Source organism: Arachis hypogaea, chromosome 15, assembly GCF_003086295.3.
Source record: "Arachis hypogaea cultivar Tifrunner chromosome 15, arahy.Tifrunner.gnm2.J5K5, whole genome shotgun sequence".
Taxonomy (NCBI): domain Eukaryota; kingdom Viridiplantae; phylum Streptophyta; class Magnoliopsida; order Fabales; family Fabaceae; genus Arachis; species Arachis hypogaea.
Window position 1 is genome coordinate 13,962,173 of NC_092050.1, and position 60,948 is coordinate 14,023,120.

The following is a 60,948-nucleotide window of genomic DNA, read 5'->3' on the forward strand; positions in this document are numbered from 1 at the left end:
ACGAATGCACACTTCCTTCATGGTAAGTCAAGTTTGCATAAAATTCTTTGACCAACTGAGGATATACAGGTTTTTTGATTTTGAAAAGGTGATTCCAATCTAAAAATTCCAAATTTTCAACAAAAGAAAAACCTTTTTTTTTTCAAATCAGGTAAATCAGCCAGAAAAGATGGACATAGAGTACGATACTGAATCACTCCCTCATAGAAATCGTGGTTCATGGCAGATTTGAAACGATGGGGGTTAAAGTCTGAGTGAGAAGTCATATAGTGTGATTTGTGAGCAAAAGGATCAATGTCTGGTTCTCTAACAGATGTGAGAGGAACTCGAGTTTTACCTCTTTGTGAACGTGATGGAACATACCTATACTTTGGTTGTGTGGACTCAGGTGGAGGTTCTGGTGCTGTAGGTCGCTTCCCTTTGGATGAACTCGGTTTCGATGACCCTAGCTTGGAAGGTGTGACTTTCGGCGGTGGCGTTGGCTTGGCAGAGGCAGGAAACCGTGGAGTGTTCTTTGTCCGAGCCATGGGATTACAGCGAGGAGGCAAGGTAGGAAGAGAAGGAGATGGGGTGAAGGTTTTGTCTTGTGAGCGAGTGGAAGGTTTGGATGGAAGTTTATACAGCTTTTCACGAGGAGGTTTGTGAGCAATGGTTTTCTTCCTCATTTGGTGGTTTTGATTTAAGAAGAAAGAGAGTGATATGGGTAGTGGCGAGAACCGAAGGGATAGAGGAGGAGTTATGGAGGGAAGAGAGGGAGTGTTGGTAACCGTACCTAAAAGAAAATTTTCAAAACCATGCAACTGCATCACCATTTGAAAAGATTTGACAAGACATGACCTCATAAAAGAAAGATTTTATTTGATTTTTTTTAAAATTAAAATAGGAAATTAATTTTAAATTTTGAAAGACAAAAATTAAGTTAGCAAAAAGAACTTTTCGGGCCACAAAACAAACAAAATTTTTAAAGAAAACTTAAACACACAAGTCACAAAAAATAAGAGTGTAACATTCACATTTGGGCCCAGGGAAGGTTGTACTTTAAGAAAACACATATGACAGCCCAGATCTGAGATGAGGTTGGCCCAGAATGATTTATCACTAGCAATAAGCCCAGAACACGCTGATTTGAAGGGATCATTCATCATCTGCCCAGAATTGTCTCATACCTGTTTATGAGACAAAAAGCACCAGCAAAATCTGCATCGCAATAACCAACTGCAGAAAAATCATCAATCTTAGGATACCAAAGACCAAAATGGGATGTGCCATGAACGTATCTAATGATTCTCTTGACAGCCGAAAGATGTGACTCTTTTGGTTTGGATTGGAACCTAGAACACAATCCAACACTTTGCACAATATCAGGTCTAGAGGAAGTTAAGTACATAAGAGAACCAATCATTCCTCTATACCTAGTCTCATCAACATCTTTCTCATTTTCTCCCTTATCTAATTTAGAGTTAGGGTGCATGGGAGTTCCCATGGGTTTGGCATTTTCAAGACCAAATTTCTTAACTAATTCCTTGGCATACTTTTCTTGATGAATGAAAATACCATTTTCAGTTTGTTTAATTTGCAGCCCAAGGAAAAAATTAAGTTCACCCATCATACTCATGTCAAATTCACTTGTCATGAGTTTTCCAAATTCAGAACAAAGGGATTCATTTGCTGATCCAAAAATAATGTCATCAACATATATTTGGACTAAAATAAAAGAATCATTAGAATTCTTGATAAATAGAGTTGTATCGGTGGTGCCTCTTTGAAAACCATTTTTCAAAAGAAAAGAGCTAAGTCTCTCATACCAAGCTCTAGGAGCTTGTCTTAAACCATAGAGAGCTTTAGACAATTTAAAAACATGATTAGAATGCTCTTTATTTTCAAAACCAGGAGGCTGCTCCACATATACTTCTCTATCTATCACACCATTCAAAAATGCACATTTCACATCCATTTGGTATAATTTAAAACCACAATAAGCAGCATAAGCTAAGAGAAGTCTTATGGCTTCCATTCGGGCAACAGGGGCAAAGGATTCATCAAAGTCTATTCCTTCTTCTTGGTCATATCCTTGTGCCACTAGCCTTGCCTTGTTTCTTGCAATGCTACCATCTTCTCCCAACTTGTTCCGAAATATCCACTTGGTGCCTGTCACTTTCTTTCCACTTGGCCTTGGAACCAAAGTCCATACTTGGTTCTTTTCAAACTCAAGAAGCTCATCTTCCATAGCTTTAACCCAAGAGGGGTCACTAAGTGCTTCCTTGACGTTTTGAGGCTCTATTTGTGAAAGAAGGGCAATGTTTGAACCTTCATTTGCCTTTCTAGTAGAAGACCTTGTTTGCACTCCATGAGAGACGTCCCCAATGACAAATTCCTCAGGATAATTCTTCAAGAATCTCCATTCATGAGGTCTGGTGGACTTGGAGGCAGATTCATTCACCAAGAGATTCTGTGCGCTGCTGGCTGCAGAATTTCCTTCAGATTCATGAGACAAAATGGAATTGTCTCTTGAATTTTCAGCATTTGCTGTTTCTGATTCAGCTTGTCCAGAATTTTCTTCTCCATGATTTTGAGCAGTTTCATTCTCCTTTTGAGCTTGATTTCCTGCATCTCCATCTTCCAAAATGCTTTGCACCAAGTTAGTATCACAAAATGTAACATGTATGGACTCTTCAATAATTCTAGCATCTTGATGATAAACCCTATATGCTTTACTAGTTGTGGAATATCCTACAAACAAACACTCATAAGTCTTTGGATCAAATTTTCCCAAATTTTCTTTGTTATTTAAAACAAAACATTTGCATCCAAAGATGTGCAAGTAATCTAAGTTTGGTGGGTAGCCTTTCCAAAGTTCATAAGGGGTTTTCTTCAAAAATTTCCTTATGATTGTTCTATTTAAAATGTGGCAAGCTGTGTTAACCGCTTCAACCCAAAGGAATTTTGGAACATTACTCTCACAAAGCATAGTTCTTGTCATCTCTTGTATGCTTCTATTTCTTCTTTCCACAACACCATTTTGTTGTGGTGTTCTTGGACAAGAGAAGTTGTGAGATATTCCAAATTCCTCACAAAAGGATTCAAACAAATTATTTTCAAATTCAGTTCCATGATCACTTCTTATAGAAGAGATTTTCAAATCCTTTTCATTTTGAATTTTCTTGCAAAAAGGTTCAAATGCCGAAAAGGCTTCATTTTTGTGTGCAAGAAATAAAACCCAACCAAACCTAGTGTAGTCATCCACAATTACTAAACCATAATGTTTACCACCTAGGCTTTGAGTTCTTGTTGGACCAAATAAATCAATGTGTAGCAATTCAAGTGGTCTTTTAGTAGAGATATCCTCCTTTGGTTTAAAAGAACTTTTTGTTTGTTTTCTCATTTGGCAAGCATCACAAGTGATGTCTTTGTCAAACTTTATCAAAGGAAGACCTCTCACTAATTCTTTCTTTACAAGTTTGTTTATTTGAAACATGCTTGCATGGCCTAATCTCTTGTGCCATAACCACTTTTCAGATTCTTTAGAGTGAAGACAAGCTACATTTTGATCCTTTAGTTCATCAAGAGTAAGTCCATACATATTATTGAAACGCTTGGCAACAAACATCACTTCATTTTTCTTTTCATTAACAACACAACATTCAAGCCTTTTGAAAATAACTAAATATCCTAAATCACACAGCTGACTTATACTCAAAAGATTGTGCTTTAAACCACATACCAAAAGTACATCATCAATGAAAGTAGATTGCTCATTACCTACTTTTCCAACAGCAATGATTTTACCTTTACCATCATCTCCAAAGGTCACAAAACCTCCATCATACTTATTTAGTTTGATGAAGTAGGTTGACCTTCCAGTCATGTGCCTTGAACATCCACTATCCATGTACCACATGTCCTTTTTGTTCTTGGATGCTAGGCAAATCTGCATGATGAGTTTCAAGTAGCCTTAGGTATCCAAATTAATTTGGATCCTTTGAAGTTAATCCATCTTGGTTGCCCAAGTGCATTGAAATCACAAACAACATTGTAGACTTTGTTTCCTACAACTCTCTTTTCAATGAAGCATTGTGCATATGAGTGACCAAATTTCTTGCAATTAGCACAATGATTTTCTGGTGTGTGTTGCTGGAACTGATGTGAGTTATATTGCTTGAAATGGTTAAAGCTTTGAAAATTTCTGGTTCTTGGAGGAGATGTATTTCTTTTGACAAACTGATTTTTAATAAAGTTATTCCTCTTTGCAAAAGCATTTTCACCAGAATTTTTTTGAATGTTTTTGCCTTTCGAAAATTAGGTTTCGTTGTAAAAAAGGGGTTTCTTGAAAGCAGCCTCATTTTTTGAAATATAACCCAAACCTGGCCGGTTTGAACTCGGTTCAGTTTTTGGTGAAGGCCCAGTTTCACTTGTGTATACTTCATCAAATTTTTCTTCAGTTGTTGAAGCATTTTCAATACCAGATTTGTTTGGTATGGTTTTGGTATTTGATGAAGAAGCCACAAACTTTATAGAGGAAATATTAGAAAATACATCTTCCTTTGCTATGTAGCCTAAACCAGATTTTTCAAACAATGGTCTTTGACTTGCGAGTAATTTGTCCAAGTTACTAGAACCTTGAGCAAATTTTGCTAAGTCACCATTCAGCCTTTTAATCATATCATTTAATCTTTTATTTTCAGCAATTAACTCATGTGAAGGATCCACAATGTGCTTTCCTTTTAATTTTTCAAGTTCAGATTTTAGAAATCTGTTTTCTTCAATGATGTCCAAAGCACATTCAGTTTCCTTCACTTTTTCTTTTAAAAATTCATTTTCAGCTCTTAACACATCTCTTTCAAATCTGCATTCATTGTATTTATCAAGCAGTTTTGATGTGTTTAAAGTGAGATCATCAATAATAACATGCAAGTCCTCAATGGTCAAATCATAATAATTTACCTCATCAAGATTGTTGTTTCCAGCCATGAAACATTCTTTGCATCTCCTTCAGATTCTTCTTCTTCATTTGAGTCATTCTCAAGATCCTCCCAAGCTGCCATGAGTACTCTCTTCCTTTCCTTCTTGCCTTTGTCCTCCTTTTTGAGCTTTGGACAGTTTGACTTGAAGTGTCCAGCCTCCTTGCAATGATGACACGTCACCTTGCTCAAGTCTATCTTTTGCTCCTTTGAACTTGAACCCTTGTATTTGCCCTTGTTCTTCATCATCCTTTTAAATCTCCTAGCAAAAAACAAAAGCTCGTCATCTAAAATATCATCACTAGACTCACTCTCTTTCGGTTCTATTTGTGACTTGAGGGCTATTCCCTTTTTCTTTGAGTCTGTGTTTGTGTGTGTGGCTTCATAGGCAAGGAGTTTTCCTCTCAGCTCATCATAGGTTATGGGACTTAGGTTGTTACTTTCGGTTAGGACAGTGGCAGTGGTTTCCCATTCTTTTGTGAGGCTTCTAAGGAGTTTTCTCACCAAGGTTTATTCTGCATAGTTTGTACCCATAGCATCAAGGTTTTTGATTATGATTGAGAATCTCTCAAATGCTTCATCAATGCTTTCTCCATCCTTCATGCTAAACATCTCGTACTCTTTTCGCAGCATATCAATCCTCGTTTCTTTGACTTGTTTAGTGCCTTCGTGTGTAACCTGGAGTTTTTCCCAGATTTCTTTGACTGTCTTGCATCTAGACACCTTCCGGTACTCTTCAAAGCTGATAGCACAGTGAAGAAGGTTGATTGCTTTCGCGTTCAGCTCTATCTTCTTCTTGTCGTTTTCATTCCATTCAGCTTCTTCTTTCGGAGTCACCACTCCATCAGCACTTGTTTTTGTTGGGATCTTGGGACCACTCACAACGATCTTCCATAAGTTGTAGTCAATGGATTGGATGAAGATCCTTATCCTTTCTTTCCAGTAGGAATAGTTCTTTCTGTTAAAGAAAGGTGACCGGTTGTTTGACTGGCCTTCAGTGAGGGTGTAGGCAACTGTGGTTGTGCCCAGATTGTTCGCCATTGGATCTTTGCTCCAAGCGGTTAAGCTTGATTCTTGAGACCTTAGCTCCTGATACCAATTGAAGGTTGTGGTAGGCTTAGAGAAGGGGGGGTTGAATCTATGCCTTCCTTTTAAGTTGCTGTTATTACCCTTTTTAAACAACTTTGAGATTCTGATTCTGTTCGAACTGAGCAGCGGAAATTTATGAGACAATTTATTTTTGTCTCATGAAAATCAGAAAACAGAACACAGCAGAGAAGAGAAAAGCTAACACCAGCAAGTATCCTGGTTCGGTTGCCTTGTGCTATGCAACCTACATTCAGTCTCCTCCACAACCATGGAAGAATTTCACTATAGTTAACAGTATTACATACACCAATTTCACAGGATTGACCCAATCCTTTCACACTCAAGTTCTAACCTAACTTGACATTGGCTATGCTAACACCTAACTATTCCTCTTAGTGCTAACCCAACTAAGAAAGGGCTACCTCACAGGTACAAGATACAAGACATAAACACACCTAAAGAAATCTGAAAATAACTCTAGGCTTTTCTCTCAAGTGTTTCACTCAGCCTTTTTTCACTCATGGCTTTTACTTGAGTTTTCTCACAATGCCTTTTCTCACTAGAAATTACAGAATGATAAACATTGAAAATACATTACAATCAGTAAAACATGAAGGAGATTGACTTCATCAACAGCCTCTGTGCTATGCGAAAAACCAGATTAGCAAGCCTCTGATTCAGTTCTTCATACTGGCGGAATGCACCTTTGATTAGGTTACACTGTCCAGTTAGTTGAACTTCTTCAAAGAGCTCTCTCAGAACAAAACCTCTATTCACTGGTTTTCTCTTCTTGCTTTCTGAATGAGCAGCAAGCTTCTTTTATCTCCTTGCATGTTGCTTGGTTCTTCTTCCAAGGTCAACACCTTGAGCCTTGAACTTCACCAACCCACAGATTCACTTTTTCACCTTAATCATCAGAGTAGAAACTTTGCTTCTGACTCCTTCAACTTGGCCGAAAACCACAAAGCAGTAAACATAGAAATCTTCTCATGGTCAACTTGATCTTAGCCATTGAAAAACTACTTGGTCCCCAAGTATCACTTGTGACCGTAGATATGAAGTAGAATGAGGCAGAGAACAACTTTTCCTTGAATGCCATTTTCGGATGTAGCAGAGAGTTGGGAAGAAGGGATGAAGATCTGATTGCATGCAAGATGAGATGGATTACCTTTCTTAAGCTTGATTTGGTTTGGATTTTCTGTTTTAGCTTCTGTGCTTCAAGCTTCAACTCTCTCTCTCTTGCTTCTTTGGTTGCTAGCTTAGGGAAGAAGCTTTTTCTCTCTTTCTCTTTCTTACTTTTCTGATGCCATGTTTTGACTTAATTGGAGAGGAGAGGAACGTTGCTTTTGGTTAAGCAAAAGAGAGGGATTTGCATTTCTGAAATCAGATCGGGCTTGGATCGGGTATTGGTATGCTTGGCCCGATTTAATTTCTTTGGTTTCTTTCTTTGCTTTTTGCTTGGACTCTATATTTTGCTTTCAGCCCAATACTCTTTGCTGATTGCTTTTTATTCCATTTATTCCATTTGGGCTATAAACATATGGCCTGCAACAATAAATAATTAGTTAATAAGTGAATATAATTAATCAACACTAATTATTTATTTTGCTCAAAAATAATATTTGTCATCACTAATTAATTTAGTTAATTTCTTAAATCAATAAGAATAAAATTTACTGATAAGGATCTATTGAGTGTCTTTATTAGTCCTTTTACGAGATTTTTTGATTTTCAGAATACCATACTACAGAAGTTAGAACTCTAAAGAATGAAACGGACAGACAAGTTATTTTATAAAATTTCAATTTCTGTTATTCGCGATGAGGTGAAGTACGACTTATTCGTGATAGATAGTGATAAGAATTTACAAGTTTTATTTCACTGCCACACCAGTTCAAGATAAAATAATAATTTGTGATACTCTACTTAAAATCAAATTTTAATTTTATCCGAAATACCAAATCAAACGGTGCATACACTAAACCAAAATATAAAGAGAAGATACTAAAAATACAGAACCAATCTTCTCTAATATAAAAAAGTGACTAATAAATTGGTATACAAAATAAATTGGAGACATAGCACATAAAAAAAAGATATCTTACAATTTTCTTTCTAATACACACTACATTGTTACTTTGATCGTACTAAATTATGTGATTTATACTATTTTATGGATAGCAAAATTATATTACAAATATGACCGCTTGTGATATTACCAATTTACATATTTATGAATTGTAAGTTGATAATTTTAAGTTGAAATCTTTGACCAAATAATTAACTTTTGACTTTTGAATTAGTTAAATTTTGTAACTAATAAACTTTCTAGAAAATATATATATAATATTATTAATCATGTTTAATTAGTAGATAAATCAAAATTGATTTCTAATTCATCACAATAAAAGTGATCTTTTTTCTAATTTAAATTAAGTTGTTTAATAATTAAAATTTATTTTATTTTCTTACAATATCCACCTCAAAGTCATTTTTTGATGATTGTTTTAAAAATTCTATCATTTTTAATTATGATGCACAAATACTAATAAAAATATGATAACTTAATAAAATATCCGTATTTCATAAATTTTTAACAATATTTGCAAAAACATTTGAATTATATTTTTTTTACTTTGTAATTAAGTATTGCTCTAACATCTTGTTATGCAAGCATTGCCATTATGTAAACTTTTCACATTTTAAAATTTATGCGGCCATTGAACTATTGAATCTCAATTTTTATGGATGACATCTTTAAATAATTGGTCCATTACTCAATTTTTTTTTATAAAGAAATATAATATAAAAGAGTTACAAATTTCGGTTGGCACTCTACCTTAAAAGAGTTATAATACAAAGTGGTGATTGCTGATGCTACTCCACTTTAATCAAAGGGGATGCTACGGTAAAGATGCTATTTTCATCTTTTCGTAAAGACGTTTTTCATTTTGTGGTTGTTATTGATTTAAAAGCGTATCACTAAAAGTGTTGTTTAAAGAGAAAGTGTTACCTTTAATCGTTAACTTGGCTCTGATACCAATTTTTTCAATTTCGACTTTTCTTTTAATTTCTTTTTCGAAATTTCTATTAACTCTTCATATTTTGTTTCGAATAAGTTTATAATTTGTATAGATTCAATTGGTGGTGCTTTATTTAAAGGATTTTGATAAAAATAATTTGTAAATTCATAATCTAAAGTATTGACCATTTCTACTATTTCTCTTGTATTTGTTATATGATCATTTATTACTCCTTGATGTATATTTATAATTCTGATTTCATATTTATAGTTTTTCAATTCTGTTTTAATTTCTATCATAATTATAATATTCTTTTTTACATGGATTATTGTATATAAAATCTTTTATAATTTCTCAAAACCTCAAAAACTTCTTTTATTTCTACACTTTCTCTTGTTTCTAAATATCTTTCTAATTTTTCAACTTCATTCTCCATTTTTTCTTTTAACAGCTTTAATTCTTTTAAGTCATAATATGGTTTTCCAGGCATTTATAAATTTTTTAAGTTTAATTCCAACTTGTTTATATTTATTCTTATTTCTATCCTTTTTATTATAAGATCATCAATTTCGATCTGAAGATTATTTAATTCCCTTTTATACTCCTCTATTTTACTTTTTAATTTTTTCGCCCTTTTCCTTTTTATTTTATTTTCTGGTTTTTCAATCTTTTTATGCTTCATTATTTATTTTAGAATTTCTGCAAACTCTGTCATCGATTCATCACTATTTTCTAGAGATTCTATTAATTTTTCTAGCTCTTCAACTTCTCTTTTCAACTTGTCATAGATTATTTTTAGAGCTTCAAATGCTCTTTGATTTATTTCAGAAAACTGTAAATAATTCAAACGATTTTCTCTTTCAAAGAGCTCTTGTTTCTTGTCTTGATAAGTTACATATATTTCTTCTTTATTTATTGTCATAATTTAGTATTTAGGGTTTCATTTAATTTTTCAACCTTTTTTGTTAATTCTTTTATTTCAGAATTTTCTTCTTTAATCTTTAGCTTAGATAAACTTAAAGGGCTATTAATTTTAGATTCTCTTATTTGAAAATTCGATGAAACCAATTTTCCTGATAGTTCTTTTAATAATAGAACTGGGTTTTCAATAGCTTTATATTTTGGTATTTCTGTTTTTACAATTTTCTGAAATAATTCATCGACATAAATTCTTTCTCTGTTTTTAAATATTATACTATGATGGCTATTTGTTAAAGCATAATTTATTGCATATGTAATTGAAAATGGTTCATCATCTTGTTCCATTAGATTTTTTCTGTAAAATTTATAAGCTAAGCTTATAGATCTTTCAAGATTTTCAGTTGATAAAGGTATAGCGTATCCAAGATGGGCATTGAATTTAACATTTACGTTTGCCAAGTTTCCATGAACAATTCCAATTATTTGATCTATTGGGTCATTAGTAATTCTTTTGTCACAGATTGCTAAGCTTATTGGTGAATTAATTCCTTTCATATATGTAGATTTGATTAAGACTTGTATAGTACTAATATGAATCCATCCAATTTTAGATCTTTTTTGTTGGTTCTTAATTTTCTCAGTCTGTTTATTCAATTCTTCATCATTTATCAAAGCTATTTCAAGTTCTCCATTGGCAGATTTTATCTTTATAGGGGCTTCAAGTTGAATTTTTCCATAGTATATTATATTTTTTCTATTAAAAACTTCTTTTAAAAGATTTTGTTTATTAAAATTTTCATTTGATTTGAGATTTAATTCTGTTTTTAGAACAACCTGTTTTTCATTATCTAATAAAGCAGTTAATCTATAATAATTAGATTCTTCTGTTAATTCTAAACTTTCTAAATAATTCATAACAAAAGGACTAGGATGAAGATGTACCTTTCTGGAGAAAAACTTCCTTTATTTAGTATATTTTACATAAGGTGTTTTTATCTCCAGAGAGGAGATTGTAGATACTAACTCTAGAGGGGAGTTTAGAACTATTTTTTCCTAAGGGAATTCTTTGTCAGACTACAAAATCGCCTCGGCAGCTTCCTCCTTACTCTCCTAGCATATGAGTACTCTTAGCCTCCTGCTTTCTGTTTTCTGATGATCTTACAATTGCCTAAGCAATCTATTTATAATGGTTGGGTCTGATGGACAATTCTCATCCTTACCCTTCTTATGACGTCATTGCTTACGTCATTGTTTATTATCTTGCACCAGCTACATTGTTGGTGCCTTATGACCTAAGCGTTTACGTCATTATACAATAATATTGAGGGATGCTTCGGATGCACTGTCCTCTTCTTTTATCATGTGGGCTTCAGATGCATTGTCCTCTTCTTTTATCATGTGGGTTGATTCTATTTTATTATTGCTTTTTTCAGATATTTCTGAGGCACATAGCTGGCATTTGTGGTCTTCTCTGTCTTTTATCAAATAGCAGAGATTCCTCTTTATCCCTTCAGGGAGTTTTTCTAAAAGTCCAGATAAGTTGTAGAATGTTGATTCAAATTCCACCAAGAGTCTCATCTCCCTTTCTTCAATTTCATTTTTCTTACTGGATACAAGCAGAGTATTTCTACTTTTATAATTAATCCTTGTGTGAGATTCCTTCGTTATTTTTTGAGTTCTTTCAAAGACCCTTGCTAATGTGCTGGCTAGCCTTCCTTCATGACTGTAAATTGTTAAATCTTGAATCTGATCAATTGGTTGAAAATTTCCTGGGAAGACGGACATGAATATTACTTGGTGTGCTGGAACCAATCATTCTTCTTCTTCATTAAAAATAGGTTGACTGTTTGTAAATTTTTAGGGATATATCCCTTGGATTTACATTGTCAATCATATTTTTAAATCTCTTTACTGCATCAACGAATCCTGCAGGAAACTCACTAATAATTTTTAGATCATTAAAAATTAAAATTGTATCAATTAATCCATACTGGAAAAACTGATAAGTGTCAGATGGGGAAGCATCTGGAAATATAACCAGCTTTGTTAGCTATTCTTTGGCAATAGGATAATATCCCAAAATTGCCCTTTTTTCTTCAGTCCAATTCAGGACTATATTAAGGGTTTCTCTGAGATTTAATCTACAGACCCTTTTCTTTTTCTTGATTTCAGCCCTTGTAGGAATGTTTCTTATTATCCCTGTTCTCTGGGTTTGAATTGGAGCTTTATCTGCTCTTTTTAGGGTTTGCTCTGGATGAAGAGCTTCATATTCCCTGAAGGATTCCTTTGCCTCTTCCAGTGTTAAAAACCCTCCTTTATGAAATTGATGTGTGAATGGTGCTGCTTTTTCCCAGGCATCATATACTCCTTTCATGGGGCCGTTATAAATTACATAATATTTTTTTTCTTGGGTGGATTTTTTAATAATTTCAGCAATTGTTTTATTTTCTGAAATTTTTTCTTCACCTGATTTGTCCACCATGCTTAGCTGGCTGAACTCTGATGGGTTTGCATTGCTTGTTGTGTTGATTTCATTGCTTCAATGGCCTTCTTGAGGAATTGGATCTGTGTCTTTATTTGCTGACAATGCTTGCATTTTTCGAGTTCTTGCTCATATTTTTGAATTTCTTGATCTAATGCGTTGTAGACGAACTCCATTCTCTTGTTAATGTATCTGCAATAACAATTTTGTCGCCCTTAATATATTCAATTTTTATTGGATATTGTAACAAAAATAATTGCCATCTTACCAATCGTCTATGATTGTAATCAACTTTTAAATTATATCGTATGAAACCTGTTAGGTAACTTGAATCTGTTCTTAATGTAAATTCTCTGGGTAGTAAATCAATTTTCCATTTCTTAAGAGATTTAATTGCTGCTAGAGTTTCCTTTTCATGAGTGGTATATCTCTGTTCTATTGGAGTAAAAGTCCCTGAAATATACCTACAAAGTAATTCCTTTGGGGAATATTTAGAATCTAGTGATTCTTTTTCTTGTTCCAAACTTTTTATAGCTTTCTTAGCTTTTAGACATCCTGACCAGGTTATGTCTGAAGCATCTGTTTCCACTATTAAGTAGTCGTTTTCTTCTGGAATATAAAGTTCTGGAAGTTTTTCACATAAACCTTTAACTTTTTGAATTTGTATACTATCTTTTTCTTCCCATTTCCATTCTTTTTTAGTACTTATTTTTGGAGATAAGCTTTTAGTGTATTCTGTTATATTCTTTAAAAATTCTTGATCAGAAATATAATTTATACACCCTAAAAATCTTTGTAACTGTTTTCTATCTTCTATTTTATTAGGAAATAAATTTACCTTTTCTAAAACACTAGTGTATGTTCCCGTGTCCTGCACGGGATAATACATAAAATTATATAAAAAAAAATTATTAAAATTTAAATGAAAAATATATATAGTAATTATTATTATAAATATTTTATAATTTAAAAATATTAAAAATAATTAATATTTATTTTAATCAATTTAGATTGATTGAATGGTTATCTCATTTGTCTACTTAAACAAGTATTTGGAGTTCGAATCTCACCCTTAATAAATAGAGCATCAATATATGGTGGATTAATCCTCGACTTGTCGAGTTAGAAAATCCGTAGAAAAAATTTATATTTATCTTTAAATATATTCATTAATAGCAATACTTATGGACTTTTGTCTTTATTGAAATTTACTTAGGACAATTTTATTTGTTGATATCGTATTCATTCTTGAAGTCAAAACAATATGATCAACATTGTTACTTGTTAAAACTACACATTTTATGAAATAATTTTTAAATTTTTAAATTCATATACTTATGTCATTAGAAAAGTTATTAGATCGATTAATATTTCTTGATAACATGGTATACCAAAACACCATCGTTGAGTATTAGCTAGTGTGCAGAGAAACCAATAATAACTTTTGTTATTCAATATATAATTTATTCTATTGAAAAATAAATTAATATTTTCTTCTAATTTCTTACACCATTTTATTTGAAAATATTTACCATTAAAACATAGCAAATGACTATACTATCTCACAATATATATATATGATGTGTAAAATAATTTCTTGTCTTAAAATTAATTCTGGTTAGTGAGATAAAATTTAAAATATTTTTTATTTTTTTACTCAAATTTAAATTTAAATTTAGAATTGATTAATGACTCATTTTTTTAATTTCAATAAAAAAATAAATTGGTTAGATGTAAAATATTTAGCATTTAATAATTTCAATATTTAAATTTTAATTACCAAAAATTTGATTAAAGATTAATTATAAACTTAATAATTGATGATATATATATTATATTAGTACGTAAATAATAATATCCAATGTATTAATTATTTATTTTTTTGACAGAATTAATGTATAATCTATTAAGGATTGATTTATTATCCAAAATTTTTTTCATAAACTTTGTAATATGTAAAAATAGTTATCTTATTTGTTATTATTATTTAAACAATTTTTTATAATTTTTTAATTAGGTAATTAACTTAATTAATAACCTTATTATTGCTTTTATACTAAAAAAATATCAGTTTATACTATTTACATATTTTTCACTACTAATAAATAAATAAATATTTGCACTATTATATTTATTATGCTAGATGATGACTTAAGTTACTTATTTTGTATGTTAAATAATATTTTGTATGTTAATTTATTAAATATTAAGATGAAAAAATTGTTCAATAAATTACATAAATAGTCATTACAAACAAAATTATATATCATGTATAATAATTCTTGATATATATATATATATATATATATATATATATATATATATATATATATATATATAGTGTCATGTATATATTAAAATTATCTATTTTAATTATGTGAGTTATTATTGTTATTTTTACTTTTTCGTTACATTAAAAAATAATATTTAAAACTAAAAAAGAGATAATTAATTTTTTTAATTTGAATTAAAAAAATATCTTGTAAATATATTCAACTTTTACATATACTAAGTGTTATAATATTAAATAGTATAGTATTTGTTATAACAATGACTCAAAATATTAATCCAAGATATATTTGGGCCTAGTAAGACCTCAGTGCAAGTAAGATCAACTCAAATCCATTGTTAGGGTCCCAAATCCGACTTAAGTTCATTACCTTAAAGGCCCAATGCAGATGAAGTCCACGCGTCCCCTCTTAAATCAACTCAGATTGGATCTTCGTTGCTAGTTATTAGATACCCCATTCCTTCTCCGTCATTGCAAGTTCTTGTTTAATTACCCCTTAGGGAATGCAGATCTCCTCGGTAAACTTTTGAAAAAAATTAACACAAAAAGACATAATATAATAATCATAAAATAATCAGTTCAATATAATTCAACACAATTTATAACATATTCGTTATAAAAAATAACATTTCAAAAGGAGAAAACATAAAAACATATTCCAATATAATAACATAACATAATTTTTTGGGACGATACTGAACGGCGTAGTGACGGACTTGAGAGGTAGAGAAAGTGAGTTAGAGAATGAGAGGATCGATGCTGAGAATGAGTTTGAAAGAAAAAGAAAGAATTCGAATTGGAGGCATAAATTAGGATTACTAAATTCAAGAAATGAATTTATGTATATATAAATTAGGATAAATTAATAATTTTATTCCATGGGATGGGTACTTACGTCAACTCCATCGTTAAGTGCAGAAACCTGATTTTTATATAATAAAATAGATAATAAATAGAATATATGAGAATATGATATGAGACATATTTTAATTATAAAATTGGTATTATATAATATATTTTTTCTAAATTCTTATTGCTTGTTTGTTGCTTATTTTTACGTAATTACTTAATAATTTCTGCCTATGAAACTATCAACTACCTAATATTATTATTTAATTAATAAAAATAGTGACATTAATATTTTTTCATAAGTCTTGTTATTATTTATAATTAGAATATAGCCATAAATAAATTTATTTCCTTAATGAATGTTAATTTTGTTGTCAAATTTTATATTACCTTTAAAATTTTAGCGTAATTGAGTCTAATTTCTATATTTTGAAATGAATTTACCCGAAAAAATTAATATGTAAATCATATTATTATTACAAAATTACTTTTTTAATATAATTACTGGTGCTTATTTGAACCATTAAATTTAGCTTCTAATAATATTAAAGTCAAACTATTTTATTATCTTACACCTTCAAAGAATTTACACGACTAACATAAAAATATAATAATTGAAAAAAAATTCATTAGAATGGGTATATTCATTTTAACAAATATTCTTCTATCTAATACTATAAAAAAAAATACATTAGTCACTTTGAATTGCTACATGTTAACTTCCATCCACATTAGTAGAATGCCTAAATTGAGATATATTCATCAAACAAACAATCAATAAAACACTCACCCGTACTTTCTCATTTTAGGTACATTTATATATAAAAAAAAGGAAAAGTCTAGGGGCCAGCAACTTTGTTAAATTCTGACCAGCATGTAACCAGCAAAGAAAAGTGAGCCATTAGATGAAATCTCACACTAATCTCACACCATTAAAACCATCATTGATGGCTATTTGATGGCTACAAATCACAAAAGTTGTTGGCCCCTTAGCATTCCTCTAAAAAAAATTATACATAAAGAAAAAAAAAAGAAAAGAAGAGTTGAAATAGCAAGAGTAATAAAAGTTATGATTCTTATGATTATCTAACAAAATTAATTTGTATTTATTGCACTCAACTTAAATAAGTAAGAAATTATCTTATTTTAATTTAGTCTTTAATTCACATGATTTGAATTTTTTTTTTATCAAAGATAGGAGACTCGAACCCACAATCTCTTAATTGAGTATGGAGAGACTATGCTATTTGAGCTATACTCATTGGCTCACATGATTTGAATTTAGCTTAATATATATTATTTGATTTGATTTGATTTAATTATTAGTTAAAAAATATCTCAATTGGCTATTTTATTCATAAATTTATTATTTAATGACTAATAAATTAATCAAATTAATCAATTAGCACACACAATAAATTTGGTTTAATAAATTAAAAGAATTAAATTAAAAAATACAAACAGAATATTAAAATAAATGAATTAAAAAATATTACCAAATTAAATTGATATAAATTATAATAATTATATGATATTTAAATATCTAATCAAATCAATTAGTTGATATAGTTAGTTTATCGTAATAACTTGTATTTAATGAGTTAAAAGAAATAAATCGGGAAACACTCTCAGAAGCATGCCACATCAACTCCATCATTAAATGTAGAAATCCGATTTTTATATAATAGAATAGATTTGGTTGAAGTTTTAGCTTTCCTTGAGTGGATAGAATTAATCCAAGAAACTCTATTTCTTGTTTTGCTATTCTTGCTTTCTTTTTGCTAAGAACTAATCCTTTTTCTTTACATCTTTCTAAAACTATTAGTAATTTTTTAAGATGATCTTTTTTATCCTGTTTTGTAAAAATTAGTATATCATCAATGTATACTAAAACAAATTCATTTAATTCTTTTAGATTTTCTTCCATAAATCTTTGATAAATACCTGGGGCTTGTTTTAATCCGAATGGTAATACATTCCATTCATAGAGCAACACACTTGTTGATTCTTTTGTTGGGCAAGTAAAAGCAGTTAATTTCTTTGTTTCTTTGTCTAAACGAAGTTGCCAATATCCTGATTTTGCATCAAGAGATGAAAACCAAGTTGCTCCTTTGATTTTTTCTAAAATAGAATCTTTTCTTGAAAGTTTATGAGCATCACCAATAGTTGCTTCATTCATTTTCTTATAATTAATTATCATTCTTCGTTTTCCCCTTTTAATTTCATTATTATTTTCGACATAAAAGGCTGGAGCCGCATGAGGACTTTTACTTAATCTTATAATTCCTTTTTCTAAAAGATATTTACATTCTAATGAGAACTCTTCTCTATCTCTTGCGGAATAAGGAATTTTATTCGGAACATTTATCTCTTTTGTAGGATCTTTTAATTTAATGCTTACTAATTCTTTATTTGTATTTTTAATATCTAAAGGATTTTTAGCACAAATTTCATCTAAAAGTTCTTCTATCTTTATTTCAAGATTATTTTTTGGAATATTTATCTGAAAGTATAAATTTAAATAACATGTTTCTAATATAGAAAATATTTTAAATTTTAAGATCTTATCTATAATAGTAGTTGGTATTTTTATACGTTTTGATTTTTGATTTATTGAAGAATCGTGTGGAGCTTTTAAAACTATATATGTTAATTCTTGAATGAATGGATGATATAGCTTTAAAAAGTTATTTCCTATGATAAAATCCATACCAGAATCTAACATATATATAGATGGAACAATGAACCTATAATTTTGAATAAAAATTTCAGCCATCTCTATTTTTTGGTCAATTTTATGTATTGATTTGTCAGCTGTTCTAACTCTTAATGGTTTCTTTAATTTTTTTCAATCAAGATTTATATTTGTATTAGCAAAGTATTGTGTTGCTCCAGTATCTATGAAAGCATTTATAAACTTTTCTGTTATTTTTATAGTAATAAATGTGGCATTATTACTCAGTCTCTGAGTCTGTTTCTGAGACATATTCAAAAATATAGTCTAAGTTATCATCAGATTCTTCTAATGGTTCCATGAAACAAGACTTAGCAATTTCTATTTGTTTGGTAAGATCCTTTTTATCCTTCTTTTTTGGACATTCATTTGCATAGTGTCCTTCTTCTTATCAATACCAACACTTACAATTTTCTTTTTTATTTGGGCAATAGTCATTTTTTTGTCTTTTGTTTTTATTGTTATTTCTTTTTCTAAAATACCTCTTTTTTCTCCAGTTTGGATAGTATTTTCTTTTTCTAAATTGATATTTTCTTTTTCTTTGAAAATTTTTATTAAGACCATATTTTTGGGGTATCTCTTCATTATCCTGACAGCAAATTCTAATTATATTTGCAAATCTTTTTTGAGTCGCTTCTTGCATACAACGTTCTTTTATTTCCTCTCTTATTGCAGAGGTTGCTCCACCAAAATTATTTTCAATTGTCCCTCTATTTATTTCTCTTATAAATCTTCCCATTATAAATTCATTAGCAGGATATGGAAGTTTTGTTATATACATACTAAGATAATGGTCTTTATCTTCTTCTTTTAATTTATAATAATGTATTCTATATTCACATATATAAGACTCCACATTACATAAATCATATATCTGAATATTAGCTAAATGGTTTTTTGCTTCTTGATATTCTTTATTATAGACTTCTTGTCTATGATCTATAATATTTTTTCTAAAAAATTCTTTATATAGAATCATCATTATATGTAATATCTTATCATAAGCTGTTGTTTTTATTGCTAATTCTTCTATTATTTGGTTTTCTATTGATGTCATATAATCTCTTATAGTTCCTTTAGTATGAAACTCTATGTAATTCCAAATATCTCTTCCAGACAATTCACTAAGTTTTGGATTAGTAAAGGCTTCTAATAAGAAGGAATTTAACCAGTTTTCGAAAATTTTTTTTCATTCTTTTTACAGTCTAAATCGAGCATTCTTTCTCCTTCCATTTTCTGAATTTTAGGAACATATTTTGATGGTATTTTTGTATATTTTGAATCTTTATCTATAAACCCTTTTTTAAAAGCATAATTATCAAAACCTGTTTCTCATTTAAATTGAGATTGACTATCCTTAGATGTTCCAACTTCATTTTTTACTTGTATTGGAATTGCTGGTTCTTCGTCACTTGAATAATCTAGGATGTGTTCTTCATTTTCTATATTTTCAGAATTTACTAATTCTTCTTCTATTTGAAATCCCTCTTCCATAATATTATTTTCTTGAGCCATTTTTAATTGTTTAAAAAGCATTGTAACTTCTTCTAATTTTTCTTCAATATTCATAATTTCAACGGTGATTTTACTTTTAAATCTGTTATGTTGATTATATTTTGAAAATTTTCTTCTTTGGAATTTTCTTTTTCCTTATTTCTTTGAAATTTTATGGATACTAATATTTCTTCAAGCATATCTACTATAGAATTTAATTGTGGGTTAAAAGTATGATAAAGATGTGGGGAATCATTTCTATGGTAACATTTTTTAGAAATTCCGTGTGAAAAATAAGTTTTTTCAGGTTTTGAAGTCCTTCAATAAAACTTATAGTAAAATAAAGATTTTGAGAAAAATTATTTTGTATTGATTTTAAGAATTCGGTGTCATTACAGTTAATATTAGTTAAAATCATTAATTTTTGATCTATTAATTTTGATAATTTAATTATTTCTTCTCTTAAATCTTCTAATTTACTTTTTTCCATTAGGTGACGCTTTTCTTTGTGAAAAGTTATGATTTTAAGTGAAAAGTGTGGCTTTAGAATGTATGGTTCAGATTTTGCCACGTAGGCATCTTTACCATAAAGTTATTTTTGAGATCTTTATTTAAGTGGTGCCTTTAATCAAATTCCTTCTAAAGAAATCTTATGCGGATAGCTATTCTACTCAAATCAAATTCTTGATATAAAATAGTAATTTGTGATATTCCATCCAAAATGAAATCTTAATTACACTTGAAATACTAAACTAAATAGTATAAACATTCAACCTAAACACAAAGAGAAAAGGTGAATGCTACGATGTCTTTAACATTGTACTTAACTTACTAAAAAATAAATAAATAATATTTAATAAATTTTAAATATTTTATTTTTTTTACTTTTAAAAGTATATATCTTAGATAATTTAGACACAACAATAAAAACACCACAGAATTTATAAAAAAAAAATATCAAAGTACTAAAATCAATCTTCTATAACCGAAAAATTGACTAATAACTTAGTACCAAAACTAATATGAAAATACAACACACAAAAAAAAAATCTTATAATTTTTTTCTTTCACTCAGTACATTGTTACTTCTATGTTCTATCATACCAAATTAAACGAACTAAGCCACCTATTTATACTAATTGGTATATAATAAAATTATATTACAAATATGATAACTTGTGATATTATCAATGTGCATATTGAGTTGTAAATTAATAATTTTAAATTAAAATTTTTGACCAAATAATTGATTTTTTAACTTTGAATTAGTCAAATTTTATAATTAATAATTTTTTAATAATATTTATGTTTATCAATTTGTATTATCATTTTCAACTAATAGACAAATTAAAATTGATTTTTCATTCATCACGACAAAAATAATTCTTTTCTAAAATTTTAATTTTTTTCTTTAATTTAAACCAAATTACTTAGTCACAAAAAAAAAAACCAAATTACTTAATCATTAAAATTGATTTTAGTTCCTCACATCTTCGCATGGTGCACAATAGAATATGCCTTGTTTAGCCATGAAAATTTGGGACAAAATCACAAATAACACATAGCATGTGAGGAGAACGTGAGAGGGAGATCCCTAAAACCTCGATTAGATGTTATCTCGCTTTCATTAGATTTAGATTTGATGTGAGGAACAACAGTCAGAGTGGTCACTCTAGTCCTACCAAACCATACTTGTTATTCTCATTTGTTACTTAAGAATTGTACAATAGTGTGCATTAACAAAGATTAAGGTTTCATCATTAGCATCATGCTTGGATATTTAATTGGCGACCCTTGTTTGTTAAATTTGAATGAGTTGAATTAGAAGGGGATGCCACACCGACAGCCTAGACCTTAAGCTGAAGCTGGATTGGTGGCAGTGGCTGTCTCAAGTCTCAACTTTCCAAAAGCCATTTGTCCAAAGCTTCATGTTTTATTCCCTCCATGGGCCCCACTCCAATCCAACGGCCAGAAATCCTCCATCATCTCAAATCTGAAATCTGACCGTAGGATCAGATCCCCTCTCATTCATAAGCCACAACCCTTTCCCTCTTTTCTTCTCCATCTTCAGATCTCAGCAGCTGAGACTGAAGGGGCACAAAACAGAACACCACAACAACCCTTTTACCCTTTTGAAATCCCCATCGTGCCCTTGCCCTGGCGATGGTGGAGGCACAGACATGGACAACCCGTCGAATGAGCAATCCGAGGTTGCTGGACACGACAACCAACGACTCTGTCGTGAATATTCCGACCACACCAACAGCAGATGAACGCAGCAACAACGGCGCCCACCACTTCTTCTTCTTCGGTTCATCACAGTACAGCGTCTCCATCTCCCCCAACATCCTCACAGCACTCATAATCGCGTCATGGTACTTCTCCAACATCGGCGTTCTCCTCCTCAACAAGTACCTCCTCAGCTTCTACGGTTACCGCTACCCAATCTTCCTTACAATGCTTCACATGCTATCCTGCGCCGCCTACAGCTACGGTGCCATCAACTTCCTCGAGCTCGTTCCATTGCAGCACATCCACTCCAAGAAGCAGTTCCTTAAGATCTTCGCTCTCAGCGTCATCTTCTGCTTCTCCGTCGTTTGCGGCAACACTTCCCTCAGGTATCTACCGGTTTCCTTCAACCAAGCCATTGGAGCCACCACGCCTTTCTTCACCGCCATCTTCGCTTTCTTGATCACTTGCAAGAAGGAATCCGGCGAGGTTTACTTGGCTCTCATGCCGGTGGTCTTCGGAATCGTTGTTGCAAGCAACAGTGAGCCTCTGTTTCATCTCTTCGGGTTCTTGGTCTGCGTTGGTTCCACTGCTGGTCGTGCATTGAAGTCGGTGGTTCAGGGGATTCTGTTGAGTTCGGAATCGGAGAAGCTCAACTCAATGAACTTGCTTCTCTACATGGCTCCAATGGCAGCGCTGATACTGCTCCCATTTACACTCTACATCGAAGGGAATGTGGCGGCGGTTACGCTTGAGAAGGCGAGAGGGGACAGGTTCATCGTGTTCTTGCTTGTTGGGAACGCAACGGTGGCGTATTTGGTGAACTTGACGAATTTCTTGGTCACGAAGCACACCAGCGCCTTGACCCTGCAAGTTCTGGGAAATGCAAAAGCAGCAGTGGCGGCTGTGGTCTCCGTTTTGATATTCAGGAACCCCGTAACGGTAATGGGAATGACGGGGTTCGCCGTTACAATCATGGGTGTAGTCCTTTACAGCGAGGCCAAGAAAAGATCCAAACTTACATCTCATTGAACAACAATAAGATAAGATAAATTCTCCACATTCTTTTTTTTTTTTTTTTTGGATTTACGTTTGATTTGATTGGATCAGATCATAGCAAGTGGGATGTATAGGAAGGAAGGAGGGGCAAGGGGAAAGGAGAAAGGATTATGCTCCCTTTTTTGTTTCTCTTTTTTAGCTGCGATAATTGAAAATTCTGTGTCTTTTCCTCTTGTGCCTTGTGTGTGTGTATCCCTATATATATATCATGTTCGTTGCGCTTTTGCAACATAGATAAAAACAATTCAAAGATGAAAAGACCTCTTTTATTTGGTGAGGGAGGAAAATTCTCCTTCTCTTCTCTTTCTTAATCACACATATATCTTGTTTCAGTTATGTTTTTAAATTCTTTAGTATTTATCATGTTCTATTTTGCAATTTAGCTGAGTTTTTTCGTTGCCTAATTGCCATGCTATTGCTGTATTTTGCTATGTTATACTTCTAGTTTTTAGTAGTTTTTGTTCAAGTTTTTTTTTATTGATGTATATTGTTTTAAGCAATTGTGAAGTTGAGAGGAAGAAGTTTGGAATCAGTCCTAGAAATTTGATTGTTGATCATGTATGTCACAAAATGATCAATGGGAGAAAGTTGTAGAAGGTCATATTTTAAGTTCTGTTATTTTGACTGAGAATTACTACATCTACATACAATATAGCCAAAGATTAATGAGTAGTTTTTAGCTGTGGATTTCATTTCTCCCCTTTAGAAACTTTAGCAATATAAATGTAGTTAAGTATCCAACAACTCTCCAAAAAGAAAAAAGAAGAAAGAAGAAAGAAGAAAAAAAAAAGGTAGTTTTAACTTTTAAGTAGTCAAGTTGCTTAGTGAAATGGTATTCGTTGAAATTGAAGTGAACCAGCAACACTGAAATTTATGATATTATGTTGAATTGAAAACCTTAGGTATGTAGGTCATGAATAGGGAATAAATTCTCGGTCTTGTGCTGAATAAATTAGCACATAGATGGTTAGTTCTAGTGGCAAGGTTGTTTCTAGATTTGTTCTTTTCAATTGTATTAACTTCTGATGTCATAGAACTTCCTACCAAAACTTGTCATGGAATTTAAAAATAAGCATCGAAAAGAACCAAATCCTGAGTCTTGACATATCAATTAGATATGGCGCTGAAAGCTATACATATTTTGGTATGAGAACTTTTTTTTTTCTTTTTCAAATAATCGTTTAGTCCTTGTATGAGCTTGATTTCCACAAAAGACTATTTTGTCGTAGCATATATGACCATAGAATAAGCCATGGTGAGTTTCAATGAGTTAATATGTTAAATGGTTAAACTTTTTTAACATTTATTTATTTAAGGCGGATAAAATATTAATCCATTTGGCCCAACTTCTTGGAATTTGACATGGTAGAAGGCAGTCTATGCTAGGTATGATAAATGATACAACTAAAATATAGATATAAAAAATAAAAAATTTGTATAAAATATGAAAAGAATTGAATAGTTATATTTGAGAATTATAATTTTTTTCTATCACAACAAGATATAATAATATTTTTTCTTGACAAAGAGAGAATACACTTCTTTTTAAATATATAAGGGAATACCTCTCAAAAGAAAAAATCTCAAAGAAACTAAAATGTTTCTATTGTTCTTGTTGAATTGAATTGATGAAAAATAAAATGAGAAAGTTTAATTTACAGGCAAACTTCTGTTAGATAAACCACCTGTAATATGAGGTTACTAATCTTTCTCTTCTTCCGCCATCAAAATTTGATGGCTATTACTAAAAAGTATTTTTCTCTTTTCATTGTTTAGTTTTCTTTTTTTTTTTCTCTTTTTCATAAAATTAGCTTTACTAAATTTATAATCTTTCATTTAAAGTTAATTTTAGTAAATTTTATAAATCTATATTGCTCATGTATCTAATAGACCATAATAGAATATGCACAATTCAAACTTACTAGTGTTTATCAATTTTGTCATGACATCTGTTAGGTTATTTTTAGTGTGAATTTTCATAGGCACAATGATATTGTACTCCAATGTGTTTGGTCCTTAAATGAAAGGCTGGATTCCTTGCAATATGTAAGACACTTTGACTGTCACAATACACAAGAATTTTTTACGGTTTGTGTCTGAGTTCCTCCATTAACCTTTGGATCAAAATAGCTTCCTTGCATACTTATGTAGCAGACATATATTCAACTTCTGTAGTAGATAGAACTACAATAGTTTGTAACTTAGATACTGAACTCATTGCTCCTCCTGCAAGTATGTACACATATTCCGTAATAAATTTTCGTTTATCAAGATCACCTGCAAAGTCTGAATCGATATATCCATCGACAATGAGTTCCGATCCTCTAAAACATAATACAAGATCCGAAGTCCCGTTGTGTATCTTAGGATTCTCTTAACAGCATTACAATGCTCTTTACCCAGATTTGTCATAAATGGACTTACCACCGCAATTACTTGAGCAACATCTGGCTTTGTACAGATCCTAACATACATAAGGCTTCTTATCGCTGATGCATACAGTACTTGAGATATTTTCATCCTCTCTGCTTCACTACTAGGGCACATACTTGAAGATAATTTAAAATTCATAGGAAGTAGGATTGAAATTGGTTTACATTCTTGCATATTAAAGCGTTGCAAGATTTTCCTCAAATAATTTTTTTGCGGTAGCCAAATCTTTCTATCCTTTTTGTCTCGGTGGATTTGCATCTCTAAAATCTTGTTTACTAGTCCTAAGTCTTTCATATTAAATCGTTGACCAATTGTGTATTCAATTCTTGAATTTGATCTTTGTTGGGACCTACCACCAACATGTCATCCACATACAACAGCAAAATGATAAAATCATTATCACTAAACCTCTTGTAATAGGTACAATAATCTAAACTACGTCTGTTGTATCCAAAACTAATAATAAAAGAATCAAATCTCTTGTACAATATTTTGATGCTTACTTTAGACCGTACACAGATTTAGTAAACCTACAAACCGAATTTTCTTTTCTTTGTTCTTCAAAGTCTTCTGGTTGGACCATATATATCTCTTTTTCAAGTATTCCATGGAAAAAAAGCAGTATTTACATCTAGTTGCTCTAGATGTAAATAAAAAACAGCACACATAGCCAAAAGCCCAAAACTGTTCTGATAATAGTTAGTCTTACCATAGAAAAAAATATTTCATTGAAGTCGATACCTTTTTTCTGAGCATATCCTTTGACAACTAATCTTGCACGATATCCTTTCACCTGATCATTATTATCTCGCTTGATCTTGTAAGGCTTTTCGACCTGTTGGAAGTGTTACAAAGTCCCAAGTATGGTTTCTATGTATTGCTTTGATTTCTTCTTGTTTTGCTGTCATCCACATAGAAATATTTAGATTGCGCATAGCTTACATAAGTTGTTGGCTCTCCTTCTGTCAGAAGATAATATGCATCGTGGCTTGCCAAAATATAATTTGAGTGCCATGATAATGTTTTTTTTTTTGTCGAGTGGATTGACGAACTTCTCTGTCATTGACCTCTGGTTCTTGTTCTTCATACTTTGGTTCTGCTTCAGAAAAATCACATTCTTTGCATTTCTCATCTATTTGTACAATGGCTGTCTTCTTAATAGTATTGTTATTTTCTTGATCTCTTTGCAATTTATCTTCTACAAATATTACATCTCTACTGACAACAATTTTGCGGGTAGTGGGATCCCACAAAACCCCTTATATTAACTCCGTCAGGATAATCCAAGAATATATATTTCCTAGACTTTGGGTCCAAGTTTGTTCTTTCCTGAGAATTATAAATCATGTACACAGGACAACTAAATATATATAAAAAAGAAATTAGGTAGTTTACCTTGCCACATCTCTGTTGATGTCTTCAACCCTATTGCAGTTGATGGTGATTGATTTATGGCACAACAAGTGGTTTTATCAGCTTTTGCCCAAAAAAGACTTGGCTAAATCTGCAGTTTGCAACATAGTTCGTGTTCTTCCTAGAAGAGTCATATTCATTCGTTATGCTACATCATTTTTTTAAGACGTATATGCAACTGTGTATTGTCGTTGAATGCCTGCTTGCTTCCAAAATATTAGAAAAATTACCATCGACATATTCTCCTCTATTATCTGTCCTTAAACACTTGATCTTCTTTCCAAATTCAAGTTCTAACTTTGTTTTGAACTCCTTGAACATTGCAAACACATTTGAATTCATCTTTTAGACTCTAATTTGTTGTTGTGATTTGTGGTGCTTTTGTCTCCTCTAGCCTCCATGGCCGATCTATTCTCTGCACCGTTCGCATTAGCTACAAACGAAGCCTTTTCGCATCGTGCTGTGACTCTGCCATGCGTGCTGCCAAAGACCCGATGAAGAAGGAGAAAAAAAAGAGAAGTTTGAGGAGCTACTACTGCTGCTGCGGCTATTATTCCTCCTGAAACTCCATTATGCCACCACCACCGTACGTGAAGGGGGAGAAATAGAAGTTAAGAGATGTAGATTTTGCAGCAAGAACGAGCCTCTCTAAATGTTAAGATTAATGATTTGAAAATTTTAATAATAAATAAAAATACCACATAATCATATTGCTTTGAGAGTTTGTCATCTTATCACTAACATTTACCACGTTAGTATTTTCTGCCCATGGTAAGCAGTTAATTAATGGTTGATCATTTTTGTTAAATTTAATAATTTTTCGGAGACTAATTTACTGTTTATGTTTTTTAAAATTATATTTGTTGGTGTTAAAATATTTCAGGTATTATTTTAATAGTTTACTCTTTAGAAGCGAGCAAACATCCCCTTTTTTTTTCAATACGCTACTAAGAATATGTGATACATACCAATTAATTTAAAATTATATAAACAATTAGATGTTAATTTCAAATAAACGTTTCACTCAAATTATTTTTGCAATGTAAATAAAACAGAGAAAATAATATTACAGTCGCTAAAATTGAACAGAGGAATATGAAGATATTTATTTCTGTGTTATAAGAAAATTAATTTTTCTTCCTAATAAAATTTGTTAAATATGATCTTAATTACTAAAAAGTCTTTTTTATATATTTCATTTCATTTAATATTTAAAATGATGATGTATGTCATATATCAATACATCAATCTAGTGATACTAATTAGAGTTAGATACAGATCATCTATATGTTTTTATATAATAATTTAAACCTTTTAAAATGTAGTTCATCATACTATACCAAAATTTTTATAGCGAAAAGTCTAACGTTAAAGATAGAATTTGAAGATAAAGAAAAAATAAAACCTATACATTGTTTAAAGTTTTAAATATAAGATTATTCATGTGTTTCTAGTTTAGAATACGAGACTTGTTAACTCAACTTAAAATGAGAAGGAAAACGAAAAAGCCTCGAACCAAAATGGAAATAAGGCCAATAATTTTGTACTTGATTTGTAAAAGGAATATATATAGACATATACGTAATATGTGTGGGGTGTGTTTGTGGCGTACAACTGGTTAGAGGAAGGAATCCGAAAGCGGATAATGTTTGATAATGACTCACGGGATGCCTCCATCCCTCAACCAACTTGTGTTACAAAGTAGTTGCTTATGTTTCTGACTTTCTGTACACATATATCATATATCCACCTACTAACGCATCCATCTCCATCATCATTGTTCTCACCACCCGTGAGGCATCCCTGCATTCATCCTGCACAGATATGAAAACCACCTTACGGTGGTCCATCTCCATGCAAAACATCCTTATTAGACTTCCAATTTAGGTTGGTTATTCTTGCCATCTCTCTCACTTTACCTTCTTAAAGAGAAGGAAAAGGGGCAACCTATCTTACTAATAATAAGAAACGGGTGAATAGGCATTGTTAGTGGAAAGGAAGTAATTAATTGGGATTTATCAGCACCGATGCTTCCGGATTCCGGAATACAATGGGATTTGCATATAAGTTGAAAATTATGAGTGTTATATTCAGTTGTCTGATCAACCTTTCAATCAGTTTTGAATATATAAATATTTAAATGATCTGTTTATAGTTCCTTTGTTCGATTTTTGTGTCAAGGCATGAGACTAATAGAATGGCCAATAGCACATTGCAATTTATTAATGCTATCAAAAATAGAAGATAGGCTTCAGGACTATAATACACTTGCCCTTTTAACGATTTTACTATTGGACAGAGATCTAGGAGCGGTTGTACAAGATACAACTGATGCAGTTACGCACATGTATGCTAACTTCTGTTCTAACAAAATAATTTTCTTTTTGTGTTGCAGTAAAAGAACCACCTATTGGATGTTACCATCTGAGAACGGTTGCTGACATTAGGCTATGTCCCTATCAAACTATAACTTGACAGCAAAAATCTTGATCCTGGTAACAAAAGCTTGTTGGTTGTTGCACATTGACAATCTTTTGTCGTCACCTAATTCCCAAGCTCCTGGAACATGTTAGTTAGAGAGCAGGAGATATAATTAACCAAATTTACCAGACATAACCATAGAGTAGTGCGAATCATTGATACCTTGCAGTCAACCGAGAACCAACTTCACTCATGCAATGTTCATTCCCGCTATGAATTTTGTTCCCCCCAAAGATGAAAGGCTTATCCTACATATTTGTGTCCGATGGAAGATGAATATTTAATGTTTATAATATAAAAGAAACCTATGTAAAAATAATAGGCTCGGTGCAAGCCCTGTGTTCTTCAGATTGTCATATTACCTTCTGATTCAGATGAAAAGAACTTATATTTTCTTTTAAATCCTTGCAGCAAGAAAAACCAGGGAGAAAAAAAAAAACTCACTAAGGTACCGCAAAAAAAAATCATTATATTTAATACAATAAGTTTAAAATAACAAGAATGATAGGAATTAAATTGAAAAACCTTTCTGAACATCATGGAATGCTGAGGCTGGTTGATGTGAGATCCATTATTTGACTGGATTTCAGAGGTTAGGGATAGCTAGTCCCAAGAAAAAGGAGAACAAACAAGAATGATAGGAATTAAATTGAAAATAGCAATACTGGTGAAATTAAGAATTTGTAATTGTTATGTAAGAAAAAGACTAGCAAGAATTCACCTTGCTAAACAGTTCAATTGGAAGGTTGTGCTGAACCCTCTTTTCTGTTTGGAAATTGAATTCCTGTATTAATTAACACAAGATGTGACATCATTATATTTTTTCTATCTGAAAATATATTATGGGGTGAAAACAGATGAACCAACTCACTGTCGGCACTGTGGATTCCTGCTTTCTATTCCGGAAAACACCAATATCTCCTTTACTTGAAAGTATCTGCAAAGGCATTAGGGAGTTGCTAGTACAATAGATCAAACTAAGAAGGGAGCAAAAAGTAGAACCTACTTAATCCAAAAAAAAAAAAAACAACAAAAATATAATGGATTCCAAAAACTTAAATAAAATGCATCAATCTAAGATAGTACAAACTTTAAAGTAATATATTCAAATATCCTTAGAATATAATTCGTGCTTATACTTTCCAACTTTATTACAACGTCTTGTTACCTTCCTATTAAGAGGCCGAGCTTTAAAGTTATGTGCAAAATCCAATCCATCATGCTTTGGAGCACTCATGGGAGTCATGGCAGATGGCCTATGCAAAAAGAGTACATTGAAGTTAGTCTCATTTCACGAATTATCATGTTACACTTAACATAATGCCATTTGTTACCTTCTCAAATCCCTGCCTCTATTTACTGTGGAAGAAGGAGGTTTGTCCAATCCCTGAAACTAACAAACTCAATTTCTGATGGAGTAATCATAGATATCTTCTACAGGTCTACAGGAAAATAAAGAAATATACGGCTGGCCAATCATAAGAGTTAGCAGCTTAAAAAAATTCGTATTTAATGCATTTCATATTGGTAGGATATGAGAAACTTTGAATACATACACTACACATGTCATGAAACACCAAAGTTTCTAAGAATTAGATGAACCTTGTCAGAATCTTTGCAGCGAAGTAAAGATGATGAAGTAGCGGATGAGTGTTGCATGGCCCTCTCCCATGTCTTCAGGTGAAATTCCTGAGAAACAAGACACAAAATATCTGAGCTTCAAAATAAATAATGCAGAACTCGTTTTGCTAATTAGTTGTTGTCTCGCCAGCAAAATCTTTTTCCATTTCTATATAACTCATGAAATAGTGACAAAAGAAAAAAACATAGATGAACCAAGAAAGCACGTGTTGAGAACTTACTTGAAATTCAGGCAACTGCGGAGTGCTCCTCTTGGGCAGTGGCAATGTAGGAGCATTAAGAATCTAGATTGTGGGCAAAATAGTTAAAAAGAGAGGACGGAGAAAGATTCACCAAAATTTGAAACCAAAGTCTATCAACTACAAATACTAACTTTTCTGTTTAATGGGCGTGCTTTGAATCTGGGCCCAGCCACTGTCACATGTTCTGCCTCTACAACATTTTTTGGTCTGAAACAGCCGCATATAACATCTTCAGTTTAATTTCTTGAGGAACATAATCCACAATAGCAAATTTCACTGAAAACTAAAACAACAAACCTTATCCTTTGTGCTCTATGAGCAGTTTCAAGTTCAGGCTCCCTAGGAATAGTAATCCTCAATTTGGTGTGTCTAGAGTTTTCTTCAGTAGTTACAATCTGCAATAATATACAAATTTACAGACATCATCATGTGGACCTCTTTCCTGCCTTTCCAGATATAGTCCTCTGCCCAAAGAACTTTAATTACTCGTATTATTCCAATTTACAAGGTCTCATTAGTCCTTAACCATTTTTTAATATTTTTCAATCATCACAACGGTGATGTCACAGGAAACAAAGAATAGAGAATTCAATCTTCTGCTTACAAACTCAAATAGTAAAAAGAATGAAAAAAAAGTCGGGGTGGGGGAACATATTTTAGACACAACAAAATCCCCAACATGTCAAATGGAAGGTATTTAGCAATTTATAAAATCAATTTTTTAACAAAGGGAATATTCAAGAACTCTGCACTAGAATTTATAGTTTCCTACCTTGTTAGGTGCCTTATGTACAAAATTAGTTTGCTGAATCACATCACCAACCTGCCATAGAGATAGATATGGTAAGTATTTCAAATGCACTGTGTAAAATAAATGAACTTCCCAACAGCAGTTAAGCCACACTTAATTCCCAATTTACGGTCCAGTACTTCCATGGTACTACCAACCGAACATGAGAGCCAAATTTAATATACACAATCTATTAAATTGTTACCCATGAAAGCATCAATTAAGCTCTCATAACCTCCTTAGAGTATTATTTCTAATAAATAAAAATGTAATGCAGGCTTAGCGATAATTTTATAAGATGTTATATCTCCAACTAACTCGGAATTGCACAAATTTACAGCTGTAAATGATAAATTTTAAGATCGGTTTCTGGCATATACTAATTGGTTCAATCAGACAAATATAACACCCATCTCTCAGTTATTAGTTAAACAGAGAGGAAGAGGAATAGAGTAATTTACAGACCTTGCGCGAGTGACCATCCTCTAATTTCTGCCGTTTTGAAGCTTGAGTTTCTACCCCAGAAAAGGTAGACAAATTCATTTCCTTGTTCTGAGATAACTTCTGAAACCTGAAACAATGGGAAAATTGTAGATGGCATAAAGAAAAAAAAAAGGTAAATTCAGTTCTTTCTGCATCCGCAGATCAGAAAGCATGAGCTAGCATCACCAGCCTCAGAAAAACTAGGGGAAAAGAAAGTAGAAAATAGTCCTGCAGGCCAACTGGTTACGAGTACATGACTTACAAAGAACATAGTAATTGCGAAGGCTGCATTTAAGATGATGTATCATGTTGAGAGAACAGAAATCTTGTGGAGAAATGCAAATACCATCAAACACGCAAACCTTGTGAACTAATAATATGTTAATTGTTTGCTTTTCGGATAATAGTTCATGCCTCCCTAACTATGAAAATGTATAAGCTAGTCAGAAAATCACCTCGAAGCAACATTTTGAGGAGCCCGATTTTGCTTAGCCAGCTGACTAGCTGTAGGTTTCATTAGTGTTGAACCCTTTCTCACAGTGGATTTAGCCTTTGATTTCAAACTGTTCCCGATTGTCTTACTGGTAAAGGTTAGTCCTAAAAGAGACAAATACTTGTCAAGCGATAAGCGGGAATAAAAAGAGGGAATTTAAAAAAAAAAAAAAAAGCTACAAATAAGCGAAAGAGAATCTGATGAATTGTGAAAAAATCAATAAAATACTATAGTTGACATATAAGGTTAAAAAACTCAGAGCAGTTTGAGCACCAGGAATTACAGATAGGGTTTCTAATTAAAGAGAAAAATTGGTAAATTCTTGTGATGCAGTTCATCATTCAATGCATTTAGAAGAATCACAATATACGATTACTAGGTGAACAACTTCTTTCAGAGAACAGTGTCCCGATCTATGATCATTCAATCACGTTGATTACCTGTGCTATTTACTTGTAACGGTTGCATTTGCATAGCTATATCTTGCAGAACTCCAGCCACCGATTTCGAATCTATCAAAGCAGAAAGCAGCTTAGATGACAATATCAGTGAAACAAGAACTAACAACATTTCGTAAAGTAAAATAGCATAGGCATACCACCATTGAAGCATTCCAGAGAAGAGGCGCTAACATCGTCTTCTCTAAGCACAAGCTTCGAAACAAAAGCTGAAACACAAGAGATTATTGAGCTAACCAAGGTGCATTGAATGAGGCATGAGAAAGAAAGAGGAAAGGCGAAAACCGACGAGAAGGAGGGTAGCTGGCGGCCGTTTCGAACCAAAGCTCGGCTAGGCGAGCTTGAACGGGAGATTCTTGCACCGTGAAATCGAAGAAGCGCGCTGCATCAAACTCGTAATCGAGGTCGATTTCGTGAGCCACATAAACGTCATTCTCTATTTCCATGTCTTCCTCCTCCTCCTCCATCGTTGTGGTGGTCATCATCATCGTCGCCACCGCCTATTGCGATTGCGGGTTATGAAGCTCCGAATAGAACTCGTTGAAGAAAATGCACTGTTGAATGTTGATAGCTACTGTTACTGTTAGCCAGTCAAGCTACTGAGTACTGAGAGGGATTTTACATTTGAATACCAAATCGCCTCATTATTCAATTTAATTAAATATTATATAATATAATAATAGTATTTTGTATTTTTTTAATTTTTATGCGTTTCGTTTCATGAAATGGAAGGTTGGCAAATGCCACCACCCAGTGTTGGGTCCATTGTAACTTGTAAGTATATATCTTAATTAAGTAATAATTAATTTAATAGTAGTATACAAATTTATTCAAATAATTGTAATTAATTAGCTTGGGGTTATGGGAGAGGGGTTTTGTCTTGTTGCGCCGGGAGCTTAACCCTATGGCATATAAGTGTGTCCAGTACGTGGTAAGTGTAACGACCAAGACAGTACATCACTAACGATCCAAAATTTGAATTTGTGGGGACTGTTTGTTGGACGGATTTGCCCCTTTGGATAGGTCCTGTTTTGGTGCGGTGAGGTCAGTGCTCACATTGTGTCAAATGCGCACCACACTATAAACTGCAATTTCGGCGCCTCAGTCCTCTTTCCAATTGGCTACATTTCCCAGGACCCGAAATCCCCAGATTACCCTTAACGTTTCTCTTTTCTCACTCAGTTGGGCCGGGTCTGCACCTCTTGTTTTATTTCTGAATTTAGGACTCCACTCCACAGGTCCACTTACTCAGAATCAGAATCTAAAGGAAAATTTTCAATCACACAAAATAACGTGTCAAATATAGTCAATGCGTTTTCAGTGGCCCCAAAGAACAGAGTGAGATAGAAAATAAAAAGCCGATTATACCATGTCTTTTATTTAAGTGTTTAATTTTTATCTAATTTATTTTTATAATTAATTTTTAATATTTAAAATTAATTATTTAATTTATTTTTTATAATTAGACAATAATTTTTAGATATTATAATACACCCCATAATGAAAAGATGAATATCTCCTAAAGTGAAGAGGGGATTGATAAAGTAATAAAATAATATTTTAATTATTTTTAAATTAAGATAATAAAATTTATAAATTTAAAAATAATTAAAATATAATTTTATCATTTTATTAAATGGTCTTTAGATGAAATAGAGCTTTAGAATATAGCTCATTCAATTTTGTAGCTAAATTTGATAGTCCCAACAAACTATTTTTTGGATAAATAAATAAAAAGACATGAGTACCTGCAAAAAATACTATGAATAAAAAATATTAGATATAAAATAAAAGTTATAAAATTTAAGATGTAAGTACCTGTTTAGATTAGAAATAAAAAGTGTATAAATAATTGATGAATATAATAGCATTGATAATATAATCATTTGACCATTACTACAATAGTAATGAAGGTCATTAAACTTTTTGGTTATAAACTTAGAATTAAGACATTTAAAATTGAATTACGAAAAAATCTCTTTTCAAAATAAAAATCGAACTCAATTTATTTTGTTTTAACTTTGGTATTAAGTAGCCTTATTTTACATTTTATGAGAAAAGTATCTAAAGTAAAATAATAATAATAATAATAATAATTAAATTATTTTTAAATTTGTAAATTTTATTTATAAATTTAAAAATAATTAAAATATTATTTTATTATTTTATTAACATCTCACTTTTAAAAAAAATATTCTATTTTATAAGAGAATAAATAAATTTACGATCAATGCAAGTGAGTTATAAGTTATAACTTATTATAAGGTAAACCACAATTTTCATCTCATAACAATTTTTATGTTTAAATCTTATAAAAAGCAAACTCCGAAAAGTATCTATTAATTCATTTTTTTATTTATGTTATCATTAATTAATGTGTAAAATAACAATTAGTAAAAAATTAGTTAAGATGGATTTTTTTTTAATATCAAAATACACGTGCGTGAAAGATTAAATCATTAAATAGAAGCACCTCAATCCTTTTATATACAAGTATATAGATAATTTTTTTTTTATTTTTTTGGGATAAAAGTATAGATAATTTTAAGTTCGAAAAAAATAGATACAAGATAGGGTAAATTTCAAAAATATAATTCGTGTCTTAAAATAATCTTTTAATTTCAAGAGTGCAGGTATACCCACATAATTCAGTAACTACAAGTGGCGAATGACCAAGGTTGACGCTCCAAGGCCAAGCTGTCACACCCACAGAAGCTTGCAACGTAGTTCTTCTAAATTTATTTTATTTATCATGTCTTTGCCCAGATTTCAAAGTTTCAACTTTCAAATGTAGATTTTATTTCCTCGCTCCTTATTATTAGCTAATTTGAACTTTAGGAATTAGGGATCCATATACGTCCATGAAACTGTGTCAAATTTGTCTTTATACATAGCACAGATGAATTAGTAATCCGTAGCTAGCAGCATAAGAAAAATAATTGGACCTTGGGCATGCCTGAATACATCCAAACATATCATAGCCGTTGGTATGTTATTTGTTCAAGCTAAGACAAACTTACACATTCAAGTTGGGACCCCTATCCATTGAATTGGCAATAAGGTGCATGCATGCATGTTTTTTTTTTTTTTTTCCGCATCAACCCTATATGCAACCAGTTTCTCATCCAAGCCTCAACCTCAAATGTTCACATCCATTTTTTTACTATCCCTTGGTGTGTATTGCCATTTATTCAACTAATAGTAGTATGCATAAATTAAATATAAAACAATCTCACATATATGCAAATATTTTTAGTCGATAAAATCATAACCATATATGACCCATAAAGGTTCTAAGCGACAACTTATTATAAATCTTAAATTGCTATCTAATGACTCACAAAAGCAAGCTGTAACTGATTATGGTTGAATAACTATAGTTAATTTATTTATCATATTAAGTTAAGTTTTAGTAAGGTTAATTTTCTAATAGCTATAAATAGTAGATAACAATATGTACTCCCAAGTACTCAGTTGTTCGTTTTCAATTTTAGGTTTTGTATCTGTTCATATGACAAATCTATTGAGTCTTCTTCTTCCACCTCAATATTATTTTCTTCGCTAAAATCAAATCTAGACCGGAATTACCAAATATCTAAGAATATGTATTTGTGTGTGACCACAAGGTTTCTATATCCACTCATTCATGTTTTGTATCTGCTTAGCTTCCACGTATACATGCATGAATAAATTTTGCAATGACTACTGAGTGCAAGAGCACCTCAAATTAGGAACCAAATGTTACCGTGTCGTCTAAATACTCTATTTTTTATAGTTATACACTTATACTTTATTTTTGTTTTCAATTGTCCGTTTATTTGGTTCATTGCTGTTAATTATAATATGATAAAAACTTTTAGACTCTTTAAATTTATGGTCGCATCTAATTGGTAAACACACAAACTTGTATCGTGCATGCATGAGTTGTGCATACTTTGACGTGGATGTGTATTGTATAGTGTGTATTAGCTAGTATATATGTGATGTATATATGATGACGAGTGACCAGTGTTGAAAGAGGAGAACAATATGGAGTAATAAATAATTTAACTCAAGCTCTCTTAATAAAAGAAATGATATGTTACTTATAAGATATGACATTAAAGGAAGGATATGTGGTATTCTAGTGGATGAAGGTTTGATGGATAACTCCTTTTAGTATTTGAAGTAAAAATTTAAAAAGCAAAATATTGTAAATTTGCTATCGGATACAAATACAATGTTGACAATTGAGATTAGTGTCACATAGTAATCAAAGATTAGAAATAATGAATCCCCCGCAGCCTCTAATATATCAAAGAAAACACATGAACGCAATAGAATAGTAGTGGGATGAGAACATGATTAAATTGAAGGTTAGAGTGAGGTGGAAGAGATTCCAATAATCCAAAATTCGTGGCTATGCCTATGTTGATGTGTGTGCAATGAGCCATGAGAGTGATAGTGCCATTACAAGGAGTCGTTCAAGGCAAAGGAGGTCTCTTCTGGGGTTCCGTCATCCCCTGTGCCCTCTTCTACTTCTTCCAGCTCTACTTCAAGAACCGCCGCCACCATCGTTCTCATCCTCCTCCGCCGCCACCGCCACCACCACCACCGCATCATTCCCCGGACCCTGAACCACCGGGTTCCGACAAGCTTCATCCACATTATGTCCAAGTCTCAACTTCAAACGTCCACATCCATTTTTTTACTATCCCTTGGTGTGTATTGCCATTTATTCAACTAATAGTAGCATGCATAAATTAAATATAAAACAATCTCACATATATCCAAATATTTTTAGTCGATAAAATCATAACCATATCTGACCGATAAAGGTTCTAAGCGACAACTTATTCTAAATCTTAAGTTGTTATCTAATGTCTCACAAAAACAAGCTGTAACTGATTATGGTTGAATAACTATAGTTAATTTATTTACCATATTAAGTTAAGTTTTAGTAAGGTTAATTTTTTAATAGCTATAAATAGTAGATAACAATATGTACTCCCAAGTATTCAGTTGTTCGTTTTTAATTTTAGATTTTGTATTTGTTCATATGACAATTTTATTGAGTCTTCTTTTTTCACCTCAATATTATTTTCTTCGCTAAAATCAAATCTAGACCACAATTACCAAATATCTAAGAATATGTATTTGTGCATGACCGCAAGGTTTCTATATCCACTCATTCATGTTTTGTATCTGCTTAGCTTCCACATATACATGCATGAATAAATTTTGCAATGACTACTGAGTGCAAGAGCACCTCAAATTAGGAACCAAATGTTATCGTGTGGTCTAAATACTCTATTTTTTTTATAGTTATACACTGATACTTTATTTTTGTTTTCAATTGTCCGTTTATTTGTTCATTGCTGTTAATTATAATATGATAAAAACTTTTAGACTCTTTAAATTTATGGTCCCATCCAATTGGTAAACACACATAATTGAATCGTGCATGAGTTGTGCATACTTTGACGTGGATGTGTGTTGTATAGTGTGTACTAGCTAATATATATGGGATGTATATATGATGACGAGTGACCAGTGTTGAAAGAGGAGAACAATATGGAGTAATAAATAATTTAACTCAAGCTCTCTCAATAAAAGAAATGATATGTTACTTAAAAGATATACCTAAGTAACAAGGAAGGAATAAAAGGTTCGTTAGAAAAGTAGGAGAGAAAAAAGAACGATTGGATATGACATCAAAGGGAGGATATGTGGTATTCTGGTGGATGAAGGTTGGATGGATAACTCCTTTTAGTATTTGAAGTAAAAATTTAAAAAGCAAAGTATTGTAAATTTGATATGGGATACAAATACAATGTTGACAATTGAGATTAGTGTCACATAGTAATCAGAGATTAGAGATAATGATTCCCCCGCAACCTCTAGTATATCAAAGAAAACACATGAACGCAATAGAATAGTAGTGGGATGAGAACATGATTGAATTGAAGGTTAGAGTGAAGTGGAAGAGATTCCAATAATCCAAAATTCGTGGCTATGCCTATGTTGATGTGTGTGCAATGAGCCATGAGAGTGATAGTGCCATTGCAAGGAGTCGTTCAAGGCAAAGGAGGTCTCTTCTGGGGTTCCGTCATCCCCTGCGCCCTCTTCTACTTCTTCCAGCTCTACTTCAAGAACCGCCGCCACCACCACCGTTCTCCTCCTCCTCCGCCGCCGCCACCACCACCACCACCGCATCATTCTCCGGACCCTGAACCACCCGGTTCCGGCAAGCTTCATCCACATCATGTCCAAGTCTTGCCCCGCTCTCTTTCCAGGATCCTTCTATCTCCCAGAAGCCCTGCCGGACCCGCTTACGTGTCAGGCCGCGCCACCTCTGTCGCCAGAATCTCCGCTGACTCTCCTTACTACGTTGGTTTGCGCAAGGCCGCTGAGGATCCCTACCACGAGGTTCATAATCCTCATGGTGTTATTCAGCTTGGTTTGGCACATAACACGGTGAGTGAGTGTTTCTCTGTTTTTCCATTCACAATTGCTTGTGTTGTTATCTTGTTAGGTTATGAGAACTGAGTTTCGTGGATTTTGTTCTCTGTTTGGGACTTCATGTAGCTGTCTCAGGACTTGGTTCACGATTGGATTCACCAGAATGGAACCACTGCAATTTTAGGCAGAGGAATTGCACCTTACCAACCCCTTGATGGATTCATGGAACTCAAACTGGTAATTTCAGTTTCAACTACTTTTTAATTGTGATGTGCTTTGTTTAATTGAACTTGTAATGTAATGCTGAGAAATTTGATGCGCGTGACTTGGAATTCGATGGAATTTATGCATGCCATGCACGGTGATAATTTTTCACTATAATCCTGCAGGCTGTGGCTGGTTTCATGCCTCAAGTTATGGAAAAGTCAATTTTCTTCAGTCCCTCACAAATGGTACTAACTGCTGGTGCCACCTCTGCCATTGACATTCTTAGCTTCTGCTTAGCAGATCATGGAAATTCATTCCTTGTTCCAACACCTCACAGCCCTAGGTAACTCTCTAACAAACTCCTCAATTTTCAAACCTTCTTTCATGCAAGAAAACATGAAATATGCTTTGATCACCTCTTGCAGCTTTGATGGGGATATAAAATGGCGAAGTGACATCGAGATAGTAGCTGTTCCCTGCCGTAGCACTGATAACTTCAATCTAAGTATAACTGCTCTTGACCGGGCCTTTAACCAGGCAAAGAAACGGGGACAAAAAGTTCGAGGAATCATCATAACGAATCCTTCGAATCCTGTTGGAAAATTATTGGACCGGGAAACACTACTTGATATTGTGGACTTTGCTAGAGAGAAGAATATCCACATAGTCTCCAATGAAACATTTGCAGGGTCTGCTTGTGGAAGCAAAGAGTTTGTGAGCATGGTGGAAATCCTGGAAGCCGAAGAACTTGATCGCGACAGAGTTCATATAATATATAGTTTATCAAATGAACTCTCTGTTCCAGATTTTAAGGTTGGTGTCCTCTACTCCTACAATGAGAATGTCCTAGTTGCTGCTAGAAGAATGGCAAAGTTCTCAGCTCTTTCTGCTCCCACTCAGCAATTGCTTATCTCCATTCTTTCAGATACTAGATTTGTACAGAAATTCATTGAGATCAACAGACTGAGGCTTCGAAGAATGTATAACACATTTGTGGCAGAATTGAAGCAGTTAGGAATCGAGTGCACTAGCAGCAGCGGTGGTTTTTACTGTTGGGCCAACATGAGTAAATTACTCCGGTCTTATGGCGAAAAGGGAGAGCTTGAGCTCTGGGACAGATTGTTGAATGTGGCTAAGATCAATGTTACTCCAGGATCATCTTGTCACTGTATTGAACCAGGATGGTTTCGTTTTTGTTTCACTACATTGTCTGAAAAAGATGTTTCTGTAGTCATGGAACGGATTCGGCGAATCTCTGCAGCCACAAAATCAGAGAGTTGATATGGCATTAATTAGTTCTGCATATATTGTTGTTTTGGTTTACTGATTCTTTATTCTTTCCGGCATCATCCTAGAAGGAATAATCAATCATCAAGGAGAAGTTATAAGATGGAGTTCTTTTTTAAACCTCAGTTTTAAAGCCTATGCATTAGGACTTCTGTTAAGTGTATAATTGGAGCCTCTTGCATGGTATTATTTGCGTCCGCAACAATGCAAAAATTGATAATCTGATTCTGAATGTGAAGAAGCGTCTCCATCAAGAGAACAAAAGGAGTAATAATAACACAAGAATGCATAATAAGGTAAACTTGCAAGACCCAACTTTGTTTATGGGCATGATGATAGCTGTTTCTTTTTCTTCTTGCTCCATTGCCCTTAGGTTTTTCATTTATTTCATAATATTTTATATAAGAGAATTAGATACCCTTTGCCTTCAAGCTTTGTATATTGCAGCAAGAAGGTCATATTGTATTAGTAATATTTAATATTTGTTGTAATAATTGACCAAAGACTGGTGAAAGTTTGATGAGCATTTTGGATGACATCTCAGGAAAGTTCCTAAGGATGGATAAGTAATGTTGATGGCAACTTCCCTGGACAACATAATTCGAGGTGGTGTTATTGGTAATTCCGTGATGATTGAGGAGACTCCAGTCATTGCAGTATCATACAAAAACTGAGCTTGTGGCACTACACATGGGTTCTCCCTACAAGAAAGGGACGTTTGTGTTGAGAACAATCCGGAGAGTGATAAGCATCATCATTAGCTGTATTGGAATGGGAAATTGGGAATATGTTTATGAATTAAGCATGGGGCAACGTGATCAAGGTGCATAATTCCAAATCCAAAAACATGATTTGGCCTGAATTGATGCAGGTGGTGTGGTGTGTCCAAAATTTACAACCATGAAAAGCGAAGGATACACAACAAAACAAAGATTGCAAAGAAGAAATGGTAAAATATTAGAAACCGAACCATGCTAAGATGATCAGTAATTCCAAGCATTTTCATTTTCAAAGACAATGGAATGAAACAAATGCCTTTTATTGCAAAATGTACCCAATTCTATGAAGAGAAAAAAAAATGACAATATAAAAATGAATGAAAAAGAATTTTTGTCTTGCTGCTTCTATAACACAACCAATTAGCAAGTAGCTTAGTGTGCTCCCAATCCATTTCTAATGGACTCAAGGACCTGGACAACCTCAGCCATGCTTGGTCTCCTTAATGGATCCTCCGAGGTACAAATTAGTCCCAACTTCATAACCTGAATTAACTCATTCTCAGCAAATCCCAATAAGTTTCTGTCAAAGCAATTTGAAGCTGAACCAACCTCTAACAAACTTCTTACATATTCACATAAGATGACCACCTCACTTGTTGTTGGACTTTCTACTGGCTTCCTACCTGTAACCAGCTCCAAAAGAATGACCCCAAAACTGTACACATCACACTTCTCACTCTGCCTTAGGCTTTGAGCCAACTCTGGTGCGACATAGCCGACTACATTGTGGAACTTGGTCAGACCGTAATTGTCCAAAATGGGGAGCAACTTTCCTAAACCATAATCAGACAACTTAGCCTCATACTTGTGATCTAAGAGTATGTTAGAGGATTTAATGTTGAGATGAAGAATTGGAGGTCTGCAGTCGTGGTGAAGATAGGCTAGTGCTCTTGCAGTACCAAGTGCAATTTGGAACCTTCTAGACCAATATAACTCCCTGTTGCTACTGCTAGTGCTTGTTCCTGGATATCCAATCCCATGTAGATTATCGTAGAGATTCCCATTAGGGACAAACTCTGATAGTATCAATTGCATTGAAGAGGACCAATAGTAACCTTGTAAAGAAACCAAATTTGGGTGTTGGAGGTTGCCTAGTCGTCCAATCTCGTGTTCGAATTCTTCCTGGTTTCGGATCCTTCCCAAAGTCTCAAGCTTCTTCACTGCAATTGAGATGCCGCCTTCAAAATCAGTTCTGTACACTGTTCCAATTGATCCGCCACCTATTATAGACTCTTTGTCAAGCAATGCTTTTGTACCTGCCTCCCAATCTTCATATTTTGATGGTAAACTTTTGCTAAACAGAACCAGCTTTCCAATTATAACATTTGATTCTGTTGATGATCCAAGGGGTGTGCTCTCAACAACCATGATCTCATCACTGTCTTTTTTTCGACGACGAGCCCTAATATTCATGATGGTTACCAAACAAACCCCTGCAAGGATCAGAGCTGCAGCAACAATCGCAACAATTGCTGAGATGCTTAGAACTTTAGTCTTCCCAGGTGCTGAAGGTGACGGAGTTCCCTTCGCCGAGCAAGAGGTGTCCAAAGGAGCACCACAGAGAAAAGGATTATTGGAAAAAGCAGATGGACCAAAACGCTGTATGGTTTCAATTTGAGGAATGAGACCGGATAGATTGTTGAATGAAAGATCAAAATGAGTCATGTTTCCTAAATTTCCAAGAGTAGATGGGATTAAACTAGATAGTGAATTATGTGACAGATCTAGGTATTGCAACCTTGACAGGTTTCCTAGGCTTGGTGGTATGCTTCCATTGAGCCGGTTCTGATGTAAGTCGAGGGATTCCAAGTATGTCATGTTGTATAGGGTCTGAGGAATCTCACCTTCTAAGCTATTACCAGAAAGGTCCCTGCAGCAACATGAAAGAATGAACTCAGATGTAATCCATAAGATCAAGTTTAATGTATATGTCAGTTTGAGAAAGTTAAGGAACTCACAACTGAAGAAGAAATCTGCAATTGCTTATGTCAGCAGGAATTTCACCAATGAGGTTTAGATTGTGCAAATCTAGAACTTCAAGCAGCTCAATGTTGCCAAAACCTTTGGGAATCATTCCACTTATTGAGTTATTACCCAATCTGATAACTAGTAGTTTTTGCAATTCCTGAATATCAACTGGGATACTCCCTTTCAGTCTATTCAACTCCAAGGCCAAGAGCTTTAGGTTCTTGCATCTAATTATGCTGGAGGGAAATTCTCCATCCAAATCATTCCCGGAACCATCAAAGAATTCTAATCTCTCACTACAGGTTGTGATCTCAGAAATATTTCCTCCGAACCTATTATAGGATATATTGAAATAAGTAAGATTTTGCATTTCAAGGATGCTGAATGGAGCCAAATCTGTGAACATATTACTACCGAAATCCAAATGTTTCAAGCTCCGGCAAGGTGATATGAGACCTTTCACACTCCCTGATAAGGCATTGCTTCTCAGTGACACATATGACAAGCTCGGAATATCACAAAGCCGCGAAGGGACAGCACCGGTCAGATTATTGTAAGAAAGATCAAATCCTTCAAGGTTGGAGCAATTCTCCAATGACACAGGAATTGGACCAGCAAGGTTGTTATGAGAAAGAGACACAAACCTGGTTTTGTAACAGTACCTGAACAAGGCTGAAGGTATCTCCCCAGTGAAGCCATTCTTGGACAAATCTAGAAACCGAATGTTTGGCAAATCACCAATGAACTCTGGGATTGAACCAGATAACGCATTGGAGCTCAAATTGATCTTCCACAATGTGTGAAGATCAGCATAATCATCTGGGATGTTACCCTTGAACCGGTTCCCAAACAATGTCAATGTCCTCAACCTCTTCAAACCAGACAATGCTGGAGACAACACCCCAGCCAAGCTAGTGTTCCAAAGAATGATCCTTTCCACAGAACCTTCATCGTTGCAGAAAACACCTCTGTAATCTTGGCAGGGGTTTCCACTGGAAACCCATGAACTCAAGCTGTTGAAAGGGTCCTCTGTGATGTTGCCCTTAAATTGTTGCAGAATCTCTCTCTCAGTGGCTGGTGATACCGTCACACAAGAAACCAAGAGGAGAATGGAGCATAACAGAGCATGAAAGAGGTTAATTTGGCGGTGTTTTCTCATGCTCTCGAAACAGAGGCGTCGTCGGTGGGAATGTGATTACCCGTTAGGCATTATTATCACTGTTGGAACCAAATTGCGGTGGAGATTGTGGTTGTTGTTTCCTCTCAGCTGCAAAGTTTGAGTCTTTGCAACTGTTGAACCAATGAGAAACGAAGAACATGAACATCAGCATCATCATCACCAACCGGGAGCATCCTCAATAAAGGGGGCCGAGCTTGGAGAAGAAAGAGAAAAAAAGAAGAAAATAAAAATGATTACTTGGAAAGTTCTGTGGACTAATAAAGTAACCCTTTTAATCCCTTGTTCGATTTGTATGATTTGATGTTTGTGGGGTGGAAATGGTGGGATAAAAATGTGAGCTTGAAGTGGAGAGAGAGGGAATGAAAGGCAAGGAGGAGTGGGAGAGTAAATGGAGGATGGTGGAAATGGTGGCTGTAGCTTTGCTGGAAAGGGAAGCAGGTGAGAGGGAATTAATAAATAAGGGGTCTTCACTCTTCACTCTTCTCTTCTCTTCTCTTGTTTCTTTTAGTAGTAATAAATAGTGTTGGATTGTGTTGTGAAATATAAATTGAGAACCTTGTTGTTGCCACCAACTGCAGAGTGAAGACTCAACCACGTGCATTAGAGTGGCACACACTAACTCACTCACTTACCCTTATTCATATGCAAATGATGCCCTTTCTTCAATGGAAAGTGGAAACCTCAACTATTATTATGTGTACTGTCCTATATGTGTGTTTGAGCTTGAGTTCTCACTTCTCAGTTACTAGCACCAGCACCACTAAGTTGTCCTGTTCCTGTGTTGTTTTAAGTAGGGACCAGTTTCTCTTACCCAGGCATTTATTCTTCCCCACCAACCAAGCCACCACCACCACCTTAATCACTATCTCAATTATACTACTGCCACTACTCCTATGCAACAGATAGATAGATAGATATAGATATATTGAATATGCTTTGAAGTTTGAACATTCAACTTAAACAAGAAGAAGATGGTGGATTGATGATAGAGGCAGTGAGCTGTTTTGTCTGTAGTAGCGTTTCTTGGTGAAGGCTTTTGCTTTGCTTTTATTCCAAGACATGTTATGTATCCGTTTTATTAGGGATACCTTTATTAGTTGGAATTCGTCGTAATTACCAGCTTTTATTACAAAGTAGTTAGTATTAATCAACTACGGTACCAATAATGGAAAATGTAGTCACATCATAGTACTAGCATTTACTTCTACATTATTACTTATTAATGTATTGAATTATTGGGTTTCGTTAATTGAAAAAAAAAAACGCTTGGAGTGAGTCAGGTATCACATTTAGAGACAAACATCAGAATTGATATCTATAAATAGAATAATGCGGTACTACGCTTTTTTTAAACTAATGTTATTACGTCTTTTTTACTGTGCTTATGTTGCAAGACCATGAAAAACTAAAATCATGAGTTTTATTTAAAAATTTATTGTTGACAAATAAATTACTATATATATAAAATTAAATTTAAATATTTAATATTTATTTAAGTAAATTAATAAACTGACTATTAGACTAATTTAATTCGATTTCCTTCCTACTACTTTAAAGACCTAAGATGTATACTTTGTTTATTTAATATTTGTTGAAGTAATAACAACTTACAACTAAATAATTGGTGTTAAGAGAATATTCTAACAGCGAGCAATACAAGAATTGTGATGCGACCACAACGAGTCTTTGACACGCGGCATATACTTCGCTGTCTTGCCCGTTGTATTAGGTGATTTTAGCCCTCCAATTTATTTTATGTATTAAATACATGGAAGAAAATTGGTCCTTCTCTAATTTGGTTCTTTTCATTTTCAACGGTTTTTATTTTATTTATAATTTTATAAACCTGCGATTATTTTCCGAGTCGTCCCTTTCTTTAACGTTACTTCCTTTTGTTGAACCTTTTCTTTTAGCATTTGACTAAGCAGTGAAAAGCTTGTGGATCCATTGTCTTTTCACTTTAAATTCGAGAATTCTCTGTCTGTCTTAAATAAAAGAGAGTGGGGTTTGATCCACTGTTAAAACATAAACACAACAAAATGACGAATTGACACATACAATATGCAATATAATAAGGGTATGTTTCCATGTAATCCAAAAAAAAAAAAAAGTGAATGTCTCCTATAGGTTTCCTTTTGCCACGGTTTCTGCCATATTTTCCAAATGCATTTATTTGGTGCTTTTTCTATCTATCTAATAAGAATAAGAAAGAAGCATGGTTGGCTGGCTTGTTTCACTTGTGGACCCAGGTCCCTCATTTTATCTCTTGCTTTTTTCTACTAACCACTACTCAAAATGGTCTTTTTTTTTTCCTCTAAAGAAAATATAAAAAATCGAGTATAAATATCTCAGTTAAATAAGATAAATTGAATACCAGAACGGTATGAAAAATGTTATTCGTATATTAGAATTAGTATTCGTTTTTTGGACACCAAATTTATAGCAATCAATTAAATTATAGTTTTCAAACGTTAAAATAAAATGTTCATGTCAGTGATTCTACACTCACTATGGTCACTTCTTGTCATTTTTACATCTCGGTTCTTGTACTTTACTAAATGTAAAGGTTCATGCGGCAAAACGAAGCTTTAAGCATAAGCAATTGCGAATTCATAAAAGAACTCCCTAAGTGGAAATTTCATTCATAAACAATGACAATTGAGCTGCAAGCATGAAGCAACCCAGAAACAAAATTTCATTTTTATAAACAAAATGGAAAAAGGAAGAGATGCCAATTGGTTTGTGTTATAGCTAGCTCCTCCTTGGTCACCCCTCCCCCCTACCTGCGATAGAAAATTCCTATATTTGGCCCTCCAATTTCCATAGATGATGATGTTCAAGCCTCACCCAAATTCTGCAATGTTAGTAGTGACGCTATCAGATTTGAGTTGAAGTTAGTTGATTACCCCAAAAGCCGCTGGTCTTCTTTCTGGAGCTCCCTGAGCTGCCTCTTTGCATAGACCGTGAAAAAGATCACTGTACCCACAATCATGCCGAAGCCAACCAAAGTTACTGAAACGTGGGGCGCAGCAGATGATAGAGTGTTCTCTTTATGCACAGAAGCAAATGCCCTTATCAAAATTCCCCTACAGAGACAGACATCCATCCATACAAAGAGTTAGACAGCATTATTCCTTTTATTTGGAATGGCTAACAACATATGAACATGTCAAAATGAGGGGAGAACTGAAAGAGGATTACGTAAGGGTCATAACTATTGGCTAATAAAACCACCAAATCATTTTTGACTAAATGCCACTGTGCCCTATCATAAAAATGTTTTTGCTGCAGATAAATGAAACAAATAAAAGAGATGACAATGAAAATGTAAGGTTTCAGAAAGGGCTACAAAGAGACAAGTGGAGCATAATACTACTAAGAAAATGTCCAACAATTTAACACGATGGAACCAGAGCTAGCCAAACCAATTGCAGTATTCACAGTATGGAAGAGAAAGTGAGGGAGAGATGGAGACCCTACGTATAGATTGAAGTAATTATATCGAATTGCATTCCCACCAAGGATCCAAGCAAGTAAGGCCAGTATTGAACCTCTGTTGCCACAGCACAATAGTTGTAAAGTATGTATGGGAATGGAGAAATCCTTATTAAAGCCACTGCCTTAAACTGGTGAAACCAATTTCCTCCACCAGCAGCTTTTAGAACAGCAGCTCTCTTTGGATACTTTTCTAACCACTCCTGCAAAGAATCAGAAAACACTTAACCCCAATTAGCACAGGTAAAGCAAACACAGGTACATAGAATCCAACTTTGACTGAAGGACAAGGCACATACTTCAATTCTACGATGGAAGAATGAACCAATGAAAAAGGGGAGTGATACTCCTATAGCTACTCCAGATACTATTATCATATACCCAACAACATAACCAAACGACATTCCAGTCATCCACATGGTAGGTGAAGATGGCAAAAAGAAAACAGGGAATAGTGCTACAGAAGCAAACATCAGAGCAGCTAACACTGGAGGACTGAATGTCTCTTCCTCCCAGCTTATTAGGGGAATAATCACCTGGAAAATACAGTCATTTCGTCAATGAGATAATCAATTCAACATTATAATTTATCAATGCACTATAATTCCATGTTGTATGTTGATAATAAAATACAAGAGTTGGCACTTGGCAGCATTGAGAGTGAACAGTGTCATAATTTCAATCGGTTGATTCTTTTAACAAAAGAAATTGAGGTGAACAATTGAAATTGCCAAGGTTCTGATGACCCAGAGCAACCCGATATGATTTCAATACAAAATGAATGAATGAAAGCAAGCAAGCCATCATCATGTGAGGTAGGGGTGTGTATGGGCCGGGTGAAACCGAGTTTGATGTGACCCAGACCCGATCCGAAATATATACTGGGTCTATTTATTAGACTCGAACCCGGCTCTAGACCCGATGAAACCTATACACTTTCGGACCACGATTATACCGGATAAAAATTGGGTGAAAACCGGGCCGTTAACATTATATTACCTTGATACCTTTTTGTAAGTTAGCATGTAAAAATATTCAAATTTCCAATACTCCAACCATTATTTGACATGGTAAAATTCACTTAGAAAAATATAACAAGAACCAACTCTTCTCTAAAATTAAAGCATAACCATAATCAATACCAATATTGTCTAATAACACCAAATATTTAAATCAATACAAATAACACAATATTATGCATTAGTCTAAAGTCTTATGCATTTTAAACATAAAACATTAACTTATAGTCTTATATATAATGACTAATAACACAAAATATTAAGATTTACAATAATTAAATTCTACATAATAATAGCCATCATCCATCACTAATAACATAAAATATTAATTGTGTATGATGACCGGACTACCGGGCCGATTTCGGGTGACCCGAGTTATGGCCCGAACCCGACCCGAAATAATGATCGAGTCTATTTTTGAGACCCTTATCCGATCCTAGACCCGATAAAATCACACCAAATTAGCCCCTAAAGTGTTCGGGACTGGACCGGATCTTCGGACTGGACCGGACCATGCACACCCCTAATGTGAGGTTTGTAGCTATTACCTTATAATTATTATACCATGCAAGCATGCATAACGAAACCATAAAAGCAACACAATGAAATAACAGAATCAAAGATAACAAACACATATCTAATGCGAACAATTTTTACACCGGAAAAAAGGGGGAAAAAGCCCCCAAGGATAGAAACGGCGCCAAGCGTGATGATTGGAGGGGAAAAAAAGGAACCTTTTCGATGAAAGGAGGTCCAAGCCATTTGAAAAGGAAAAAACCGGCGATCGCTAGGCACGTGCAAGTGACGGACAATTTGACTAGATACCACACAGGGACGCCAGCTAATCTTGACGGAGGAGAAGGGTTCTCCTCCTCTTCCTGTGGGCTGCTGCTCAATTTGACGTAATCACCATTGTCATCATCGACATGGATTCGGAACGTAGGGCTCGGATCCACCTCCTTTACGTAAGTAGCGTCGTCTTCGTCCTCGCGATACGTCATCTCAATCGCAGAAGCAGAAATCCGAATCGAATTATGTGAGGTGGGTCGCAAGCTTCACCAGGTAGTGAAGGTGAAAAGGAAAGAGGAATGCTTGGCGACCCGACCCGAATCGAAAACGGCTTTTTTGCTCGCAGAATGATAGAAGGGAGAGAGGGGAAATGAAACCTGACGAAAAGAATAACGATAGAAAACCGTTTGAATTGAAACAGGGACGATGTCGTTTTGAAGTCGCGTGGCGCGTCGCAGGACAGCGACATTTTAGTGGAATGTTGGATGGAGGGTGATGGAGCTTTGTCGCGCATTAACCGCTCATCACTACGTGTAAGCAATTAGTTTTTTATACGCAAATGGTGTGGTATACGTTAACTCAAATACAATTAGTTTTGACAGTTATATGCAAAACAACGTGGCCGTTAAATTAATCATCATTCATTTTTTATCTCTCCCCAAACTGTATTAAATCAGCCAACTGTTTTTTGTATCTTGCGTAATATGTATTATTCTATATCGATATCGATAATTAATTTTTTTGTGTATCTGAAGCATAATTATTTTACAAGTAATTATTCAAATCAATTCTCAAATATTTTAAAGTGAATATTTTAGTTTTTAATAAAATTAATATATAGATATATCTTCAAAATTTATTTCAACAGATAAATGAATTTTCAATTTATTTTTCGACAGAATAATTATCTAGATCAATCCTCAAAAATTTTATATATATCCAAAAAATCCTTCTAGTATCGCTCTATCACGTCTCAATTAATGTTGTAAACTCTTTACGTCTCTTTATGGGTTGTGATACTAAAGTAGAATGTGGTATGAGAAACTTTTTTCTTTTCTTCTTTTTTATGATCAGTATACAACTTTTAATTATAGTTTATTTGTCAAAATCCTGGACAATAAAACATGCATTTTGTTAGTTTATGTCGATGACATCATAAAATTCTGCTGCTCAAATTACTTCTATTAAAAAAATTTCAGAATGCAATTTTAAGATTAAGGATCTTAGTATACTGAAGTATTTTCTGGACATTGAAGTTGTTCACTCTTCAAATGGTATTTCTCTTTCTCAACATAAATATTGTCTTGATTTATTAGATGATTCTGAATTATTTTGTGCTAAATCAGCTGGCTGTCGTTATGGATAGTACTGTTAAGCTTTACCAAGATGATAGTCCTCTTCTTTTTGCCGTCTTGTTGGCCGGTTAATTTATTTGACCACTACTCGACTAGATATTATGTACGCCACCCAGCTTAGCCAGTTCATGGCCTCTCCTTCTAAGGCTCATTGCAAAGTTGCACCGCGGGTTTTTTGCTATCTCAAGAATAGTCCACGCAAATGGTTGTATTTTCTTATAGACTCTACTCTTCAAATGTGGATTTAGTAATTTTGATTGGGCCAAATGCTTCGATACCCATTATTCCTTAATTGGCTCCTGCTTCTTTTTGGGGATTATTTAGTGTCTTAGAAAACTAAGAAGCAGACCACTATTGCTCGTTCTTCTAGAAAAGGCGAATATTGTGCTTTGTCTAATACAATTTGTGAGTTTCTATGAATATTAAACCTGCTGCAATTCCTTCACATTACTTGGGTAAGACCTCCGGTTCTATTTTGCGATAAATAAAGTGCATTACGTATCGCTGCCAACCCGATTTTTCATCAAAGAACCAAATATCTGGAGGTTGATTGGCACCTTGTTCGACAAAAAACTCAAACGGAGATCATGAAATTACTTTCCATTACTTCCTCACGACAATTGACAGATATTTTTATCAAACTTTTGTCTATTCAATTGTTTCATGCTAATCTTTTCAAGCTGGAGATTCTCGATATATACCATCCTCTAACAACCAGGACGGACCCACATACAACAAAGAAGGGGCATTTGCCTAAAAAAAATTAAAAAAAATACTAATACTTATATATATATATATATATATATATATATATATATATATATATATTGCCCTTTATTATATTATGTTTGTCCTAAAATAAAATATAAATGATTTTCTTGTATTTTATGTTAATTTTTTTTGTTAAACTTAACATATAATATAACACCCTACCACACTTAATCTTATGCTTAAGTCATAAGACTGAGATAGCAATGTATTACGACCTCTAAAAGTAAAAATAATATATATAGTAAAAAAGATATTTAACTAGGAGTCTTGAAAAACGGGTAAAACAAAAATGCAAAGTAAAAGCGCAACGCTCAGGAAACGAGATAACTTGCGTGCGAAGAAACCGAAAGTCACGAACATAATATAAAGAGAAACTAAGAGTAGAGAGCCAAAAAGATACATAATAACAAGCTCCTAACTCATCCTGAGAAGCCAAGGCTGGCCGGAGAATATTTACATACATATATACATATCCCAAAGCCCAAAATACATAAATAAAATCCTAACTCTCCATTAGCCTCTAAGAGGAACAAAATAACAAGTCAATCGGAGAGAGTTAAGTATATGTATATACATAAGCTATATATCAAAATAAACCCAGGAACTACTCCGTCTCAGAAGTCCAGACGCCTACCGAGAAGCCTCTCGACCTCCATCTGAAAAACACAACACAGTATGGGGTGAGAACCGGAGGTTCTCAACATGGTAAAGGTGCTACGCATATAAGATATAAGGTCCTGGGAATGCCAGAGGCAATCCTAGAACGCCGACACTCAAATTATAAAGTTTAAGATATTAAACAGAAACCATAAGAAGTGGCCTTCTAAGGGTTCCAAAACTTAACTAAAACTCGACCTAAACACTAGACCCTTCTATCCTTCCTCCGTTCCTCTATCTCCGGTGAATATGCATAGACAGATAAGCAAACAAGGCAAACACAGGTAATTTACAGGTAATGCAGATAACAATTATAACAAGTAGCAGATTGTAATCACGTAGGCGAATCCCAAACAATTCACAAGCAAGCAATTCAAACAATATGCACATGATGCATGCCTGTCCTATGGTTGTTGATATCAACTGTCGGTTACGTAGCCATCCCGACATGTCCTCAAGCTCAAAAAAACATCATGGGGAAGAGAACACCCCAAACTCAATAATATCCATGGGTGGAGACCCAAGCTGACATGGGGAGAAGAGACAACACCCCAAGCTGACATAGGAAAAATAATACCCCAAGCTCAAAATATTCAATCATTTCTCATAATTATCATTTTCATTCTCGATACTAATTCATGTCTCATCTCATCATTCTCAATTTCACTTAACTCATTGATCATACATTTTATTATCCTTGATTAATTAATATCATCAATTCTCAATTTCTTACATTATTCTCTTACTTGCCTCATACATTTCATAATACTTGTAGAAAATCAATCATTCAAGCCTTAGCGTCAGAACTCATTCATACATGTACCTCCTTCTTATACAATTCATCATTTTTAACCTTTACTTCATTCCCAAGTTATCTCTATTTCCTAGCTCTAAATTATAACTAAGCTTATCATTATGTTCTAGGGCTAAAAGAGTAAAACTAGAGGTTTGGAGGTTCAAAATTGAGTTTTAAAACACAAAATACCTTTGCTGAAAACAGGGGAGTCACGCGTACGCGTGAGCGCGCAGATGGCCCATTACGCGTACACATTCCCTTATTACGCGTACGCATGCAAATCAGGCAGTAGCATTTGTCCACGAAGGGGGTATATGCGTACGCAAAAGTTCTATGTCACGCGTACCTGTGGACATGCGTTTTTCCAAAAATTTCACTAAGTTTCAAAAGCTGCAGAATTTCCGTTTTTCACCTCAAACTTCCGACGCACATAACTTTTTCGTTTTAAATCATTTTTCCTCCGTTCTTTGAACGGTGTAAACTTCACGGACCCAATTTTCATACAAAATAAGTTTGAAATAATTTGGGAATCCGAAAGCCAAGTTATGGCTCGTCGAAGTTCGACCAAAAACCAAATTTTACAAAAAGCTTCAAACCTCATTTTCTTTTTAAAGCTCATTCGAGCCCAATTCATCATACCTATAATCATCAATATCATATACTTTTGACAATATCACAATAATCTCTTCAATCCTACCATTTTTCAATTTAATACCATCTCACTTCAACCTAAACTTCACAAGTTTATCATCAAACATCAACAAACCAACCTATATTTACATAATGCCAAAATCACAAGTTCTTCAAACATCATCACCTCATCATTCATCATTCAAATACCAACAAAACCAAGTGAATACCACACATTCACAAACCATATCATTATTACTAAACATCCAATACACATAATCATTTCTGCTTATCCTAAGGTTCTCTAACCTAAGTTTTCACACGACATTATATATTATACACGTAAAACCTAAACCATATCTTGGCCGATTTCAACGTATTAACCAAGGCAAATCACAAGGCAAAAGGGCAATGCTTCAATCACCAAGATTTAACTCCAACTCTACCAAGCTCTCAAATCAAGCTTCCAATGATTCCAAGAATCTCCATATCATGCATTCATACACCTAACACATATATATATACATACATATATCCAACAATTTAATATCCAACATAATCCAAACAAGAAAAACTAGGGTTTAGGACTCTCACCGTGCCCATGGACTAAATGAACTAAATCTGTCAAGCTCCACAAGCTAAATTGAACCTAAAGTACCAAATTAAACAAAATCTCAACATGGGTACCCTTTAATTTTGAAAATTGAGGGATAGAGAGGCTGGGGTGAGATTGAAGCTTACCTATGAAATTGATCCAATAGAATCGTAGAACTCGATGCGGTAGACGCGTGGCCGCAAACGGTGCGGCGATCGGAACTCGGATGAAGAAATTATGGTGGATTAAGGTTGTGGTGAGGGTTTGGAAGCTCTCTTCTCCCCTTGGCTATTCAACATTGGTTTCTGCTGAAATGGGGAAGAAGATGAGCTTGGGACTCATTTATTTGATGGGTTCGATTGGGCCTACAGGTTCAGTTTGGGCTCGGTCGAACCGGTTTGGCCCGTTCGACCCAATCTTAGACCAAATTCTTTGAAATTAGTGTCAAAATTCTCGTTTTAAAGAGTTCTATCCTATTTTAATATAAAATTTTTATTTTTAATTTTTCTTATTAAAATTTAAATTATTAACTAATTATATGCTAATTTAGCGGAATTTACATATAATAATAATTATATTATTAAATTTGAGTTAGTATAATAATAAAAAATAAATAAATAAACTAAAAAAATAGCGATAATTTTTATTATATTAGTTAATTTATTATATTAGTTAATAATTAAATTGAAACTTAGTTTTTTAATTAAATACAGCTTAAATTATTAGTAATTTTTAAAAAATTATTTAAGATAAAAATATATTATTTACATATTAATATACTATATTAATATTTATTATTAAAATGGTCTTGATTATAGTAATTATTTGGTTAAAAATTTTATTTATACCATAAAAACTATAATAAATAGACTTAACAGTTAAATATGAGATAATAAAAAATAAAATAATTATTTAAGAATATATATAGAAAAACAATATTGTCATGTTAAAAATAAAAAAATTATTATAAATTATTATTTTTATTATTTTGAATATTATACTCTATGTGTGAAATTATCTTTTTATTATTTTAAAAACTATAATAAATGATTGTGTGTATTTTTCTAGTTTTTATCAACATGTATAAATAGTTCTAATTTAAAATTTTAAATATATCTAAACCAATTTGGGTTGGTCAAATAAACAGTTTAGTCATCCACTTAAACAAGTATTGGGAGTTCGAATTTCGTCTTGTATTAACAACTCGTTGACCAATTGCAAACTCTTATTAGGTAGCATTTGTTCTGAGGTATTAAGATAAAGACGGAGAGATTGAGACTCACTATCATATTTGTTGGTTCAGACTGGTACTAAAATTTATGTCTTTGTCTCCAAAATTTCAATATTTCACACAGGAGACTAAAATTTCTAGAGATGGAGACTAAAACTTTAATAACATTTTATACTTAAAATATCCTCATTTCAATTAATTAATTCCAATTTTACTCTTTGTGCAAATTAAATTAGAGTTTCATTCTTGTTTCAATTTCTGTCTCCCATTTTGCACCAAACAAAATATTGAGATTTATTTCAATCTCTATCTCTTGGTCTCTGTCTCTCCGTTTCCGTCTTTCCGTCTCTATCTCTTCACCAAACACTATTATATAGAACTCAAATTCATGACGGATTAGTTCATAACTTATTAACTATTGTAGGAAGCAAAAAAATAAAATATATCTATACCTAAATTTTATTATATTTTTGTTTCCGTTATAAAATTTGTCTGGGTCCGTCACTACTAGCAACTATCAGAAGTTACAAAGAAGTTTAAAATTCAAAACTTTATTGGTTTGTTAGTCGTACTTTAAAATTCAAAATTCTATTAATTTATTTTATTTTTGTGTATCATTCTTCTCTATTTTAAATTGAATAAGAAATACAGTTATATTTACGTACTCTTTTAATTTTATTACGTACTCTTTCAATTTTATTAAATACTTTGATAATTTCTTTGGATTAAGACATATAATGATAGAAAGATGTTTTAATTTCGTAAAGTCAATGAGACAGCTTATCTATTTCGACTGTTTTACTATTATAAGCGACAAGACTTTGTTATTGTTGTTGTTATTCTGTTAGTTTATTTTGTTTTTATGTATTATTTTTTTCTATTTTAAATTGAATAAGAAATATAGTATTCTTTACGTACTCTCTCAATTTTATTAGATACTCTTTCAATTTTATTAAATACTTTCATAATTTCATTGGATTAAAGCATATAATAGTAGAAAGATTTTCGGATTTTGTAAGGTCAATAAAACGGCTTGTCTACCTCAACTGTTTTGCTATTGTAAACGATAAGATTTTATTATTGTTGTTGTGTTTTTAATAGATTTTCTATTAATTCAATTTTAATTTTTTGTTTCTAGGTTCGTCCACTTAACAAGTACGAAGTGTCCCAGAAGCAAGCTGAGGCATTGACAGAAGCTATATGGACGTTGTCACTCATACAACAGATAATATTTGGCACTCAATCACGAAAAAAGTAAGTTATTTAATTTTTACCTGCTTTAAAGTTTATTCACTGGTTTAGTATTTTTTTTTTTTTTTTTTTTGAAAAGTGAAAAATTGTCTAATTTTAAACTAAGTTAAATTATTTGACAACATTTTAACTTTAAACCAAATTAAAATTGACAATATTTAGGTAAAAATCTTTTATTTACATTGAATGGATTGATAATTTTTTTACAAATTTCTTTCCTAATTTAGAGGGAATTTATGATTGAGATACAATAACAAATGAACAGATTTACCTGTGAAACGACGGCAGAACAAAATAGAGTTTGATCAAATATGCTATGGGTACGGTGGTGTCCCTTTTTGAAATTTTTTTTATAATAAATTAAAAAAAATATTTCAACTTTAAATATTAATATACGTTTAATTGACTAATTTAAATTCTTAAATTTGGACAATAACAACAATTATTATTATTTTTAGAGTACATAAGAATACACAAAGAGTACATAAAAATACATAAAAATATAAGAATAAATCATATTTTTTTAAAAAAAAAAAAATAATTTTTTTAATTTATAATAAAAAAATCGTACTTAAATATCACTTATTTTTATGTACTTTTCCAAATACATATACTGATATTTAAAATTAAAATAATGTTTTTAATTTATTATAAAGAAAAATCACCCTCCCTACTGTTAGACTTACATACTTAAGTTGGAAAAATATTAGAAAGTTAGTAGGATGTTAGATACTTAATAGGATTATTCTTGTGTACAAATTATCAATATATATTTTATACATTTAATTTGTGGTTGTTTGGAGGGACACGTGTTAGTTTTCATAAGTGAACCAATAATGTTGGGAAAGTTTGCAATGTTAATGATATTTTAATTGTTGTATAATTAAACTGTAATGAAATATATGAAGTTAGGTAATTTTAACGTCAGTGACCCTCAAGTTACAATATTAACCAGGAGTTGAATTATTGACTCACGAATCTTTCTACTTCTTTAATATTTTTATTAAAACAAAAATTAAAAAATAGTTTTATAAGCTATGCATTTTTCACTCATTTTTAAAATAAATAGACACCAAAAATAAAATACTCATTTCAGTTAAAAATAAAAATAATATTTCTAAATTATAATTAGAATTATTTCCTGTAGTATATGTTAAAATAATCTGTTTGATAATAAAGGACATAAATAAGTTATAGATTTTATAAGAAATTTAAATTGTTAGAATATACTCTCTAATTTTTTCGTTAGTATAGCTGTATATAATAATTAAAAAAGTTTATTTATACTTCAATATCAATTTTTTCCTTTAGAGAATAAACGAAATAAATATGTGAAAATATTGGAACATCAAAACTGGAAACTATTTTATTTATCGATTATTACTAAATTATAATTTAATATTATGTCATGGGTAAAAATAATTCATTATTCAACAGATTATAACCAATTTGAAAGTGAATCTTAAACCTTGATTAAATAAGAAATATTGGACTCTTATATTAAAAAAGGTACTGTAAAAATTTTAAAATGTGAATCAACAAAAGTAATATTGTTGATTTGGAAAAAAAATTATACTACAAAAAAAATTTATTTGGTGTCAAAAATTGATGAAGATGTAATTTGAACCTAAATCTTTTTTATACTATATACTCTTCTTGTTGTTAAATTACGGTATTTTTTGTTATTTTGTATGCTAATTATTAATCATACAGTAAAATTATTATAATAATTTTTTTAGATATTATTGTAATTTACATGCACTTCTATTTAAATTAATTATATTTTTTATTATTCATAATTATTAATATAAATATTATTAAATATGTATAAATAATCAAATTTTTATTAATTACAATATAATTTTTTTATGATTATATGATATTTATTAATATTATCTTTCAATAAATACTATAATATATAATAATATAATAAATATAAAAGTAGTTTAATATAAAAATAAAATTAAAAAAATCTTTATCATAAAATTTTTTTACAATTTTATATACTTATTTAATAATAATCAAATTATAACTTGTTGATTATAATTTATTGAAACTTAATTATTTTTAAAATATTAGTTAAGATATGTGTTTTAAATTTTAATTTTATGTTTTTGATTATTTTATATTTTTTATTTATATAGAACTAATTTTATCGATTTAATTAGTGACTCATCAATTGAACCAATAAACTAATGAACTAATAATCTAATCGGTTCAATTCTTATAACTATGATAACAATCCTATCATTTAACAACATAGATCACTTGATAATAAGGTATTTAATTTTAAAAAACTTTTATTAAAGAGTTAAAAATCGTCATTTCTAAAAAAAATTACAAAATTTGCTATTAATAATAAACCTATTAACAAATGCCTTTTGTGACACTTTTTAGATGAATTCTTTTTGTTAAGCTTAGAAATACATAATGATAATATGTTAACAAGATTTTAGTTATAAAGTTTAATCATATATATCCGATAATTGATATATTAATACTACAAAGTTATCCAAACTATTATCATTACTATTATAATTAAATTGATTTAATTTTTATGTATTCTAATGTAATGCAAATAATATAAAACTATAATACCATTATAGAAATATTTTTAAAAGTGTGGTTGTTGATTGTGAATATTAAAAATAATAAATTTTATAATTTGGTTTAAAGTTTAAAATTTTATCCCCTAATTAATTATGAGATATATAAATTAATATTAATCAATTAATACAAATATTTGTGTGTTTTTTAAAATCTGTATTTCCAAAGCCGCTAGCATAATCCTATCTACCTCATTCCTCTAATCAAATGCTTAACTAACTAATGGTAATAAAATATTCTAGCAAGATATTTTTCTAACTTACAGCACCTCACTTAGATTGTGACTAAAATAGAATCTCTATAAAATTTGTATAAATTTAGATCTGTA

General features: G+C 32.4%; 5 protein-coding genes and 1 long non-coding RNA gene across 12 annotated transcripts; 3 read left to right on the plus strand and 3 right to left on the minus strand.

The window, feature by feature from the left end:
* The first annotated feature begins 21,493 nt into the window (after positions 1-21,493).
* Positions 21,494-23,460, plus strand: LOC112749566 (probable sugar phosphate/phosphate translocator At1g12500). The gene has a single exon (XM_025797852.3). The coding sequence runs from the start codon at positions 22,004-22,006 to the stop codon at positions 23,099-23,101; it is 1,098 nt and encodes a 365-aa protein (XP_025653637.1). The 5' UTR covers positions 21,494-22,003; the 3' UTR covers positions 23,102-23,460.
* A 5,196-nt stretch (positions 23,461-28,656) lies between these two features.
* On the plus strand, positions 28,657-29,857 carry LOC140179600 (uncharacterized). The gene is made up of 2 exons (XR_011873167.1): positions 28,657-28,861; positions 29,370-29,857. It is a non-coding gene; the product is annotated as an uncharacterized lncRNA (long non-coding RNA).
* On the minus strand, positions 29,165-34,307 carry LOC112749567 (protein TPX2). 6 transcript variants are annotated; one of them, XM_072218629.1, is made up of 18 exons: positions 33,852-34,307; positions 33,703-33,771; positions 33,545-33,616; positions 33,067-33,208; positions 32,594-32,699; positions 32,111-32,161; positions 31,636-31,733; positions 31,470-31,545; positions 31,318-31,380; positions 31,058-31,144; positions 30,790-30,842; positions 30,624-30,711; positions 30,327-30,392; positions 30,177-30,239; positions 29,981-30,058; positions 29,818-29,859; positions 29,618-29,703; positions 29,165-29,518 (listed from the first exon to the last, which is right to left on the minus strand). In XM_072218629.1, the coding sequence occupies exons 1-18, from the start codon at positions 34,048-34,050 to the stop codon at positions 29,515-29,517; spliced, it is 1,443 nt and encodes a 480-aa protein (XP_072074730.1). In that variant the 5' UTR covers positions 34,051-34,307; the 3' UTR covers positions 29,165-29,514. The 6 variants fall into 6 exon arrangements, with proteins under 6 accessions (XP_072074730.1, XP_025653640.1, XP_025653641.1 ...); XM_025797855.3 differs by having other exon boundaries at positions 29,165-29,533; XM_025797856.3 differs by having other exon boundaries at positions 30,790-30,848.
* Positions 34,308-37,945: 3,638 nt separating this feature from the next.
* Positions 37,946-42,033, plus strand: LOC112749570 (probable aminotransferase ACS10). 2 transcript variants are annotated; one of them, XM_025797862.3, is made up of 4 exons: positions 37,946-40,018; positions 40,130-40,240; positions 40,393-40,553; positions 40,636-42,033. In XM_025797862.3, the coding sequence occupies exons 1-4, from the start codon at positions 39,587-39,589 to the stop codon at positions 41,489-41,491; spliced, it is 1,560 nt and encodes a 519-aa protein (XP_025653647.1). In that variant the 5' UTR covers positions 37,946-39,586; the 3' UTR covers positions 41,492-42,033. The 2 variants fall into 2 exon arrangements, with proteins under 2 accessions (XP_025653647.1, XP_025653648.1); XM_025797863.3 differs by having other exon boundaries at positions 38,029-40,018; positions 40,139-40,240; positions 40,636-41,617.
* A 397-nt stretch (positions 42,034-42,430) lies between these two features.
* Positions 42,431-46,681, minus strand: LOC112749569 (probable LRR receptor-like serine/threonine-protein kinase At1g12460). The gene is made up of 2 exons (XM_025797861.3): positions 44,235-46,681; positions 42,431-44,146 (listed from the first exon to the last, which is right to left on the minus strand). The coding sequence occupies exons 1-2, from the start codon at positions 45,401-45,403 to the stop codon at positions 42,649-42,651; spliced, it is 2,667 nt and encodes an 888-aa protein (XP_025653646.1). The 5' UTR covers positions 45,404-46,681; the 3' UTR covers positions 42,431-42,648.
* Positions 46,682-48,033: 1,352 nt separating this feature from the next.
* On the minus strand, positions 48,034-51,250 carry LOC112749571 (uncharacterized). Its single transcript, XM_025797864.3, has 4 exons — positions 50,673-51,250; positions 49,219-49,455; positions 48,905-49,122; positions 48,034-48,510 (listed from the first exon to the last, which is right to left on the minus strand). The coding sequence occupies exons 1-4, from the start codon at positions 50,937-50,939 to the stop codon at positions 48,327-48,329; spliced, it is 906 nt and encodes a 301-aa protein (XP_025653649.1). The 5' UTR covers positions 50,940-51,250; the 3' UTR covers positions 48,034-48,326.
* Positions 51,251-60,948: the final 9,698 nt, after the last annotated feature.

Bases quoted from the DNA above. Each gene is read 5' to 3' on its own strand.
- LOC112749570 (XM_025797862.3), top strand. From the start codon at position 39,587: ATGAGAGTGATAGTGCCATTGCAAGGAGTCGTTCAAGGCAAAGGAGGT. The intron at 40,019-40,129 runs GTGAGTGAGTGT...GACTTCATGTAG, and splicing joins TTGGTTTGGCACATAACACG to CTGTCTCAGGACTTGGTTCA. The intron at 40,241-40,392 runs GTAATTTCAGTT...ATAATCCTGCAG, and splicing joins GATTCATGGAACTCAAACTG to GCTGTGGCTGGTTTCATGCC.
- LOC112749569 (XM_025797861.3), bottom strand. From the start codon at position 45,403: ATGAGAAAACACCGCCAAATTAACCTCTTTCATGCTCTGTTATGCTCC. The intron at 44,147-44,234 runs GTGAGTTCCTTA...ATGTTGCTGCAG, and splicing joins TGCAGATTTCTTCTTCAGTT to GGACCTTTCTGGTAATAGCT.
- LOC112749566 (XM_025797852.3), top strand. From the start codon at position 22,004: ATGGTGGAGGCACAGACATGGACAACCCGTCGAATGAGCAATCCGAGG.
- LOC112749567 (XM_025797853.3), bottom strand. From the start codon at position 34,050: ATGATGATGACCACCACAACGATGGAGGAGGAGGAGGAAGACATGGAA. The intron at 33,772-33,851 runs GTCGGTTTTCGC...CTTGTGTTTCAG, and splicing joins CGCCAGCTACCCTCCTTCTC to CTTTTGTTTCGAAGCTTGTG. The intron at 30,393-30,623 runs GTAACAAGACGT...ATGCCTTTGCAG, and splicing joins CTCGGCCTCTTAATAGGAAG to ATACTTTCAAGTAAAGGAGA.
- LOC112749571 (XM_025797864.3), bottom strand. From the start codon at position 50,939: ATGACGTATCGCGAGGACGAAGACGACGCTACTTACGTAAAGGAGGTG. The intron at 49,456-50,672 runs GTTCCTTTTTTT...TGTATTTTCCAG, and splicing joins GACCTCCTTTCATCGAAAAG to GTGATTATTCCCCTAATAAG. The intron at 48,511-48,904 runs GTAGGGTCTCCA...CTGTCTCTGTAG, and splicing joins ATAATTACTTCAATCTATAC to GGGAATTTTGATAAGGGCAT.